Raw genomic sequence first — 72,089 nt, 5'->3', positions numbered from 1 at the left:
AGGTACACCTAGCATAGGGATCATCTCACCAGGACAGGCACACAGGGCTATTAGGGCCCATTCACTCACAGCTGCTGCAAACGTCTCCTTTCACATGGGACAAAGTGCATAACGCACTTCGCCACATCTTTGGGCGATTTGCGCTTTGCACATTGACCCATGGGGAAGGAGAGGTTTGTTCTATAAAGGTAAAAAAAAAAAAAAAAAAAAACACCAGTAAGCAAACACGTTAATGTTTAGTTCAAAAAGTTTAAGTTTACATGTTCTGTTCCAAAGTTAATAAAATTATTGCGTTGTGGCCTGTTTTTTTTTTTTTTTTTTTTTACCTTCCAGGTGGACCAACCGATCGACTAGCTGCAGCACCGATGTGCATTCTGACAGAAGCATTGCGCTGCTGTCAGATTACACGCAAGTCGGTGTATGCGGCGCTGCAAGACGGGATTTTCTCCTCTGCAGTGACAGATACGTTTGCCAAGGCATACGAGCTGAGGAGGAGGCGGCGTTCCTATGCTTTGGCAAACACTTTGTATATATATTAAAAAAAAAAAAAATCCCGGCAATGATTTATTCATCCACATCGATTGATGCGAATGGAGAAATCTGGTTTGCCAGGGCATACGAGCTAAGTGGGTATGGATGTAGGGCGGAGCTCCTATGTCCTGGCAGACGCCTTTCCCCTCCATTTTTTTTTTTGGCAGAGATTTTTTCATCCACATTGATCGATGTGAATGAAGAAATCTGTGCCGTTAATTTTTTTCTTTCAGCCCAGAGGCTGAACGGAAAAAAAAATCTCATTACCTGTATGCTCAATATAAGGAGAATAGCAGAAACTCCTAATGCTGGCCATACATGTAATGATTGCGGAGACCCTCAAATGCCAGGGCAGTACAAACACCCCACAACTGACCCCATTTTGGAAAGAAGACACCCCAAGGTATTTGCTGAGGGGCATATTGAGTCCATGAAAGATTTAAATTTTTGTCCTAAGTTAGCGGAAAGTGAGACTTTGTGAGAAAAAACAAAAAAAAATCATTTTCCGCTAACTTATTCGAAAAAAAAAAAATTCTATGAACTTGCCAGGCCCCTCATTGGATACCTTGGGGTGTCTTCTTTCCAAAGTGGGGTCACATGTGGGGTATTTATACTGCCCTGGCTTTTTAGGGGCCCTAAAGCGTGAGAAGAAGTCTGGGATCCAAATGTCTAAAAATGCCCTCCTAAAAGGAATTTGGGCACCTTTGCGCATCTAGGCTGCAAAAAAGTGTGACACATCTGGTATCGCCGTACTCAGGAGAAGTTGGGGAATGTGTTTTGGGGTGTCATTTTAGATATACCCATGCTGGGTGAGAGAAATATCTTGGTCAAATGCCAACTTTGTATAAAAAAATGGGAAAAGTTGTCTTTTGCCAAGATATTTCTCTCACCCAGCATGGGTATATGTAAAATGACACCCCAAAACACATTCCCCAACTTCTCCTGAGTACGGCGATACCAGATGTGTGACACTTTTTTGATGCCAAGGTGGGCAAAGGGGCACATATTCCAAAGTGCACCTTTCGGATTTCGCAGGCCATTTTTTACACATTTTGATTGCAAAGTACTTCTCACACATATGGGCCCCTAAATTGCCAGGGCAGTATAACTACGCCACAAGTGACCCCATTTTGGAAAGAAGACACCCCAAGGTATTCCGTGAGGGGCATGGCGAGTTCCTAGAATTTTTTATTTTTTGTCGCAAGTTAGTGGAATATGAGACTTTGTAAGGAAAAAAGAGAAAAAAAAAATAATCATTTTCCGCTAACTTGTGACAAAAAAATAATTCTAGGAACTCGCAGTGCCCCTCACGGAATACCTTGGGGTGTCTTCTTTCCAAAATGGGGTCACTTGTGGCGTAGTTATACTGCCCTGGAAATTTAGGGGCCCAAATGTGTGAGAAGTACCTTGCAATCAAAATGTGTAAAAAATGGCCTGCGAAACCCGAAAGGTGCACTTTGGAATATGTGCCCCTTTGCCCACCTTGGCAGCAAAAAAGTGTGACACATCTGGTATCGCCGTACTCAGGAGAAGTTGGGGAATGTGTTTTGGGGTGTCATTTTACATATACCCATGCTGGGTGAGAAAAATATCTTGGTCAAATGCCAACTTTGTATAAAAAAATGGGAAAAGTTGTCTTTTGCCAAGATATTTCTCTCACCCAGTATGGGTATATGTAAAATAATCTAAGCAGAATACCCATTTTAATATAAAGACTATGGGAGATATTTATTAAGACTGACATATTACATGCTATTCTAAATATCTACCCCGCTGGTATCAGAGGCGCACACCTCTTAACTAGGAAGCATCTGTGAGGGTCCATGCTCCAAAAACCCTGTAGGCCGGTTTCCTTGCCTAGATTATAATGAACAGCTGGCCATGCACTGCCCTACTCTGCCAAGCTTTTTGGCATGTTGGGCTCTCAACCCCTAAAAAGTTGAAACATTTTGCACAATCACAAACCATGTCACATTTTGATGTCAGTTTTCTGGAATACACAAGGTGATAAAGGTCTGCCTATATGCATATTAGATCTTAAAGCAAGAAGTAGTCTTTTGAGTACTGTGCCCTTTTACTATTTATCAGTGCTGCCGTAGATAGCAATAGGGCTGTAAACACATGACGCTAAATCTCCAGGCTGTAAACCTGTCTGAATGAGTGGCATAAGATCTGGTTGAATCACTTGGAAAAACATGATTTATATAAGTTAAAGCAGTTGTATCAGATGGAAGCCACGTGGTGGCTCAGCGGTTAGAACTGGTGCCTTGCAGCTGGACAACATCTGCATGGAGCTTGTATGTTCTCCCCGTGTTTGAGTGGGCTTCCTTTGGGTATTCCGGTTTCCTCCCACAGTCCAAAGATGTACTGATAGGGGACAGCTTGATATTACTGTCTGTAAAGATGCTGAATATAGTAGCGCTATATAAGTGCATAAAATAAATTGATTAATAAAAAAAGTGTTCAACACACAGAAACCCCACCATCCTTGCCCATGGGCTATGTCTGGCAAACCAACTCCAGTCACCTAAATTGAGCAAAGATGTAATACCGGACAAAACCCATAGATAAGAGCTGCAACAAAATTAAAAAGATTTCCAGGATTAGGAAGAAAAAGTCTGCGTTTATGCCACGGACAGCGCCACGTCTGATCATGGACTATGTCCGATGTATTTGCTGATAGTCCTCATTCAATTGAATAGAACTGAAAGAATAAAAGCAGATTCTTTTTTCTGATCGTGGTCCATATCTGAAAGTGCACTTCTGTAATTGCTAGTTTATATTACAGCGCATATGTATGTAGCGTTATTCCATGTATGTAGTCATAGCTGGTGAACAATGCAGACAAAGCCTGTTTGGTGAACCAGTTTGGTCTTGTTTGGGACTCCTAATTACACACAGGAATGTGAAAAACAGCATTGAGGAAAAGGAGGGGGGGAACACCAGGAGGAAGAGGTTATAAAAGCAGAATCTCTGTACATGACCTCTAAGAAGGGACTTTATTTAGAAACTACATTTGGTTTCATGGGTTTTCAGCACCTCAAGTTATGCTCCACCTTATGGCACCATTTTGTTTTAACAATAGGCAAAAAATGGCCTAATCAAGTCATAGCATAGCTAAACTAGTGTATATAGTATGACTTCTTAGACAAGCTTCTGGGCAGGGTCCTCACTTATTTAGTTCTGTAAGAGTATGACCAGACGGCCCAGTTGTGCTGGTGTTGCGACGCATCTGCAGCAGGCCCTAACAAACTAATGAGGACCACACTGCTTAGTCAGTCTGCATTGTTAATGGCCACATGGCATCCGCAATACTGCATGGCCATTAACAATGCAGACTGACTAAGGGTACAACCATACCACGTGGGCATGTCACTCATTTGTCGGGTGATTTGGGGCCATTAACAATGCAGACTGACTAAGCAGTGAGGTTCTCATTAGTTTAATCAGGGGTCTCTGCAGAATGTACGTCAGTGCGGTACCCGACCACTGAGTGCCATGTGGTCGGACTTTAAACAGTGTGGTCTTATTAAAGGGGTTTTCCTTTGGATAGGTCAGCGGTATCTGATTGGTTGGGGTCTGACAACCAGGACCCCTGCTACTCAGCCGTTTGAGAAGGCACTGGTGCTCGCAGTAGCGGCATGGCCTTCTCGCAGCTTGGCCTACGTCCCCGACATCATGTTTATCGGTCACATGGCCTAGGCACAGCTCAGCCCCATTGTAGTGAATGTACAGCGCTGTGCTTGGTGAGCTGTGAAAAGACCACAGCACTACTGTGAAGCGCCGGTGCCATCTCAAACTGCTGATCAGTGGGGGTCCTGGGTGTCAGTCCCCCACCAATCAGATACTGATGACCTATCCTCTGGATAGGTATACAAGTCTCAGAAAACCCATTTCATTAGGGCCATTTAACGCCTGTATGGCGGCAGGGCACCCGGCAGCAGTGTGGCTGAGTCACAACCGCAACATGACTGCACTGTATGGATGAACCCTGTTTTCTCTAGAACTGTAAGGAGCCTTTTACATGGGACAACGTTCATTCCTGATCATTACCATGCGTAAATGTTCTGCAAATTACCAAACTCATGAGTACATGCTGGTCATGTGATCACATCTTTTATGCAGCTCTAAAAACCATCGCTTATCATTAGTCCATCAGCCTGTGTATTTCCAATAAGGGTTATAGCTACTATAAAAGGGCAATAAATGACCAAAAATGTAAAAAACAACAACAAGGTAGTTAGGTCTCCTAAATAATGGTAACAGGAGATGGTCACTGAGGATCAGGAAAAGGCAGTTCCCTTACGTCCTCAACAGCAGCACAGATGGGGGTTAACTGCCCCTGTGGACTGGTAGGACCGGCGGAATTTTAATGAGCCCAAGAACCAATAAACGATCTTCAGCTCCCTGAAAGGGAGGAGATCACCCCCCAGCCCACCGTGTTTTTTTCTGTCCTCTGGACAGGTGGACTGGCGTGTCGCTCCCTCTTTGGGAGCTGAAGATTGCTTAGGGGTTCTTTTTTCCCTCCTTAAAGCTTAGCTCGCTTTCTATGCATCTCAGTGCCTTTATTTTAGGCCTGATCATGGCGATTTCGGTCTGGGGTACCGTTGGGGAGGGGGGCGTCCCCTCCCCTCTTCTTTCATCATCTGTAGACGGTGCTCCGTTCCTCTGTTACCGCATGTGTGCGGCGCTATGGGCGCCGCCATTTCCCGGAAGTGACGCGCCTTAGGTGCGCTACGTCACTTCCGGTTTTCCGAAGCGATGCGGTGATGTATAAAACTCACCTTTTCTTAAACTGGCTCCTAGAATGACATCCTGGATTTAGGATTAGTCTGGGGAGACAATTTTTCGTTTAGGTAGAGCCAGTATAGGCTCTGGTTTTTCTGAGTGCTTGCTTTGGCAGCACATATACAAAAAAAAAAAAAGGGAGTGGTGCTGATCTCGTTTCAGGAACCCGCCCATTGGGCGGGGTTTCCTCCTTTTAAGCGCCCAGAGCCCATCAGTCAGTGCTCTGGTTGCGTTGCTTTCACAAGTTAGCTCCAGAGCTCTCCTGTGCTTTGTGATATTCCTGCAGTATTGCTTTGCTTGGGTTTTGTACTTCCTCTTCTTTCAGCTCTATTTCTTCTAGTGCTGGTGGGCCCCCTTAAGGTCTGGTTTTCTCCACCTCCTGATGTTGTAGGTGTTATGACCTGTTTTGTTTCTTCCATTACAGACTATGGCTTCCCCTAAGGAGGATCAGCGGAAGGCTGGGGCCAAGAGGAAGCATTTGGCATGTTACGAATGTAACACACCCCTAGTTGACAGCTGTCCTTACTCCAGATGTGAGAGTTGTCGCACGGCATCCACGGAACCCACGATGCAGGAGATGTTCCAATGGACCAAGACATACGTGGATGATTCCATCAAGGGAGTAGTTCAGCTACTTAATGAGAGGCTACCAGGTCCCTCTCAGACTCCCATGGAGGTGGTCGCACCGGTCGAAAGACCTACCCCCTGTTCAGTGGGGTCTTCTTCTTCTGAGGAAGAAGAATCTACTTCTTGCTTTTTTCCTCCAGAAAAGACGCAGAAGTTACTCAAGTCCATCAGGTCGGGGGACCAGGATGTTGACATGGGGTAGTCCTCTGATCCCGCCGGTCGGACACAGCGTGTCTTTAGAGCGGATGAGACCCTCCTCTCTGTGATGCGCACAGAGTGGAAGAAGCCTGAGAAGGGTCCAGTGCTTACCAGAAAATTCAGACTCATGTACCCGATGGCTAAACCCTTGGTGGAATCGTGGGGTTCCGTTCCCAAGGTGGACATGGCTATAGCCAAGTTGTCCCGGCGCACTCTAGTCCCTGCAGACGATGGGTCTAGCCTGCAGGACCCCCTAGACCGGAGGGCAGAGTGCACCCTTAGGAGGGGTTACGCGGCGGCCGCCGCCTCCGCATCTACTTCCATTGCGGCCACTGAGGTAGCCACCTATCTACGCTCTAGGCTTAATCAAATCCAGACGGATGTGGACCAGAGCGTATCAAGAGACGACATCCTGGCAGCCTTCAAGTCAGCCAACCTGGCTATGGACTTTTTAGTTGATTCCTCCCAGATGCAGCTAAAGCTGGCCGCCAAAACTATGGCCCTAGTTTCAGCTGCCCGCAGACCACTCTGGCTGAAACCGTGGATTGCGGATAACGCATCCAAGTTTAACCTTTGTGGGCTCCCCTTCGAACCAGATAGGTTATTCGGGTCCGAATTGGACAAAATAATGGAGGGGCTCTCCGATAAAAAAGGGAAGAGCCTCCCCCAGCAGCCCTTTCGGGGACGCCCCAGACAGGAAAAGAAGGGTGGAGGTCGTTCTGGGCAGCAGTCTAGGCGCAGAGATTGGGGGGGGGGCCATCTCGTAAATATCCGAGACGCCCCCGCAAACCCACCAGGGAGGCAAAACCCTCCTGACTATGGGCCTCCTCGAGGCTCTTGGATAAGCCCTGCTGCCCCTGCAGTGTCTCCTCTAGATTTTCCCGTACCCCTCCCCCAGATTCCCGTGGGGGGCCGTCTTACCCATTTCAAAGACTCTTGGAGCCGGTTGATTGCAGACCCCTGGGTCCAGGACATCGTTTCCGCCGGGTACCGGGTAGATCTTATCTCTCTCCCCCCAGAGAGATTCATCGCCACACGAAGCTTCGGGTCTGCCAAACAGGTGGTCCTAGAATCTTACATTCAGGATTATATTTCCAAGGGAGCCCTGGAGGAGGTACCGGCAGGGGAGAGGGGCCTAGGGATTTATTCACCAGTGTTCCTGGTTCCCAAGAAGACAGGAGATCTCCGGATGATCATCGATTTGAGATTCCTCAATCGATTTATAAGGAAAACAAGGTTTCGCATGGAAACCATAAGGTCAGTCAGCCATATCCTCAATTCTGGGGACGTCATGGCTACTCTGGACCTCAAGGATGCGTACCTTCACATTCCGATCCATTCCGCTTCCCGGAAACTCCTCAGGATCGCGGTCCAGATCTCAGGGGTTTGCAGGCACTTTCAGTTCGCCGTGCTTCCCTTCGGAATCTCTTCTGCCCCCCTCATCTTCACCAAGGTGGTGGTTTCGGTGGTGGCAGCTTTGAGACTCCAAGGACTGACTATTATTCCTTATCTGGACGATTGGCTTTTCATAGCCTCTTCAGTTCCGATCCTTACCCACCATCTTCAGGTCGCAGTCTCCTTTCTCTTCCGCCTAGGCTGGATTATCAACTGGCAGAAGTCGAATGTGAGCCCATCGACTTCAATCCATTACTTAGGATTCGTGGTCGACTCTGTGGAGATGTCCCTCCGGTTGACTCCAGAAAGGAGAGCGCGGATTCAGGACCTGGCAAAGGTCCTTTATGTCCCTCGTCGAGTCTCTATCCGGACTCTCATGAAGATGCTGGGGCTCATGTCAGCGGCTGCGGATGCGGTCCCTTGGGCGTTATGGCACCTCCGTCCTCTTCAGTCGGAGGTCTTACACCTATGGAACGGCAGCCCTGCGGGGCTAGATTCCCTGTGCTCCCTGTCCGGTCAAACCCGAAATTCCCTCAGATGGTGGTTTCAGCTACCAGCAGGGAAGTCTATGACCCAACCAGCTTGGGTCATATTGACTACAGACGCGTCCCTTGTAGGCTGGGGCGCTCACCTGGACGGATCCCCAATTCAGGGATCTTGGTCTCCTCTGGAGCGGCATCTTTCCTCCAATCTTCGCGAGATGCGAGCTATCCGGCTAGCCCTCCTTCACTTTGCGCCTCAGATCCGGGGCAAAGCAGTGAAAGTCCAGTCAGACAATATGACTGCTGTCCTCTATATAAACAAACAGGGAGGCACAAGATCATTGCCCCTTCTGTCAGAGATCGGGGTAATTCTTCGGTGGGCAGAGCTGAACCTTTCCCATCTATCTGCCGTTCATATTCGAGGCTCCCTCAATATGATAGCGGACCGCTTAAGTCGAGGATTACCGACCATGGAGTGGTCTCTGCATCCGGAGATCTTCAGGCAGCTAGTTCACAGATGGGGTATGCCAGAAGTGGATCTCATGGCAACCAGGTTCAACGCCAAGGTGATGAGGTTCTGTTCCCTCTACAGGGAAGACAACCCCCTGGCGATAGATGCTCTGTCAATACCGTGGAGGTTCAGGCTGGCTTACGTCTTCCCTCCCTTTTCCATGATACCGAGGGTATTGATGAAAATCCGTCAGGATCAGGCCTCGGTAATAGCCATCATACCGTTTTGGCCCAGAAGATCCTGGTTTACCCAGCTCATTCAGATGAGTCGGAGACAATACTGGAGACTCCCCCCGGAGCAGACCCTGGTGTCGTGGGACACTCACCTCTGCCCAGATCTGCACAGGTTCAACCTGACAGCCTGGAGGTTGATCAGTCCCTTCCCAACATAGAAGGGCTTTCCGAGTCGGTCCTGAGAACTTTGTCGCATTCCCGAGCAGAGTCTACAAAGAAGGCCTACTCCAGGATCATGAGAATCTTCGAGGCATGGTGTGATTCCAGACAGGTGGCGTCTGCAGATCCGCCCCTTCCTGCGATACTTCAATTTCTTCAGGATGGATTAGATAGAGGCCTATCTCCAGCTACCTTGAAGGTACAGGTTTATGCCATCTCGGCCTGTCTCAACAGGCCACATTCTCGGGACCCACTCATCAAACGCTTCCTGAAGGGAGCTGAAAGACTAAAGCCTACTATACTGAAACCTATCCCCCAGTGGGATCTTTCAGTAGTGCTCAGGGGGCTAGCATCTCCCCCCTTCGAGCCCTTGGAGGAGGTAAATTTTAAATTTCTGACTTTAAAGATGGTCTTTCTTCTGGCTATAGCTTCAGCCAAAAGAGTTTCTGAATTGCAGGCTTTTTCCGCAAATCACCCGTACATTATTTTTCTACAGGATAGAGTACTCCTGAAGTTTTTACCTTACTTCAGGCCTAAGGTGCCTACTTTCCAGAACATCAATCAGGTAATATCTTTACCAGTTTTGTTTACAGCCTCCTCCTCTGATACTCCAGCTAGAGACCCGCTGGATATTTCAAGATGCCTCCAGATCTATGTGGATAGATCTAGTGAGTTCAGGAAAGATGAGAATCTTCTTATCCTGTTTGCCGGTAAGTCTAAAGGCCGTAAAGCGTCTAAAGCCACCATTAGTCTCTGGATCAAGGAGGCCATTTTGGAAGCTTTCGTCTCCCAATCCTTAGATCCTCCCGAGTTTGTGAGGGCCCATTCTACTAGGGCGGTCTCCACCTCGGTTGCGGAGAGAAGACTCCTCCCCTTAGAGTTGATCTGTAAGGCGGCCTCCTGGAGCTCTGAGTCAACCTTCATCTCCCATTATAGGATAGATGCTAGGATGGCAGAGTTTTCGGCTTTTGGGCAGACTGTTCTTAGTTCTGCCAGGCATGAGGACCCTCCCTAGGGGATTCTTCTTGCTATCTCCCCATCTGTGCTGCTGTTGAGGACGTAAGGGAATCGTTAATTTCTAACGATAATTTGTTTTCCCTTAGTCCTAACAGCAGCACACAAATATCCCACCCTAAATACATTATGCTTGTTAAAAACACGGTGGGCTGGGGGGTGATCTCCTCCCTTTCAGGGAGCTGAAGATCGTTTATTGGTTCTTGGGCTCATTAAAATTCCGCCGGTCCTACCAGTCCACAGGGGCAGTTAACCCCCATCTGTGCTGCTGTTAGGACTAAGGGAAAACAAATTATCGTTAGAAATTAACGATTAGTGCTCATGCACCCGAGAGTAATGGCTCAGTGCCTGTGCTGTGAATCGGAATGCACAGGCACTGGCCGCGATGCGGACCTGTTGGCTTGAATGGGCCCACAATCCCACATGTTCTATCTTTTTGCCCTTTTTAGTGCTTCCGATCCATTCCTCAACTCTGCAATAGATAGTTGAAGTCCCATCTTCGGTCGTATCTTGCAGATTCAGGACACATTCCTCTCAATGGGTCCGCATCCGCACCACAGAGTGCACACGGCCAGTGCCCGTATATTGCGGACCGGCCGATTAAGGTCAACAATATGTCCACTGAGCCCTTACTAAATGGGTTTTTAGCTCTGTATATATAAAAGAAGAAAAAGAAGCTGATGTCGGTGGTACCCGGGCTGTTACTATACCGTAAGATACTAAATTGGCTGAATTTAGAGATGGTCCAAGCTAAATTAAGAAAGGCCTGTTTCACGCTTGCGTTTTGGTTCCCGGTTTTGAGATCCTGCAGAGGATCTCAAAACCAGACTAAAACAGTTCTGTTTGAAGTTAACACATCCAGATGCATCTGTTCCATTAGGATGTAGTTGTGTTACACTAAAATCATTTTAAGTCAATGGATGACGGATATGTTTTTTTTCATATCCGAAAAAAACAGATCCAGCAACATTGACTTACATTGATTTTGCTGCCAGTTTGTTCTGTTTCACAGATGGGACGCAAAACCACAGCTTGCAACAGTTTTGTGTCTGGTCAAAAAACGGAATAGAATGCATCCTGATCAGTTTTGTACCTATTGACGATTTTTTGCCCGGTTTTGAGATCCTTTGCCAGATCTCAAAATCAGAATGCCACAACATAAATGTGAAACAGGCCTTAGGTAAATGTAAACAAGACTCTGGGTCCAGATGGATTGCACCCAAGAGTTCAGTTCAGTTAATACTGTGTCCGTTTATAGTTTTTAGGGATTCACTAGGTGCTGGTACAGTGCCAAGTGACTGCTGCAAGAATAAGGTGGTGGCCATATTCAAAAAGGGGTCTAGGCATTCCCCAGATAATTATAGACCAGTAAGCTTAACTACCATTGTGGGAAAAAATGTTTGAATGATTCTTAAGAGACAATATACCAGGGTTCTCAAACTCAGGCCACACACAGTAAAAAATGTCCACTTACTGGGATGCATTAATTTCAAATACAATTTTAGATGTATAGACAGTGGAGTAGCGCAGCACTCACAGGATCCCCTCTCTTCTGTGTTACAGGCGTATGATATCCACATATATCACACGTACAGCACACGTGTCACACTTACCACCCCTGAATTTCACTTCAGCTGGCCACGGCCAGAAATGATGCCAAGAGATTCCCTAGTGGTGGGAACAGTGGGATGAGAGCGGTATCACTACTTTTCTGTGGCCTTCTAATCAGTTTTCATGAATATTGAGTTAAAAAAATACCCCTTTTTGTCACATGTGCCTTTAAGGTAGAATTCCACTAAGGCCTCTTTCACACGGCCGTAGTGCTCACATGGCCATATTGTGGGTCACATACGGCGGTTCCGCCATACATAGGGCACCGGCCGCGTGCATTCCGAATCATGGATGCGGGCCCATTCACTTGAATGGATACGCAAATCCGGAGATTCGGTGCGGAACAGGAGCACGGAACCCCACGGAAGCACTACGGAGTGCTTTCGTGGGGTTCTGATCCGTGCTTCCGTTCCGCAAAAAAAATAGAACTTGTTCTATCTTTTTGCGGAACGGACAGATCACGGACCCATTCAAGTTCAATGGGTCTGGATCCGTCCCGGACGCCGCAAATTGCAGTCCCCAATGCATGGAACGGAACCAATACGTTTGTGTGAAAGAGGCCTAAAGCGGATCTATTAGTTTAGGTCTTAAATGAATATACTTTTAGCACATGTGATAGTTTAATAGCCCTAACTTTTTGTATTTCTTGGAGTACCAAAGTTATTTTGTGGCATTATTATCTGTATAGATGGCACTGTTTTTATATATTTTTTTTTTGTTTTTCAGGGGTAATACAGTCCTGATCAAAAGTTTAAGACCACTTGAAAAATGGCAAAAAAATCTTATTTTACATTGGTGGATCTTAACATGCAACAACAAGAAATGAGAGAGTGAGACAAAAAATTTTTGGAGCATTGAAAATAACGATTAATCTGAAACAGCCAAATCTGTGCAAAGATGTGGATTCATTGTCATTTTCTGTCAGGTAGTCACATGTTGTGATGGCAAAGGCAAAAAAACTCTCCCTTTTTGAACGTGGTCGGGTTGTTGAACTGCATAAGCAGGGTCTCTCACAGCGCGCCATCGCTGCTGAGGTGGGACGCAGTAAGACAGTCATTTGGAATTTCTTAAATGATCCTGAGGGTTATGGAAGAAAAAAAGTCAAGTGAAAGACCCAAAAAATTGTCATCAGCACTGAGCCGGAGGATCCAATTGGCTGTCCGTGAAGACACTGGACGATCCTCGACCCAAATTAAGGCCCTTACTTAAGGCATCTGAGACTGGAGGGCTTCAAAAAACAAAAAACGTCTTCAAAGACCTTGTCTCCTTGAACGCCACAGAACTGCTCGTTTGGACTTTGTAAGAGAGCACCAAACATGGGACAGTGGAAGGAAGTTGCAAATTGCGGATCCGCAAAACACGGATGGCGTCGGTGTGCATTTTGCAATTTGCGGAACGGCATGGACAGCCATTAATATAACTGCCTATTCTTGTCTGCAGAAAGGACAAGAATAGGACAGGTTATATTTATTTTGCGGACCACGGAATGGAGCAACGGATGCGGACAGCACAGGAAGTGCTGTCCGCATCTATTGCGGCCCCTTTGAAGTGAATGGGTAAAAAAACTGCAGCTCGGATGCGGTCCAAAACAAAGGTCGTGTGCATGTAGCCTAATCCAATGTTTTACCATTTAGTATGTATGGGTGACTTGCATTATTCCTTCCCATGTGCATAACCTTACATTTGTCAGTGTTAAACCTCATCTGCTACTTATCTGCCCAAGCCTCCAATCTATCCAGATCCAAATGCAGCCATATACTGTCCTCTTCGATGTTCATTACCTTACACAGTTTAGTGTCATCTGCTAAAATTTATATTTTGCTTTGCAAGCCTTCTACAAAATCATTAATAAATATATTTGAGAGAATGGGGCCCAATACTGACCCCTGTGCTAACGCACTGGTGATGGTGACCCAATTTGAGTGTATACCGTTAATAGCCACCCTCTGTTTTCTGTCACTGCACCAGACATTTTTCCCCTTTTATGTGGCACAGCATCAAATGCATTGGAGAAGTCAAGATATACACTACTCACAAAAAGTTAGGGATACTTGGCTTGTGGGTGAAATTTCAGGATGAACCTAAAATGCACTCTAACCTTTACAGGTGAACTTAATGTGACCTTCTCTAAACTTTTGAGTGCACATGTCCAACTGGTCAATGTTTCAGTACTTTTTGCACAATTTGCTGTTCTCTAACAAGCAGCTTAACAGCAAAATTCACAACAGGTGTTTGATCAATTAATCGCCCAATTAATTTTCTGGTTCAGTTAGAATTGGTATTTAAAGGGCTTCTGTCACCCCACAACAGTCATTTTTTTGGGGGGCTAGTTACATTCATTATAGCGCGATATATGAGAATATAATGTTGTCACATACTTTCATGCGGCCGTTTCTTGAGAAAGTTTTATAATATGCAAATCCGGTCTCTACCAGCAAGTAGGGCGTCTACTTGCTGGCAGCCGCCGCAGAAAACCGCACCCTCATCGTGTTGATTGACAGGGCCAGCCGTGATCTCCTCCTCCAGCCGGCCCTGTCAGTATTTCAAAAATCGCGTGCCTCTGTTCATTCGGCGCAGGCGCTCTGAGATGAGGAGGCTCGTCTCCTCAGAACTCCTTCAGTGCGCCTGCGCTGATGACGTCTTCTCTTTCGGTGATGTCATCGGCGCAGGCGCACTGAGGGAGTTCTGAGGAGACGAGCCTCCTCATCTTAGAGCGCCTGCGCCGAATGAACAGAGGCGCGCGATTTTTTAAATACTGACAGGGCCGGCCGGAGGAGGCTGGCCCCGTCAATCAACACGACGAGGGGGCGGTTTTCTGTGGCGGCTACCAGCAAGTAGACGCCCTACTTGCTGGTAGAGACCGGATTTGCATATTATAAAACTTCGTTTTCTCAAGAAACGGCCGCATGAATGTGACAACATTATATTCTCATATATCGCGCTATACTGAATGTAGCCAAAAAAAATATAAATGACTGTTGTGGGGTGACAGAAGCCCTTTAAACAGTCCTCCTCATCATGCTGTTCACATTTTGACATCATGAGACCAAGACGACACTAATAATTGATCAACAGTACCTCCCCATTGTGAGGCTTCAAGCAGGATGGTCTCAGACAGAAGTGGCCACTGAGCTTATAGTGTAAGCAGGTTGCAACAGAGATACAGAGAGGCTGGAAGAGTCACAGAAAGGCATAGAAGTGGACGTCCTTTGGCACCATCCCACACGGATGACCGCTTCATTATGAACAATGCCCTGTGGAACCAGATGATGAATGCCACACAACTCCAGGCACATTTAAATGTCATGTCAGACCATTTGAAACCGTTTACATCAGCATAATCTGTGTGCTGGATGACCTGCACGCGTACCTGACCACACCACCAGGCACAGGCATAGCCTTGAATGGGCCAGGGAGCATCTATGCTGGACGAGGGAGCAGTGGGCCTCAGTGCTGTTCACTGATGAAAGTAGATTCATGCTGAGGAGAAATGATGGCCACCAACTACGTTGGAGACGTCAAGGAGAGCTCTGTGCATCAGTCACTATTGTCACCAGATGAGGTGGTGGTAGTGTTATAGTGTGGGCAGGTGTGTCTAGTCACTGAAGAAATGCCCTACACTTTGTGAATAGTACAGTAACAAGCCCTTACTACTTAAATAACATCATTAATCCAATCATTGTGCCTCTGCATTAACAACACAGGCCTAATGTCATCTTCATGGACAACAATGCGCCAGCTCATCAAGGTCACATCATTAGGGAACAGCTGCTGGAGACTGGTACCTGAAACGGAGTGACCTACACATTCTCTAGAGCTGAATTCCATTGAAAACCTATGGGATCAGCTGAGTCAACTCTGTACCCCAGAACTTCAATGACTTGAGGGCCACCCTTCAAGAAGAGTGGGATGCCATGCCTCACCAGACAATAAGTCAAATTGTGAACTGCATGAGACGTCGTTGTCAAGCTGTAAGGCCACATGACAAGTTATTGAGATGTTGACATTTTTGTGGGGGGTATACCCACCACTGTTGTTGGATTTTGTTTCAATACATTGAGATGAGACCATTGCTGCTTCTACTTAAATGCTCTACTCTCATGATATAATATCACTGTAGCATGAACATTTTACGTTTTCTATTCTACTTTCACACGCGTTTTGGCTTTGTTTGTGAGATCCATTCAGGGCTCTCACAAGTGGTCCAAAGCGGATCAGTTTGCATTCTAAATGGAAAAAGGATCTGCTCAGTTTGCATCAGTTCAGTCTCCATTCTGCTTTGGAGATGGACACCAAAACGCTGTTTGCAGTCTGATGAAGCTGAGCCGCACAGATCCACAATGTAAGTCAATGGGGACCGATCCGTTTTCACTGACACGGTCTGGCACAATAGAAAACGGATCCGTACTCTATTGACTTTCAACGGTGTTTAAGACGGATCCGTTCTGAATGGATGCAGACTGTTGAATTATCTGAACGGATCCCCACAAAACGCAACTGCAAAAGTAGCATAAATTTCACCCGAAAACCAAATATCCTTAACTTTTTTTTTTGTGTATGACATCCTGGTCAAGTTTAGAGCTTACCCCCTCATAGAAAGGTTTTTTTTTTGTTTTTCTAAATGACTGAACATTTCTTTCCCCTATGTCAAAATGGCATAAAAAAAAAAAAAAAATAGGCTTCGGGGTGTTTTTTTTTTTTGGGTGGATCCATAGTATTGAATGTGTCCATGTGCAATCAATCATAAATGCTGCCAAAATGAAGCCATGGACCAAAAATACTGTCCTGCGCCTGAGTACAAAATACCCTATGTCGTTGGCAAGGACAAGGTTCCATTTCCACATACACATTTTGATGTAATACTTGGCAACCAACCCGTCATTAAAGACAGCAAGGACATGAGGATGAAAATGACGGGTTCGGGAAATAGCTTTTTTTTTACAGTATGAATCAATTTCTAAAGTTACTATGAGAAGTCTCGCGAGACTTCACAAAGTAATAACTTTGGCTCATCAGAGCCAATACATTCTAATACAGTATTAAAACAAAGTTTTGTGCGAATCGACTTCGGATGTTTCATCCAAAGTCGATTCGCTCATCCCTAATAATAATACATAAGTGCCTTGTATTAACTTTCTCTACATAATAAATGCTACTTACTGATTTAACTAACTTAGCATGCTGACCCTGCTGGGTGAGTACCAGAAGTATAGTTTATAGTTAGAGATGATTTCAGAGCCCATTTAATCATTAAACATGAACCTTCAAAGGCATTTTGGGAAGACTGAAATTAGGACACTTGCTATCATGCATTTCTACTAAACCATATATACCCCTCCAGCAATAATAATGCGGTCTACTGAGGCATCTGTAAGGTAAATCCCTTTAGAGCTGCAGTACAATAGCTTGGCGTGGGCTACACCCTCCGATATACAATAGAAAGAGGTGGAATAGCTCAAGGGCGTTACCAACGAATACAAAGCCCTGTCATCGGAAGAAACATGGGAAAAGTTAATTGTTACACACTGAGGTTACTGTCATTACTGTCACCTTTCCAGCATCACTTGGACAAAGAAACAGGAATAACCAATACTTTGCCGTTTGTTTTTCAGTTGGTCATAGAAACAAAGTGAGGCAGGACCAGCATACTGTGTGTGCGTGTGTGTATATATATATAGATATATTACATATAAAACATAAATAGGCCACTTCAGTTTCAAGAATGAGCTGCGTGCTTTGCGGATCTGTATAAACGCTTCCATTACCATAATACAACCGCATGCATCCGTCATGAACGGATCCAGTTGTATTATGTGTTCTATAGCCAGGACTGATCGTCATGAACAGCACTGAAAGTCAACGGGGGACGGATCCGTTTACTAATGTGCCAGAGAAAACGCATCTGTCCCCGTTGACTTACATTGTGTGCCAGGACGGATCAGTCTTGCTCTGCACCACATCGCGGACAGAAAAACGCTGCAGGCAGCTTATTCTATCCGTGTTGGGAGCGCAACCAAACGGAACGGAATGCATTCTGGTGTACTCCATTCTGTTCAGTTTTGTCCCCAATGACATGAATGGGGACAAAACTGAAATGTTTTCATCAGCTATTGAGATCCTATGACGGATCTCAATAGCGGAATTGAAAACGCTAGTGTGAAAGTAGCCTAAAATGAATAGCTCAGATACATGCAGACACTACTTAGCACTAATACTGTAAGAGTATGAAGCCTGTCTGCATGTGTAACCATAAGCTTCCTTCCAAATATCTTGCAGCTTAGGCAACTTTCACACTGGCGTTTTGGCTTTCCGTTTTGAGATCCGTTCAGGGCTCGCACAAGCGGTCCAAAACGGATCAGATTTGCCCTAATGCATTCTGAATGGAAAAGGATCTGCTCAGAATGCCTCAGTTTGCAGCGTTTGCCTGAACGCTTGCAGCGTTTTGGTGTCCGTCTGACGAACTTGAGCCAAACAGATCCGTTTTGACACACAATGTAAGTCAATGGGGACAGATCTGTTTTCTCTGGCACAATAGAAAACGGATCCGTCCTCCGTTGACTTTGTGGTGTTCAAGACGGATCCGTCTTGGCTATGTAAAAGATAATACAAACGGATCAGTCTGTGCAGATCCATGACGGATCCGCACCAAACACGAGTATGAAAGTAGCCTTAAAGGAGTTTTCCAGCAATTCCTTTTAATCTAATGCCTGCTGCCCAAAACAGAAAATTCATAGTTCTGCAGCTCCGTCCCCTCCCCACAGTAGCGCACTTCTCAGCGTTTTGTTTTTTTTTCATTGACCCATGGTCAATAAAAATAAGATGTTAAAAAAAATCAATGGGTAGGTGTGATGTGAAAAACAGAAATCTGAACAAAACCGTAGGCTACAACTATATGGCACGGCCAAGTAGACCACAGCAGGATATAAACTGATTACAGTCAAATTGTTTATTTGGCGTCAATTTCTGTGATTCTTCTCTTTGCGGGGGTACTGCGGTTCAGATGTGGTGGGGGGACCTCATGTAGTGTTAGTGCTGCATTGTCTTCCAGTAAAGGAAAGAGCAAGTCACACACAGCAAAATAGAGTTACATTAATGTATTTTAGGTTTGCTGCGTTTTCTCTTGCTGGAAGGAGTCAGCATAAACGCAGACGTGTGGCTTTTCAGCATCAGAAAATGACCTGGTATCTGCTCGGCCAATATGAATGGACAAACTAGCTGATCCTAATCAGCTAATATGCTCCAGCTTGTAGGGCCACATCTCAACCGCAGCACCGTACCCCTTACAACCTCTAGCCGTGGCTATTATACCTTCTGAATACCACTCCCTTACACTGCTACAATTGAGAGGATGACGTGAGTATAACACATAATTGCTCCATAATATGAATGTATGCTGCAGACTGCTCCACTAAACGTGCTTCTTCCACGCTGAAGGTTCCTGCACACATCCGCAGCGGATCAACATCTGAATTTACTATAGGACTGCCATGGACCCTGGTACATAAAGCCACCCTCCAGCCAAACGGTTTAGACTCATGCTTTATTTTCAGACACAATGCGAGGGAGGCTTGACCCCCCCCCCCATCCCAAGAGGTTTTGATCCGCACAACAGGGAGATGAAGCGGTGGCCACCCGGGGGATAAGGCGCAACGAGGGTGTCTGGGATCGGGGTAAGTACAACCTACATTAGATGCCTCTTGATAGATCATTAGCATCTGACCAGCAGTGGTCCGACACCCAGGACCCCTGCTGATCAGCTGATTGAGAAGGCGGCGGCAGCACCACAGCCTTCTCACAGCTTCCTGCAAGCCAGTGACATCACGACTATTTCACGGGGCTGGACAACTTCATTTCAATATCCACGTGACATAGCTGCGGCTAGGACAACGGCGTTTGGCACCGTAACCATTTTGAATGATATTTAGGAGGGGCCAGCACGACTGTGTACAGGAGCAGCAGGGCAGATACACAAGGGTGGCTAACCCCTTCAAATAAGCACTTTTTTATATTACTAGCTTAGCACCAGTACACCTAGCAGTGTAAATGTTACCCTTACTGAATTGCATCCATAGATTTTTGAACCCTTTCAGTATAGGAACATGGTCATGTGACCAAGTCTGACTCCTCGCTCTAATGTGTAAATAAGAGCTCTGGGGGAGATTTATCAAAACAGCTGCAGAGTTTCTAAACCAATCAAATTCCATCTTTTATTTCGCAGAGCTCCTTTGGAAAATTAAAGGTGGAATCTCATCTGCTGCTATGGGCGACTTAACCAGTTTTGATAAATATCCCGCAGTCTCTCCCATGTGGCTGACTTCCTGTGAACTACAAGATGACATCACCAAACAAATCCCTCCGGGCAGATCTCCAACCCCTCCCCATCTTCCTCTGTATAAGGCCTCATGCACACGACTGTTGTTGTGTTCCATGTCAGTTGTTTCGTTTTCCGTGATTTTCTGAGGACCCATTGACTTTCAATGGGTCAGTTGAAAACTCAGATAATGCACTGTTTATCGTCCGTGATCCGTGTTTTCAGTCCGTCCCAAAAAATAGGACCTGTCCTATTTTTTCAAGGACAACAGTTCACAGACCCATTCAAGTCAACGGGTCCGTGAAAAAAACACGGATGCACACAAGATTGTCATCTGTGTCCGTTTTTCCCCCCTATCATTTGCAAGGCAAACTTGACAGATTTTTTTTTCCCTTTCCTTCATGGCTGGTGATCCTCCAAAAATCAAGGAAGACACACAAACAAAAACTGAAATGGATCACGGAACAACGTGTGCATGAGGCCTTTGTCTAATGGACCAGGAGCACAGATATATAGTAGGAGAGTGTATACAGTGATTAGCTGGTTATAGTGTAGATCTCTGAAATGTAGCTTCACACTGGTCCCCCTGCATATAAGAGTTGACTGGAAAGAGGCAGAGAACGGGGAGACCCTGCAGTACTTAGACACCGTTCTGTCATGGCTGCCCTTATACTGTTCCGTGTGGTGAATCAAAATGGCAGATAAAACCGGTATACACAACAGCATCTATCTTATTCTTTAATAATGGCTCATCCTACACTATATAGCAGGGGTGGCCAACCTGAGGCTCTCCAGCGGTTGCCAAACTACAACTCCCATCATGCCCAGTCTACAGCTATCCACCTACAGCAGGGCATGGTGGGAGTTGTAGTTTTACAACAGCTGGAGAGCCGCAGGTTGGCCATGCCTGCTATATAGCAAAGAAAAAGAGTGGTTTTTTTGCAACTTCTATTGATGGCCTACCCTGATGATACATCAACATTGGAACGGTGGGGATGCCACACAGCTGTTCTGCGCTGGAAACGCGCACTAGAGTTACACAGCTCCATCCGGTAGTGGCCAGAGTTGGTTACTGCAGCACTGCTCCCACTAAAGAAACTGGGAGCAATGCTGCATTAATCAGCCCTGACCACTAGACAGTGGACAGAGCAGCTGCTTGTTTCCATCTCCCCCCAAGCTAATCTGATGACCCATCCTAACGGTAGTCCCATCAACCCTTTTAAAGGGGTTTAGTGGGATTTTACTATTGATGTGCCATCCTCAGATAGCTGGTACTCTTCATTGTTGTTGACGGCAAGCAGGTGTAATTACAAGCGTCCAATTCACTTCTATGGGATGGCTCCTTCCTATTCAACTGAAGTGAATGTGATGGCTTCTTGTAATTACACCTGCTCACCACTGCGATGTCGACGGAGAGCAGGTAAACAGCACTCACACCCCCACCAATCAGCTAGTTGATGTGTCGGATCCCCGCTGTTCTGATATTGATGACCTATCCCGAGGATAGGACACCACTATTAAAAGCTGGACAACCGCTTTAACATCAAGTGCGAGACAAGAAACTTTAAATAAAGGTCTTCGCTACTTACAGAAACGGGTCCATTTTTTTAGTTTTTAATGAACTTGTAAACAAACAAAAATGTTGGAAATAAAAACATATCCCAGATCAGGTTTACAGTGATTACATTTCCTAAGCCACTCATATAAGCTTTTAGTCAAAAGATGTTAACTAAGATTGTGACAGAAATGCTGCAGTTTGCTTTGTTATTTCCCATTCTCTATAGACTAGAACTGCCAAGTTGTGTTTTTAGGTCTGCACAGTCCTTTTTCTTAAAAACACAGAAAAGCTCAGTTAGATTATCTGCTTAAAATTGTAATCTTTGGTTACGTCAGGGACATTTATTGGTTTCAGATTATCAAGAAATGGCAGACTGCTGTGCATGTACATTAAGGAAGAGAAGCTGCTATGCCAGTCGATCCTAATAACCTGGAGCCACGTGGTCACCGGAATAACCATACAAGGTGACAGACGAGATCAAAAGAAAGTTCTAGTTGCTCATTCACTGTAGGAACGCCTGCCTGGACAGCAAATAGGCCTTACAATGCAACAGTTAAGAATGTTTTAAGTGTACAACTTAAAAAACAGAGGTGAAGAAAAAGAAAAATCCGAAGAAACAATGGAGTATTCTCTTTAGACTTGGGTCGTCACAACTGTCTCTGGGGAACCAATTCGTGTTGGTCTTTTGAAGTAGAAGTCGTGAGCAGTGTAAGGTTCAAGAGGTTAACCATAGGAACAAAAATAAATTGGCATATGCACAATTTCTTCCACCACTCTGCTGAACGCCAGATAACTGAACCACCCAGTCCCACACTTTCTGGGGGAAGGGAATTGCAATCAAAGAACTGGACACCATGTTTCACTAATCTTAGTGATATTCACAATAATTAACAGCAGCTACAAGTCGGCACCTCGACGCCGCAGGTAGCCAGTTTAGACTGAAATTAAGTTCCTTTTACACCAAGTAAATGGTCTCCCACAACAGCTGGCAAGTGTACATATGAACTAAAAATCTCTAGGCTTTAAGGGAGTGACGGTCCAGCTCGTGCCAGGAACTGCAATGTCTGCTCCTTGCGTATTCAAAATCCTGAGGGAGAGAGGGAAAGAGACAAGATTTACCAACTCATACGGAGTGAAATGTAAAATGACATCGTTTTACCACAAGCAAGACCAGAAATGACAGTAAGATAAAAAGAGGGAGGAAGTAGACCAATCATTGTACTTGACAACACCGGGAACAAGATGGTGGCTAAAAAGGAACCCATCAGAGCTTTTTTGTTCCTCCCTGAAACAGTTACCACTTCCTGACCATTTTACCACTGTAGTGTCCTTCAGTGACCAGGCAAACATAAGAATGTAAAAATGCTTTACTTTACACCCCCCCCCCCCCTTCTTAATCACATCTCTGAAATTTGAGAGAGATGCCTCTTGTGAGACCAACATGGGCTGCCTGCTCACTGAAGGATAAGGTGGATTAGTCACATCTCACATGCTACCCAACCTGCAGATGTTCACGTCTTCAGAGACCTCTGCTGATTAGAGGAAGCTGCAGTCTAATCACAGTCAAGTCTTTCAGGCCTCTGGAGACATAAAAAAGCAAGCATGTCTGTACTGAGAGATGGGAGCTACAGAAAACAAGACGGTAGACCCCAGGTTGTGCACCCCCATACTACAGAAAACAGGGCTCCATTTTTCGCACTATATTACAGTCAGCAGTGTGTGGCAGGACTCAGTAGCCTCATGCAAAAAGCGGTTTAAATACTTGCATCACTGTATATGTCCCTTTCATATTAAAACTACTGAGAGATGCATAGGTGACATGACAGCTCTGCTAGGTTATCTATGCTACTCGAGGTGAAAGCACAGTATGATGGGCCCTGGGAACACTGAGCTTAGGAATAATGTGGAGTACAAAGCTGAAGAAATCCTGAGCAATCTACCAAGTCTCTCCCTCACACAAGGGAAGCAGACAGTCTGGGGTAGGGAGAATACAGCCATGAAAAGGATTCACCAGTTTTTAATGGATCATCAGCTGTCGTTGTGGCCATAACAGCTGACAATTGCTCTAGCTAAAATGCTGTGTGACCCCCAGGCGTTAAAATGATTTTCAGCAATCTAGAAGGCCTCAAGTGCAGAACCATGCACTGCTAGAAGTTTGTAGTGCTGCATTATTACAAGAATACTAGAAGCAAGAGTCTTGTCCCATCAATAATACAAGGGAGGCATTGTGTGCACCCATGGACACAAGTGCCAATAAAACACTGTAGCTAGGAAACCCTGACCAGCAATGGAAGACAAAGTCCATATGGTGCAACCAAAGGTGGAATTAAGGCAAACATCTTGGAAGGCTTCAAGTCTGCTTTTTCCTATGATGAAATGTTACTTCAGACACCAGTCACAACAAAACAGCTTCCTAGGAACAGCAGACATTACTGCTGTTATCACTACCACCAACCAGCAGAAAATACACCAACAGGTCTGGTCAGCGTTATACGTAACCACAAACACGCTGTTTGCATTGTTCTGTTGCCGAGTAGACTGATCTACAGATTTATGGGAAACTATTCATTTTAAGCTCAGTAGAGACCAAATAAAAAATTCTCTTTTCCTATAAAACTATATCAGTCTGCTCAGCTTCTCCTGCTCTAGAACGTGTGATAGGTGCCCTTAACATTAATGCCAATGATAAAAATGTACATTGCGGAAGCAATGACAGGCTACAAGCCAGTATCGTTTTTCAAACTTTCTATGGCAAAAAAAAAAAAAAAAAAAAAGTTAACAGCTTAAGGCTCAATTCACACATCCGTAATAATGGGTCCGCATCAGTTCTGCAAATAGCGGAACGGGTGCAGACCCATTCATTCTCTATGGGTACAGAATTGATGCAGAGAGAGATATTCATGCAATAGGAAATTATAGAATAGAAGTTCTACTTGTATACCATTCTTATAACAGGTATGGTATAGTGAGTCCTGTGTAATGCATCCATGGCATCAGTCATGTGACAGTGCTGAGACTTGGTAGCAAGCGTTACATGACATACATATGCTGGGTTAGCACACTGGACACTTCCTTGGGATAACTACATGGGACTAATTGTAGAAACCACTGTGGCTATTACAACAAACTACTTCACTGTGTGTTTACATGGCTGCCTGTTTCAGGTGATATGTAAACTGGCCGGCTGTCTATGTGAAATAAAAAAAAATATATATAAATAAATTGCAAGCAGTCTGTAGTACTGGTACAGAGGGGAGGTAACAAGTTAGGAGTTTGTTCCTGCACATCGACTATCTAGTTAGTGCTGCCATTGTCAATAGTCGTCTGATAACATGTGGAGAATGGTGGCAATTTGACAACTGCACAAACAAGCCTTTATAGGGTTTGGCATATCTGTTTCCAGGTCACTTAAATGATCTCCGCTCTGAATCCTTAGTGACTGGTTTTGCTCAGTCTCCTTCTGAACACTTATTTTGCATTATCCCAAGCCCTGGTCAGATTTCCACATTCTCACTTTTCGAAGAAAACGTCACCGAAGTTCACTGGCTGTGCAGCAGACCTGTGGACAGCAACATGTTTAATACGTGCTACAGGCACAAATGACTGCTGACCTGAGAACAGTTAAGAGTGAAGAAACAAAACAGGAAAAAAAAAAAAGGCAAATACTGGTCTTGCTCAAAAACACATAAAATGTCAATGTGCACATTTAAGCAAAAACAAACAAATGGCTGACAAACAAGTTGAAGAGCTTGCGTGGGAAATTGTGACTTGTAGTATTAAACCAAGGATAAAAACCATCCATAAATCCTACCAAGTGACAACCTATGAAGTTACTGCATCTTTCTAACTTCTACTTGGCTGTTGAGCTCTGGTGGTGGCTTATCTCCCTTGTGCACAAAGGGCTAGAACTGTTAAAATTAAACAGGCCTCATCTTTCAGGGGTGAACCCCAAAACCCCTCATGCACATAAGATAGCCAGACCAACCGTGTCCTCATGTGAATGGGCATCTTTATAGAGTGAGCTTTTTTTACAATGAAGGATAGGGGGATAAGGTGTACGCTAGACCTCCTAAAAGGGTCCCACCAACAGGTCTCAGTCAGGTCCGACACTCCAGGGTGCCAAAGTCTTAAATTTTTAACTTTGGCACCCTTGCCACCATTCCAAAAGGTGGGAGGAGGCAGCAGGCTTTGGGGCGTGCTGGGATTTCACTACGACCATTGCCGGTCTTAGTAAATGACCCCCTTGATTTTTTTTTTTTTACACTTCAAGTCTAAATAACTTAACATGTTTAATATAGTCACGATTTCCCAGCAATTTTCATAAGAAGAAATTGAGTCCACCACCATATATATATTTTACAAACCAGATACCAAAAGGGACCTGAAGCACGGCACAAGACCCCTTTTGCAACAGAAAGGCCGAAAGGAAAAAAATAAAATAACAGCGAAAAGGAAAAAAAAATAAAAAATCTGAGCTCCCGATAGTCCTTAAAGTGTTAGGTCCAGGAATGTGAAATAAAAGAAGGCTCCACATTCACACCACCAAAACTGGTCCCCACATTTGGAAAAGGGAGTTAATGCATGAAAGAGATGCAGTTAAGATGACCCCAAATCCCAGAAGATGAGAGATTTTTATATTGATACACAAATAAGTAAATTTGAATTTAAAGTTAGTAGTCAAATCTTCCAAGGACGTCTTTTTGGATATGCTTTTTTTTCTTCATTTTTAAGGCCGAATTGGTTTTAAACCACCTCCTCGATCTAACACTCTGATTTGTGAAAATCCAAATTGAGCTTTTTTTCTTCACTAATAATAATTTGAGTTCCCTGAAACGTCTCTTGGTTCTTGGCTACTAACCTTTCATGTTACTCTTGGATTTGTCAGTTTGCTTGCCTGTGGGGGTTTGGGCTTGCTGGCCCTGCCCACTGGAGGAGGCCGCTTGCTGAGCTGCCTTCTGCTTCAACATTGTCCAGTCAAACGTGTAGTCATATTGGTGATTCAAAGTTCTGGAAAAGAACATAAACATGGAATCAGAAACTCATATGCCCAACAACAGTCACATAAAATGTTCTACTGTCACAGTGTGGCAACAAAAAGTGGTACATGATGGATCCCTACAGCACCTGTCAGGGTCCCTTGGATTTCAGACAATGCAGTAGTACTTGATCTGCCTTTTTTTTGCCAGAATCTGCAATGGAGGCTCTGAACAGAACCTCCACCACAGATGTGAACCTAGTCCAATTGTGAATAAAGAGACCACTATATATTCTGGAGGTGCATTGGTGGCAAAGGAAATGTGGGGAGGGGGAAGGGAGAAACTCCAACCATGCTTAGAAATAGACACATTTTAAACTGTGTCCATTAAATAGCATTTAGTGTCATATAAAGGAGACCCTACTGTCTTATTAATTATACATTTTGCAGTGGCTCAGTTAAATGTATGCTGCACATTCCAAACCTGAACAGAATTCGGAAAAGCTGCCTCAGATACATGTAGTCCGGTGCCTCTTCGAAACGCAATCCACGACAATAATTGAGATACATAGCAAATTCTGCAGGAAATCCCTGTAAGAAAATGTGAATTTAAAAAAAAAAAAAACCTTACTTGTAGCTTAAAAAAAAAAATTGTTTTAGGTCAGTGTGTGCATATGCGAGTCCTATTGTAAAACAGATGGCGTCGACATAATTTAAGTATGTAGACACTATATAAATCAAAAACTTCAATTAAATAAAGATAATCCCCTTTAAAAGGGAGTCTGTAAGCAGTTTTGATTATGCTAAACTGTTGACAAAACTAGGTAGCACACTATAAAAATGACTCTTGGGGCTTTTCTCATCAGGAGTGGTGAGACTATGAAGTGTATTTCAGACAAGGGTGGGCTTCACCATAAAATGCTCTCTGCCCCCCCCATCCAACCAGGAGATCACTACAGCAGTCGGGCGAAGCAGCTCGGTGCAGAGAGCACTTCAGTGTGAAGACCAGAAACTGAAAATTAAACTTCACTCACCCTAGTTTTGGTGAGAAGACACCAGAAGTAAATGTGTTCAGCCCTCCCTGGCCTCTATTAGTGCAGTTAACAGTTTAGCATAGTCAAAAGCACAAACTCCCTTTAAGGAGTTGACATGTTCTATGTAAATGAACCTAAAACCTATTTATAATGGAGTTAGAAAGTTGCATACCATATACATGTTGTGTTCCCATTTATGCTGTCCATTCCTGATGTTCTGCTCTATGAAAGAAAGCAAACCACCAGAAGGACGGCAGCGCGAAATCAGTCACGTGATAAACACTGGCAGCGCCCAACAGACCCCACTGAATGTTTTTGTCATATGCTGCTCTATCATGTCCAGGATTTTTGATGGAAGCTCCTAAAGATGTGTATAGATCTGAAGACTAAAGCAGAACAGGAGAGACTGGCCATTCTGTTGTATAACACGTAACAGATACCCCAGCGCTTACGCATGCCAAGCATGTTGGGTCAGTGTTTGCCATTCTATACTATAGACGCTCTCCTGGAGCTCCAGTAATCATTTTAGATACTTACCTTACACAAAACCTCAACAGGAGTAGACATCTTCTTTTCACTGATCTTTTCGTATTTTTGTTTCTTCGTTGCAGCCTGTGGAACATGTGGTTCACAATATAAAAACGTTGTGCATTACAATACTAGACAGGATGGACACAAGCATACGTAACATAAGAGAACAGAAAACTAGGAGGGTGGAGGACAGGGTACATACATGACGCATCTATCTCATGAACAGAACATGGCCTACCTTCAGTCCCTGCCAAGGAAGGCTGGTTCTGTTGAAGTACATTAGTACATATCCTAGAGACTCCATGTCATCACGACGACTAAGGGGAAAGAAAGAGAAATCAACATGGGCATCTAGAAGCAAAGTACCTGGTCAGACATGGCTATTCAAACCATACGGCAGGAAAATGCTGCAGTAGCTCTATGGAACACTATACAATAAGAGAAGAGTTATCTAACTTGTGCGAAGGCTCAAAGGCCTTTACCAACCAGATTCCACCTTTTATTTTGCATAGGAGCTATGAAAAATGAAAAGGTTGAATCTGACTGGTTGCTATGGGCAACTAACTGTTTTCCTTTACACAGTTTTGATAAATCTCCCCCATAGTGCATGAATGCTACACAAATTAGCAAACAAAGTAGAAATGCAATCATTTCATCTGTGACCACCATAGGTTTCCATACAGAAAGGACCCTACAGAGCGCTCATCTTTAAAATATAGGCAAACTAGAACCCGCTGCATGGCATCACACAAAGCGCATTCCGTTTCATCTGTCTGAAGTATTGTTACCTCTGTTCAATTCCTAAGTGGGCATTAATGCTGGCGTAGCGGGCTGTGCCAGTCAAGTTTTTGTCTTCTCTGTAAGGTATGTGCTGCCTTGTTCTGTTGTCTCTGTACTTTTTGGCCAGACCAAAGTCTATAAGAAATAACTTATGGGGGGAAAGAAACAGGTATTAATATAAAGAGCTTTCTGAGACAATTAAGAGCAAGTCTAGTAAAACATGCTTTTAATACCAATAACCGTGATACTAGTTTTCTGACAACTAAAAGGCAATACATGTTGAGCTTCTGGGCAGGGAAAAAGGCTCAAGTGGGCACAGCGCTAGACAAGGCTGCCCATTCTGAGGATTCTTATTCTAGGCTTCTGGGATGGGAAAGGACAAGAACATCGCACCAGTCAACTATTAGAGAGGACAACCCATGACAAGTATTTATCGCCCATCCACAGGTTAGATGATAAATAATTGGATTGTCAGGGGCCAGACGATTCAGAGAACGACTGGTCCCGTCTCTGAATGGAGTGGTTGTGCAACCCACCATCTCTATGAAGTAATGTTGACAGTGCTCTATAACGCCAAAGAAGTATATGGCGCGGTAGACAGATACGTGCATAGCCACTCCAATGGAGGAGACTCAGGAAGCCCTCATTCACCGTATCGGTGAAATCATTTTTTTTTGCGGTAAAAATCTGCTTTAAATTTTACATGAGAACCAGTCAGTTGAGACCGGTAAATTCTAATATCTGGACCATCCCAGTGGGACACAACTACATGACATTCTTCAAGATCAATTTCTCTCTATTCACACAAATCAAAATGCAACCATGAGTGAACAAGTTTTTAGCAGCAAATGTCAATTTATGGCTATGTTCACATAACAGAGTGTTCACGTGGTATTTGATAGCTTTATATGCAGAGAGTGTGGTAATCCACCACGGCCTCCTCTTCAATTAGTCATAAGAACAGAATGGGTTCCCACTGAGATCAATGGGTCAGTATACATGCCAAAAGTCGTGTGAAAGTCCTGTGGTGTGAACATAACCCAGTTACCACTGCTCACATAACTGGGCCAGAACTGTACATTTATGCTCCTAGTGCAGCAGTGCATTCCCTAACATTTCATGCCATGCAACTTCACACAGGGGGCATGCACAGAGTAGTACTGGTGTCAGACATTTCCAATAAACTCCTGCTACTCCACTGCTGATGCTCTGGTCACCCTTACCGGTACTTGAACATTTTTCTGGCACAACAATGTGACCACAGCGTCAATTCACTCCAATGTCACACATGCTAGGAGAGAAATGGGGTACCGCATCAGCAAATGAAGACTGGTGGGGGCCACCGGAGCATCAGCGCTGGATTAGAAGGCATGTTAACGTTTGAGCAATTTTATTTTAAAATTTTATCATTTCAATTCTAACACTTTCAGCATCTAGATTAAAGGGTTTATGTGGCACTTATATACTGATGCCCTATATTCTTAGTATAGGTAATCAATATCAAATTGGTGATAATCTGGCCCACGGCACCCCCGCTGCAGCCTCTGCCTGTGAAGTCCCAGTCAAGTAAAAGGGAAATAAGCTGCACTACCATGTGCTGCCACCATACTACTTGCCAGTTGATTGGTGGGTGTGCCATCCTGAAAATTGGTTATCGATATTTAAGTCCCTGAAAACCTCTGTTCACCTGAATTCAATGACAACCCCTTTTAAACAGGACCTGTCACCACAAAACAGGCCATTCTGCAGGCAACAGGTTATAGAGCATGAGGAGCTGAGCAGATTGAAATATAGCTTTACGGGGGAAGAGATTCAGGAAAACTAGTATATACATTTAAATTGCTGCCATTTCTAAGTTTGGTTGCACACAGGGAGGCGTTAGGCTTGTTCCACGTGTTCTTTGCTGTTACAGTCTGCTGATCTGCTTAACGCAGATGTGAAACAGGCATTATCAGTGATAAATAACATGCCCTGTGTAAGTGTGTGTATACAGATAGCTATCAGACGCTGATATTTGTACACAGGGGAGGTGTCATCAGTAATTGATAGCATTCTCTGTGTAAGTATGTATACAGAGAAAGCTGTCACACACTGATAATGCCTCATGCACATGGCAAATTGCGGTCCCCGATGCACGGGCACTATCCGTGCAGCTGCCACGATGGATCTAGACCCATTCAACTTAAATGGGTCTGTGATCCATCCGCACACAAAAAAAATAAAAATAAAAAAATAATTATATATAGAACAAGTTTTTTTTCCCCGGAGAGGAACCCCATGGAAGCACTTCGTAGTGCTTCCTTGCCTCCACTCCTTCCGCACCATTGTGAGTGGGTGCGCATTTGATACGGTGAGCACACGGCTGGTGCCCGCATATTGCCGATCCGCAATATGGGCCACGACCAGTGACAGCTGTGTGCATGAGGCCTAAGTGTGCATACAGAGATAGCTGCCAGCCACTGATAGTTGTACACAGGGTTAGTGTTATCAGAGCATTCTCTGTGCAAGTGTGTATACATATATAGTCATTGATGGCTATTAATGGGGGAAACGCAAATTCATAAGAAGTACCAGATATATAAAATACACGTTTTACTCAGCTCCTCCTGCTCTACAACATGCTACCTGCAGAGTGCACTGCATTTTGTAGCAACAGGTTCTCTTTGAAGGGGTTCTGCACTTTGTTTAAACTGATGATCTATCCTCTGGATAGATCAGCTTCTGATCGGTGGGGGTCCAACACCCAGGACCCCCGCCAATCAGCTGTTTAAGAAGGCAGCGGCGCGGCTTCTCAAACAGCTGATTGGCGGGGGTCCAGGGTGTCGGACCCCCGCCAATCAGAAGCTGATGATCTATCCAGAGGATAGATCAGTTTAAACAAAGTGCAGAACCCCTTTAACAAGACAGGCTCTATCAAGTACTACTGATCATCTAACACTTTGGAGTGTTTTTTATTTTTTTATCCACAGGGCTGAACACAACTACGGTCACTTTAAACATTTGCTATTTCAGTGGCAGTTCAGATCTACCCGAATCCATGAGAAGTGGATGGGCCTGCACCAACACCAAATGGAAATCATGTAAATGGCAAGAGATATACAAAGTCGAATGCAAATGGCACAACCACAAGAGTCACACTGAATGATGTGGTTCCTTGGGAGGCAGTCTTCACTATATTAAACATTAGAACGTGCAACAATGCCAATGGATCGTTTTGGCACAAGTCCAAGGCATGCAGTGGTTCGCTTCCTAATAGGGTCAGAAACTGGCTCACACGCTTCTTCTCTGAAGCAAGCTCTTATGCAGGTTGCACAAAACGTGGAAGAAAAAAAAAATATATATAAAAATCTAGAAAAAACATTCAGCAATAAAAGCTTATACATCCTTAGTAATGTTGCATGTTTGCCAAGTATGTCTGAATAATGCCAACATAAGAGGTGCTTGTGCAAGGCCCGGATTGTTTGGTTAAAATAAGTAGAAGGGAAAACCAAGGATAAAAAGCACATGAATTTGGGGTGGAAGGTGGAAAAGGAGACAGTTTTCAGACCTGGTTTAATCCTGAGAAAGATGGGTCCTGAGAAGTACTAACAGTCATGCTTCTTTTCCTCTTCCCCACTGGAGATTCGAAACACTGAACAGACAATAGAGGGTGGCAGTGCATCAAACAGTATCGCTAACATTGCAACAATGGCCGGCGCAGACAGGCAACACCGAGGCGGTCACAGGGGAGTCAAATGCCATCCTCCTTCCACCAAGTAGCTAGCTAAGGATAACTTGATTTTTTTTTTTTACCCCTTCCAAATTCAAATTTCTACCACCCCACATTTCAGAAAAGGCCATTTAAGGTTATGATACTGTCCATTTGGCAACCACCAGTTTTCTCAATAATTGGAAACAATTCATGGATCCCTTCCATAGCACAGGAGCAAAGAGCACCTTTGTTAAGGGAGGAGGCCACAAAGCAGCTTCATTTCCATAAATGCCCTTCCTCAAACACCCATTCACAGAATGTTACAAATCGGCATAAAATCTTCAGTAAGGAAGAGGTGTGAGGCATTTTGTCACCTGAATTATAGTGATAAGCATGCAGGCCTGGTTACTACAGAAGCACAATACTGGGCAGGTAAAGATGACGCCAGGACGCCCTGCCTCTATGGCACAAAACACTGGCCCGACCCATAATAAACCATGCAAGTCTGTGGAGTCACTTTTTGGAGTTCTGCAATCTGGACTATGGATCTTAGAAGTAACTGCACACAGGATCCATGCTTGGGGTGTACATGAAATCTGCAGGAAAGGAAAGGCCAGAAAAGGGGTGGAAGGGTTTACTAATAAGGAACATAGGCATTCCTGGGTGACCGGGGCAAATAAAAAGGCTCCCCCCCCCCCCCCCCCCAAAATAAATATCACATTGGGTTTGCAAAACCAGTATAGATGGCAATTAAGTACCGGAAAAATCACACACTTCTGATCCTCTAAGCAACTTCTATGGAGGGCCTGCTTATAGGCAAGGTTAGGCCACTAATACAACATGGCTGGCCTATTCCAGGAAACTAACAGAGGTGCTGTTTCATTTCAATCTGAGGGTCCCTTTACACGTACAGATCTGGCAGATTTATTTATCAGGTGATAAAGTTGTTCTGCCGGCATAAAATATGATTATTCCTGTGCAGCAGATCAAGGTTTACAGCACAATGATACTGTAAGGGGACAAGTGATCACTATATTGACTGCTTGTGTCCATACAGCAGAGGAGATTCCTACATTGCCGCTGATGACTGCTAGATCTATATGTGCAAAAGGACCCCAAGTTATAAGACCAGGATCATGACAGCGGTTAGAAAGATTGGGAATGAGAGCACTCACTGGACCTGTAACAGCTTTACTTCCAGTTTTATGGCAGCTAACGGATTAAAAACAAGACTAAAGCCTGGATTTGACAGACCGATTTTTAGGCAGAAACGCTAACGTGCATTCACATGAAAGCTTACTAGCGATCATTTTGCAGTGTAATACTGCCGCCGATTGCCCGATGAACGTGCAAACATTTGATCGGGCAATCCAAATCTTCTGACACGTCAAAAAAATAAATAGCGTTTGCAGGCAGCAGATTATGGTGTCTAAGGGTAGATTCACACTAGTGTTAGAAGAATCCGGCAGGTAGTCCCGTTGCCGGTACTGCCTGCCGGATGCAGAAATCTGTGTGCAAACGGATACCTACCATTTGTTTCTGGATCCGTTTGACAAATGCATTGAAATACTAGATCAGTCTCTCTGATGTCACCTGGAAAACCGGATACAGTATTTTTTTTCACATTTTTAAAAGGTCTGCCCATGCGCAGAACGGAAAACTGGATCCAGCATTAATACATTTCAATGGATAATAATGCTGGATCCAGAGAGTGGTATTTTCTCCGGCCAAACATCGTAAAAGTGACTGAACTGAAGACATCTTGATACATCCTGAATGGAATGCTTTCCATTCAGAATGCATTAGGACAAAACAGAAGCATTTTTTTCTCCAGTATTGAGCCCCTAGGATGGAACTAAATATCGGAAAACTTTAACGCTAGTGTGAAAGTACCCCAATCACGATCTGCTGTTGACAAAACTATACAGCATGGGGACGAGCAATGGCATAATGATCACTCCTCCCCATGCTGCGGAGGAGATCGCTGCATGGAATGGCAGGAGATTGCTGGGCGGGAACGCTTACCCTCCAATAATCACCTGCAGAATGGGCTGATGTAACAGTCTAACTATCACGGCTCTAGCGGGCCCAGAAGTGCCCCATCCCCTCTTCTGCAGCCACACAACCCAAATACTGTTCGAGAAAAATCATATTTCCTTTCCTGCCTGAAAGAACTGTTTGGGCTAAAAACTTGGGGGTTAAAAAAGGTTTTCTGGGAGTATGACTAGCAGAGCACTGAGACTACAGAGCTTGGGCTCCTCACTCTTTGGCAGCTGCTACTGAACAGAGCTCACTGCACATTGCCACAATGTTTAATGATCTCCCAACGGGAGCACACAAACCTCTTGTAAGTGACAAATGAAAAAACTGCATTGGTAAACCTCTGACATATACGACCTGGAAACGGTCCAAGCACATATGTCAAGCTTACCCATCATGCTCCATTCATTCAATGGCCTCCACTTGGGTGGTATGCATTGGCACTTTTTGCCAATTGTTTAGGAAACTACAGCAGAAGATAGAGAGGCCGGACAGCCTAGTCAGTGTAAGTTATATCTACTATCCATGTTCCCCATTGGTAGGATTAGCGACACTTAGTGGAAGCCCCTTAGGTCCCCTGTTCAGTTTAGAAAACCAGAAGTGTGTTTCATTTAAACCGGAGTATATAGTCATCTCAAATGGTCAAAAAGGGAATAACGACCCCAAGTGGAAAGATCTCTCACCTACTTGCCCCAAAGTAATGGCAACCATCATGAAAAATAAACCCGGTCACGTGGCATGGTGTTAAAAAGGTCCAGTCAGACAATGATGAAACAAAGCAGCCATGTTATCAGCTTCAATATCCCAGGAGTGGAAGAGTAACTACGGCGCCCAGTATACGGGTGCATGCATCTTATTTTGTGCTGTGCGTATGCCACAACCGTGCTACACATCACCAATACCTACAGTCGCTGGGAAGTGGCTACTGAATACACTAATAGAGGGCGTGAATGGCAGCAAGGCAAATGTAAAGCAAAAAAATGAGCACAGTACAATACTTGTCAGATAATTGAAGCTGATAAAACGCCTTGGGAAAAAAAAAATTCAGTTTATTTTAGTCACGAAAGTTGCCCATTTTAGCCACGTCCTTTCCATAAAAAAAACAAAAGGAATATAAAAAAAAAAAAAAAAAAAAAAAAAAACAGGTAGGTGGTCAGGGAGGCTACAGCACCTCTGTTGGAACCCAGTTCACTTTGCATGTTCTGGCCTCGAGTTGGCATTCATACAGGCAAACAAAGGTAAACATTATCCACAACCAGATAACAGAGAGAACAATTGGCAAGTTTGCTTGGTGTTCACATTTATAGTAAGGCACTGCCCCCAGTTGAATGTTATGCACAGCATGCTTATTGATTTGCCAATTGCTGCCTGTCTGCCCGCTCTTAACATACTGGTAACTTCAATGAAGCACGTTATGTTAGCTCAGGAAAATACTAGAGATTAAATATATATATAAAGATTTAAGAACCATGCAAAAAAATAAAGTGGTAAAGAAATTCATGACCTAGAGCAGTAATCAATGGGGGAGCTGCAATTAAAATGAGGTATGCAGTGTCAGTGTGTACACATGGCGGAATCAGAGGCATGTACTGGCAGACTGTTCACAAGGATTTCAGAGCCGATTAGGTGGGCGCACACGTTCAATAGCTGCCGGCTGAACGATTGTTTGTCTAACAGCCCCACCATTATACACGTTCGACTATGTGTATTCTATGGGAAGCCGCTGCCAGACAGTTCTGGAGGTGGCGGTATATCTCCTGGTAGAACAAAACGGTCCGGCGAAAATATTCATTTTGCCTGATCCTTCTCTCCTCTGACAGCAGTCAGGGGCTGCCCACACATAGTGGCAGGTTCAGCTAATGTGCATGGAGGCCTTTAGTCTTACGGTTGCATGGATTCTGCAGCATTTGAATCGATGCATTGATTTCCCACTTAAATCAACGGGAGGCAGTTTATGGGCCGATTTAATCAACAAATGTGTGGTGAACACTCCTCATATTAAGAAATAAAAATTGTGTGAACCTAGTCTTGAAAGAATGATGTCGAATGCCGGTGCAAAAGAGCAGAACACATGTGCTGCACCACAACGCTAGTCAACTAAAAGCTTTGTGGTCAACCTGCCATGTGATCCCCTTACCAAGGCTATATATTATACATGTGTATGCATAACTCCTTTTAATCACAACTCATGCGATAAATTGGGTTTAGTAGTAATGTACCATATGGCAACACATGAATATCGATTAAGGTGATAACTCATTCCTAGAAGTGCAGATTAAGACAGAATGTGACGATGTAGGATTATACACGGAGCAGATCTGATGGAAAGACAGAGCAACGGAAGGCTGTCACTGCAACGCAGACTGCCGAGCACACAATACTAACCTTATTACAATGACGGCCGATGCCCATTAGGAAGTTGTCTGGCTTGATGTCTCTGTGTATAAAATTCTTTGTGTGTACATATTCAATTCTACTGATCATCTAAGAACAGAAAATATAAAAAAGGGTCCGGTCTGTACAATGAGCAGAATACTGAAAAACTCAAGAGGGCAAAGCACAATAAAAATAATACTGTAAGAAAAACCATCAGTACTTTATAAATCTACTGGGCTGTTCACTGGAGAAAATATTAGCAGTCGTGCATATACTTCCTGTCATGTGACCTCCATGAGGAGGGTGTCACATGACTAGAACCACATGCTAATAAGACAGCTACAGAGCAAGCCCAATGTTTGCTGGAATGAGGAAGTCCACAGAGGGATAAAGACTAATTGTATATCAGAAAGTTATTATTTTTACTATATTAAAGGGTTATTCCTATGTCAGCCTTTAATAGAGAGTAAGCCATGGGCGGGTGTAAGTGGAGGTATGCGCACCGCTGTTTCCGTAGGCAGTGAATGGGAGCTAAGCAAACCGCTGATCACTGTTAGGACGCATTCAGACGGCCGTATGCTGTCCACAAAAAAAACGGACCCGCATTTTTGCAGACAGCATACAGCCGTCTGAATGAGCCCTAAATGGAAGCACCATAGCTCGCTCTGCTAAACCACTTTCTAGGCTCCAGTTACAGAAACAGCAGAGTGCAGCCAGCCATCTTGGCCATGAAAGGCTGAGATGGTGAATACCCGTTAAAGCTACATTTGCCTTTCAACCTTCAACCAGAGGTTAGAGATGAATGGATTACCTGGTCTGCTAACATAAGCACAGTTTTCATAGTGAACCTGCGGGAACAAAAATTGAAGAGATCCTCGAGGCTGGGCCCCAACAAATCCATGACTAGAACATTGTAGTCCTTTTCTTGTCCATACCACCTAAAAGATGAAGGGAGAACTCCATTTGTTATAATGCAGAACACTGCAACTGAACAATAATAAATATGTAATCGCAACCAGCAAAGAACTGATAACTAAGCATTCAGCAAGATCTGTGCCAAATCCACCCCCAGGAATTACCCAACATATGTGCAGAGCCCTGCATGTTATGGCCTATGCAGCGGTAAAGCCAATGCGACTTGCTTTACCTGCCTTGCTTGCACGATCATTGTAGTAATGTGGCCACTGGATGAGTTTTATTCTGCTAACCAGCCAGAAAACCAATCCTTGTAGCAGGCAAGAAAGACGAACTTAGGCTAGCTTCACACCAGTGCTTACATCATACGGCATAGCCGGAAACTCACAGAGCACCGCCAGATGACTATAATGGGACCCAGCCCGAGATTTGGTCTGACAAATACCAACACTAATGCCGGAAACAGGCCAGAGACCCACCGAGTCCCATTATAGTCAACGGGCTCAGGCACAGAAAGGTACTACCAAACCATTTCAGGCAGGCTGTTCCTCTGCCAGACACTGTAAGCACTGGTGTGAAGCTAGCCTAAGACACTATTGAAGAGAATATTGACTCCTTATTGGAAAATACCCATTCAGGTGAATGGGACGTCAATACTCATGGTGGCCTGCAACCAGATGTAAACAATGAAGAGAAGGTAGCCTCTTCAAGGAGCCGATCTGCAGGGGCTGAAAAATTAAACCCCAACGATCTAATATTGACAGCCTATCCCAGGGATAAGCAATCAAATTTACAAAGCTGGATAAGCCCTTTAAAGGCGTTTACATGTGAATTGGGAGTAAGTGTTTGATCAGTGGGGCCATTGCTTATTATGAGAACAATGTCCCGTGAAGAGTCGGTCAAACATGCACACCGTCACTCCATCTCTATGGGACTTTGCGTAGATGGCCAAGAGCTGAGACTCCTTGCTTATTCAAACGGAACTCCCCCCCCCTCCATTTTTGTTATCAGAGACGGACAGAAATATTCTTCAGAAACACAACAGCCCTCATTTGATAAAAGGTTTGTCAGAGCATTAAAGTTAGAGTTGCACTTTTTAAAAGGTAGGTCAACACATGACAGGGTTAGACACATCTAATTTACCATCTATCTATAATGAATGCAGTTTTTTGTCCTCAATTCAAGGAAAGACCAGAAGAGCCTTGTGCAGCCTCCAGCAGGGCGACCGTGAAATTCAAGCCACAACTCTTCCCTGCTTGTTGACTCTAAAGCCCCTTTTCCGCTGTCTGGAACTGACTTGACTGTACATGACTCAACCCCATTTTCCACCGTGCCAAAGCTGCAGATACCACGCCTTATGTGTTCCAAGCAAGTAAAAACCAGTAAGGTCACATGACCAACTGATAACTAGTGACTGGTCTGAGAATCTTCTCCACACTACCAGCTACAATGAGGGGGTACCGTATCCACAGTGGAAAAACAAACTACCTGCCACCAAAACAGTAGAGTAGAGGAAAACTAGATTAAATTGGCATTCACATGAGGGCTATTGATGGCATGGTGGGACTTGCACCAATCTCCAGAACAGCCCCCTAAAGTGAGGGGAGAGCGGGGCTGTTCGAGATAGGAGTATGTTGCAGAGGTGAAATGTGCACCTATGAGACACTGATGCCATATCCTAGCGATATGCCATCAATTGCCCAAAAGGGATATCCTTTAATAAAAGTGAAGGGGAAATAGCAGATGACCCATGTCTATTACGCAGTGACAGCGTTATTCCTGCGGTTCCAATTCAGTGCCATCAGCACTGTGTCCTACCAGTCTGCATGCTGGCATACACAACCACACAATAGCACCATGGCCCCAGGGTTCTTTCCCGTCTAGAGATCTAAAACACTAATGACCTCAGTAAACTACTAAGAGAAACCACCACTATGCACGGCAATCACAATATATCACCATCCTGGTGCTTCACGTTTCCTCTACACCTAAAACATGTCCTCATGGGACATTATAAGTACTAGGGCGTCAGTAACCAGACAGCTGCCCAGCATGAGACACGGCAGACATCTACAGCATATCAAGTTCCAGGAAACAACTCCACACAATTCATTCATACTCTACTCCGGGCCATCTTTCTATGGCAAAGACTGTTACTGTTCCAAATGTCACCTGTTACATGTGCGATGACCACTGCATAGGCACATAAATATATAGTCAGAGAATCTGCCCATTCTGCTGACAAAATGCTCTTAAAGGGCAAGTCAATAGAACATATCCTGCAACGTGGGAGGATTATTTTCTTCATACCATGTCCCTAATGTATTAAGGCTCCACCTTTGTCCAGCCTTGATAACCTGGAGTACTCGGCAGAGCCTTCACATTCCTCTGAGGGAAAAGCTCATTTACTTGTACTACACCGTCTTAGTGGATGCTCTGACCACAGCATTTCTGCCCCTCTACTTCAGGAAGCTGATCATTGAGTATACAGGCCTGTGCAACCTTGGTTGAGCCTGCGCCTCTAGATAGGACAAGCAGGATAAACTACACACAGTAAGATGTTGGGGGAACAGAACGTGGCACACTCTCCACAGGAATGCCACACACCCACCCACTGAGGAGTAAAGGAAGGGTTACAAGGCTTACCGGATGTGTGGTATTCCAACACCACCTTGCAAGATCTTGTATAACTTGCTTTCGTACAACAGCTGAGGATGGCGAGCTTTCTGTGACTCCAACTTTACAGCAACCTCCTGAAAGATAAAAATACAAAAGGTCAGGGACTGCCCCAAGTCTACACACGTCCTTGAAAGCTCTTATGGAGACCTCATTCTTGGAGATCTTTTCTCACATGTCAGCACCACCAAGAGTACCACAATAACTAAACATGAAGGGGGTAGGAGTAAAAGTGCTCATACACGAGGGATATGTTGGAAGATGTGGTCAACGTTGGTTAGATCTTTAAACACATATGGGGAGTCATGTACTAAGCCCTGAGTTTCACACCTCATTATTCGTGAACTCCCTGGAGGATGATTAACCAGCTTTAGAGGCATAGACCTTCATAAATGTCAGATCTGCTGCTCTGTGCGCCAGAAACTGATCTACTACAGCAGCCGGAATAGACTTCAATTATAAATTTACACCAGATTTCCAGCGTAAGGCTACTATCACACTAGCGTTTTAGTTTTCCAGTATTGAGATCCGTCCTAGCTTCCATTTTGTCCCCATTCATTGTCATTGGGGACAAAACTGAACAGAACGGAGTGCTCCAAAATGCATTCCATTCCAATACCGGAGAGAAAACTGCAACATGTTGTAGTTTACCTTCCGTCCTGAGATGCGGAGCAAGATGGATCCGTCATGACCCACAATACAAGTCCATGGGGACAGATCCGTTTTCTCCGACAAAAGAAAACTGATTCGCCCCCCATTGACTTTCAATAGAGTTCATGACGGATCCGTCTTGGCAATGTTAAAGATAATACAACCGGATCCGTTCAAACGGATGCAGACGGTTGTATGAGTAAATGTCTACTGTAATATACACAACAATTAAATACCATCTGTACCAATTTATATTCACACAGAATTCCTTAAAGCAGCTCTCTGCCATAAAACTGTCCAAGAATGTGAGCAAGACTGGTTGCCACCACTTGCAGAACTGCCTAGGTGGGGGGAGGGGACATGGCCTGTGATCCTGCCTACGATATGCCATTTTGGCTGAGCAGCCCGACAGGAAAACTCACAAATACATAGTATATGCAAGTGCCAGAGAGTAGTGTAAAGTGAGCCCCTGACCCCTCCAGGTTGCTCTACAAGCAGAGGCAACCAATCATGCTCATATAACTACTTCAGGTTGTTGCAGCCATTTTTAATTATTCCTGGAGAACAAGACTAGATATCTTGCCCTGTCAATCAAAAGGGAGGGGGGAGTGTACAGGGCACCAGGGTAAAGCTGTAGTGGTGCTCCTGGCACTACAGCCAATCCCTCAGTGCTCCAACCAATTTGCATAAATAAAGTAATTTATATTTCTGCAGCGGTAGAATCTACAAAGATAATTGTTTTAATCAGCATGACCAACCATACCAGGTTGTAAAGGGTTGACTATGCTGAAGCTCCCAACAGATGTCAGTGGGAGAGAAGGATCGGGGTAAAGTGAATATTTTCACATACACAGACCTTCATCACAACTGAACATGTGTGTTAAGGGAAGCTGGGAGAGACAACTGTTGAGATTCAATAACCCAAAGATCGGACCCCAACAACACTTATCAAGTAGTCGGGATCTCAGCAAGGCCTATATTCACTTGTACTGTATGGAAAACGAATAGATAATATCAGGAGCAGCACTAATTATTCACCACCAGTGACAATCTTTGTGTCAGCCAAGAAACAATGTCAACTTACAGGGGTAGAAAGATTAAAGAGGTAGGTACCCTGGACTGTAGCATCTCTCACATACCTGCTTAATAGTGCTATGCTGCTAAGGATCTGACTACATAGACACCACCAATCACCATCTCAGGGGGACCCAGCCCTGTTTCTCCCAACCAAAAGACCAGAACTGGGTAATTAAACTGAGTGGTGATCGAGCATTGGCGCTGTCAGGAACAGCCGATTACAGCACTCAACCACCACTTTACTCAAACTCTTAGCTGTGGTCTTTGTGGCGATTGGCAAGGACCGTGACCATAAATGTTTCTGACAGGCATACCCTTTACAATGTTCACATTGCAAAAGTTGTACCCCTTCAGCATTTGAAAAAGGGCCTGTCACTGGTCTTACAGCTTCTCTCAAAGGCTACACAGAGGATAACTACCGACATCATTTTATGTAGGCCGACATCAAAAGAGATGAATACAGCAGGCCACCCACCTCACCGGGACCAAATGCGATCAAGTTGTGGCCAAGAAAGGCTCAGATGTTTAAGGGAGGAGGGGGTCTCACCTTCTCAGACTTCAATTACAGTAGGTGAGCATGAAATGTCAGGCTCTTCTCATGGACTTATTTACTATGGGCTACGGCACATTAAGAGATTTTTTTTTCCCACTATGAAATGTATTATAAACTGCATAGAAATAGAAAATGAAAGCTGTACACAACTACAAGTAATGTTTGTAGCGTGGGCGACTAAAGCCTGTGCACATCTTCCTCATCACTGTCTCAACAGCCTAACTCAAGAAGAGAGAAGGAAATGACTCACTAAGACCTTGCTAGGTGGCACTGTGTGAACCTGGTATGTGGTAGGACGGGGCACCTACCACCAGGCAAATTGCTGTAGGTATACTGGCTAATTACCCATAGCAATTCATCTGACAGATTACAAGCACTACGACAAGCCACCTCCCAACAAAAGAAACAAACTGATCAGGAAGTGTGAGCGGAGAACACGCTTGTGGCTTCTACTTTTACTTGGCGACTTTAAGGGAGAAAAATAAGACACCATTGAACCCTGTATATCATCTTCTGGGGCTTGTTCAAGTCTGTTAGAGGATAAGTCTTGAGCTTCCGCTGCAGGTTTTATCAAAGATATCAAATAGACATCCGGCACACGGGACTGTTTGTCAGGACTCCCCAACTGAACCCCGAGTGATGAAGTTGGAAAGTGATGTGCCACAGGCAGTAGTTCCATAATATTTGTTATTTCGCCTCAATGGACCAGACATTGGAAATACTGGCTGTGGTACAAATAAAGTCTTGTTCATCTTTGTGCTAGTCCTTTGCACTAACATGGCAACTCTAGCAGGTACAGTCATGCTCAGAGCCATCACGCCCTCCAGTAACAAGCTCCTCGGCACATCACACTCTAAAGGCCCGCGTATACAGTTGGTAGAACGCACCGAGAACAGTGGGTTTGGCTGACACTAGTGTGTCATGAGCTCTCGACTCTCCTGCGACAAATGACGTGGAGAGAAGGATCTGGTAGAGTGAATATTTTCACCTTTTCCTTTTGTTCTCCCAGGAGATAAGCCACCACCAGAAGTGTCTGGGAGCGGCTTTCTCCGTTTTCCCCACAGAATACACATATGGCCGAGTAAGAACATGTATGTGAAACCTGGGAGGGAATCGGGAGAGTTACCTGTTGGCCAACAGCTATTGATTGTTTACAGCAACCATCTTCTCCAGGAGGGCCAATTTCATAGGAAAGCAACAGTGACCAGTTTGTGGCGAGAACACTTTCCAAACTATGCAGATGTCCTTGGTGGAACCATAGAAGTCTGTGAAGGCAGTGGCCTGGGGTGTTAACATGGAAACTTACAATTCTTAAAGGGGTCAATGGGAGCCATTCTGGATTTTCATTTACCTGACAGAAGACAACTAACTCCTGCCCTTATAAATACAGACTACTACAATAAGTAGTATACCGTATTTTTCGCCGTATAAGACGCACCGGCGTATAAGACGCACCTAGGTTTTTGGGGAGGAAAATAAGAAAAAAAAATTTTTTAACCAAAAGGTGTGCTGTGGGTTTGGAACTAGGTGGTCTGTGGATGGCACTATTACTGGGGATCTGTGGATGACGGACACTGTTATGGGGGGATCTGTGGATGACGGACACTGTTATGGGGGGATCTGTGGATGACGGACACTGTTATGGGGGGATCTGTGGATGACGGACACTGTTATGGGGGGATCTGTGGATGACGGACACTGTTATGGGGGGATCTGTGGATGACGGACACTGTTATGGGGGGATCTGTGGATGACGGACACTGTTATGGGGGGATCTGTAGATGACGGACACTGTTATGGGGGGGATCTGTAGATGACGGACACTGTTATGGGGGGAACTGTGGATGACGGACACTGTTATGAGGGAACTGTGGATGACACACTGTTATGGGGGGATCTGTGGCTGGCACTGTTATAGGGGGGGGATCTGTGGATGGCACTGTTAAACATGTGTCATCCACAGACCCTCCCAGCCCATAACTGTGCCATCCACAGATCCCCCGCCGCTCCAGTATACTAATATAATATGTCTTATTCAGTTAATAGTTATTAAATATGCCTGTTTATTCCTAAAAGTACCTTAAATCCTAAGCGCTTTAGTACAATGCCGGCAGGCCGGGCAGCCGGCGCGGCGCGTCACTCACTGACGTCACTTGCCTGCGCCGCCTGCTTCATTCATAAAGTAGGCGGCGCAGGCACGTGACATCAGGGAGTTACGCTGCCGCCCGCCCGGCCTGCATTGTACGGATGCGCTTAGGATTTAAGGTACCATTAGGCATAAAGGGGCATATCTAGTAACCATTAATTGAATATGACATTTTATTAGTACACCGGAGCGGCGGGGCGGGCCTTTAGTACAGTGACTGCACCGCCCCGCCGCTATTGCCGGCCCCAGCTCCTCCTCCCAGTCCCTCCCCGAGTCCCCGCTCGCTTTACATCGCATCCAGCGATGTAAAACTGACTGCATTCGCCGTATAAGACGCAGGGGCATTTCTCCCCCATTTTGGGGGAAGAAAAAGTGCGTCTTATACGGCGAAAAATACGGTAATAGTTTCATAAAAAGGCTCCTGAGCATATCAGCCAGATCACATACTAGAATAAAGCCACCTACACTGGACGTCCACTAATCCTCCATTCACTTCAGTCGGGTGGTATATACCACAAGCGTGCCACAGACCCATCAAGCCACAGCTGGTCCAATCATGGACATAAGACTACTCAAACATTGGTAGACAAAAAGTCCAAAACAAAACACCAGCAGCCAATGAGGGCAAAATAGCTGGCATCTAGCACATGGGGGGGGGGGGGGGGGAATTTCAGTCGATCTGCACTCTATAGTCTGCCAATGAACGAAATCTAATTCTCTCCATAATTCTACCCCATGTCCAAGACTTCTCTTGTGCTGCACCAGTAGTCTAGAAAGTGCTACCAGGACATTTAGATTAATTACATCGCAAGACGTAAATCGAGCCTTAAAACATGTTTTTAGCAGGCGCATTTCATAAACTTTGAACCTGGTCCTTTTATCACCATTATTGGTCAAAACCTTGTCCCTTCTTAAAATGACCCCAATACACATTGTACGAAGCTAGATGGGTCCTAGCTTGTTTAGGCTACTTTCACACTAGCGTTCGGGCGGATCCGTTCTGAACGGATCCGCTCATAATAATGCAGACGGAGGCTCTGTTCAGAACGGATCCGTCTGCATTAAAATTGCAAAAAAAAAGCTAAGTGTGAAAATAGCCTCGGACGGATCCGTCCAGACTTTCAATGTAAAGTCAATGGGGGACGGATCCGCTTGAAGATTGAGCCACATTGTGGCATCTTCAAACGGATCCGTCCCCATTGACTTACATTGTAAGTCTGGACGGATCCGCACGGCCAGGCGGACACCCGAACGCTGCAAGCAGCGTTCAGCTGTCCGTGCGGAGGCGAGCGGAGCGGAGGCTGAACGCCGCCAGACTGATGCAGTCTGAGCGGATCCGCTCCATTCAGACTGCATCAGGGCTGGACGGCTGCGTTCGGGTCCGCTCGTGAGCTCCTTCAAACGGAGCTCACGAGCGGACCAGCGAACGCTAGTGTGAAAGGAGCCTTAGTAGAAAAGGTGACCAACCCTTGGACAGAACAAGCCTTTCTGGCTATTGTGGTCACCCAGTACATCAGACTGTAAGCTCTTCTGAGCAGAACCATCATCTGTTACATATACTTTGTTGTTGAGTGCGGATTACTCTTTTTTGGGTGGTTATCTACTGACGTTCATCTGGATTGACCACTTAGTAAAAAATAAAAAACAGCCACCTAGTAGCCAAATCCAGGCATAGACCTCCTCAATTAGTGAGGTGACCCCATTGTATCCTGTCGCCAGGTAACCTTGTAGGTTACATAAAGGAGCACAAGGCAAGGTAAGCTTCCCATCATGCTCCGATGTACATGATAAATGCAGATCACATAAGTTTAATATGACACCAGATAAAGTTCGAATATCTGAGGCTCCACCATATAGAACCCTGTCCACACACAGCAGCGGTATGGACTAGAACTAGGTCAGGCAGGACAGCAGCAGCCAGCTAATGGCAGCCACCACATCCCACTCAGCACGGATGAAGCTTGCAGTCACTCGTCACTCCCGATCAGAGCGGCCGCTAGAGGGCACTAGAAGACAAGCAGGCCTCCTCGTTACCTCGCCATTGGTGATGTTGATCGCCAGGTAGATATCCCCGAAGGAACCGGAGCCGATTTTCCGCACCAGCTTGTACTTCCCTCCGACGATAAACTCCGCTTTGGAGCCGCTGCTGCTAGCCATGATCCGGGGGCGGAAGGGTGACGAGAACTCCAAAGACAAGACGCACCAGTTCGTACTGGGATCACGAAGATCTCCGGGGGGTGATGCCTCAGGGTCCCGGAGGGCTCAGGCTCCCGTTTCTTTCTTTGTTAGAAGATGGCGGGGCAGCCGAAGATCGCCGCTCCCCTGACCTAACTGCCCCTTCTCCCGAGCAATAGGTGGCTCCTACCGAGCCTCCCGGACCCTTAAGCGCCGGGTTTCTGTGGTTTTCCCTCCACTACAGCCGCAGCCCTCCGTTCTCTCCTTAGGCCGCCATCTTGTGTTCTCTTCTTCCTGCTCCCCCCAGCTTTCTCCCTCACCACAAAATGCCCTCCTCCGCGCCGCAGTGCATGCCGGTTACTAGGGAGGGGCGCTAGATGTTATGGCAAGCTGCGTCCTCACAGCCTGGCTCTAGTGGCCCCGCCTCAAGCTGACTGCACGCGTGACGTCACGACACACCCAGAGAACCGGTCCGCCATGTTTCTTCTGGGCTTAGCGCGCCGAAAAGAAGTTATCAGCACACCCTTCCGCCAGCTCGTGTGTATAGTCCTGGCGATAAAAACAGACCTGGGCTCAGTTTCGTTGAGGACACCTCACTATCTGCTTTGCATCAAACGTTTATTGTAATGGAGCCTAAACCGCACGCGAGTCACGTATTTGTCAGTGTATTGCACCGGCTAAATGGCGGGGCTGCAGTGACCAGAAGACAAAATGGCGGCTCGCTTCAGCCGTCCCGCCAAGAGGCCCGCGGTGACCCGTGTAGGCAGAGGTTAGGTGACGAGGGAGCAGCTCGCCCTGGCCTCGTGGTTACGGCGCAGATAGCTGTGGGCAGGTGACGCCACACCTCAGTACATCGCAGGAATTCCTAGGGCTCCAGAGGAAGCCATCATTTGTGTGACGTCATCCCTCGCACTGAAGAGCGCTCTTTTCTCCTGCCAGCATTTGATAAAATACACGGTTCACTCACGGACCAGATCATTCTCACATAAAAAAAATACACTTTTCTCAAAATAAAAAAGCCTCTTGTTGTATATACAGCACAATGGTGAAAGCTACGTGGCTTCCTCCTCACATAGCCTCATTCAGCATCCACTTTGACTGTGTGGTAACGACTCCACTGTTTCATTTGGATGCAGATTTTTATATTTTTTTGCTGCTGACATTTCTGAATGCTTTTCAGAAGAAGAGTATTGAAAACTGCCGCAAACTGCATCCAAATGGTGAAAACCGCATGTGTTTTTAAAAATGGTGTCTATACCATTATTATTGCATGGTCAAAAAAAGTCCATATTTAAATACGCCCTAAGGGTTCAGTCACCCGATAGTAAGGGCTCTGTGCCATGCTGCGAAACGCAAGGGCACCGACCATGTGAATCCCGTATTGCAATGCGGACCCATTGACTTTAATGGGTCAGTGATCCATAAAATACGGTAAAAGATAGGACATGTCCTATCTTTTGCGTTGTGGAAGCACGGACCCCGAAAGCCCACGGAAGCACTTCAGAGTGTTTTCATGGGCTTCCGATCTGTGACTACGCTCTGCAAAAGATAGGACATGTTCTAGCTTTCGCCGTATCTTGTGGATTGCAGACCCGTTCCTACCGTTTGCGGTCCACAATACAGACACAGAGTCCTTATGGTCGTGTGAATGAGCCCTAAGGCTCATGAGATTAGTAACAAGATCAGTCAGTGTTTCCAGGAAGGATCTGTGTTTGGTTCACGTGTCTGTTTTTTGTCTTCCATTTGTCATTCATATTCCATGGACAACCCTCAGCGGAAAATTAAAAGGGTTTAGATAGGTAATCAGTATCTGATCGATGGGGGTCCGGTCAGCTGTTTAAGAAGGCACTGGCGCTCCTGTGAGCACCATGGCCTTCTCCATGCCCACCAAGCATAGCGCCATACATTGTGCAGTGACTGTGCTTGGTATCACGCTCAGCCCCATTCACTTTTATGGGGCTGAGCGGCTCCTAGGCCACGTGACCGATGAACCTGTTGGAATAGCAGTAGAAATGGGGGCTGAGCTACTGCGAGCACTGGTGCCTTCTCGATCGGCAGGCAGGGGGTCCCGGGTGTTGGACCCTCATAATCAGATACTGATTACCTATCCAGAGGATATGTGATCAGTATTCAAAGGGGTGTTCCCATCTCAGACAATGGGGACATATTGCTATGATATGCCCCCATTGTCTGATAGGTGCAGGTCCCAAAGGTGGAATCCACACCTATCTTGTAAACAGCTTTGAAAGTCACGGAGGGCGCATAGCACTTGTGCGGTCACTGCTCCCATTCATTTCTATGGGGCCGACAGAAATATCCAAGCCAGTGCTCGGTTATTTTTGGCAGCCCCATAGAAATGATTGGAGGGCCGCCGCGCATGAGCGGTGTGCCCTCCGTGACTTTCAAGGCTCAGTTTATGAGATAGGTGCAGGTCAGAGAGGTGGAATCCACACCTATCAGACTATGGGGGCATATCATAGAAATATGTTCCCATTGTCTGAGATGGGAATACCCCTTTACGTCTCGGAAAAGCCCTATAATTTCAAGAGCATTTCCTAGCAATGGTCCATGAAACACGGATGCCATCCGTATTGTGTCTGTAATGGGTGTGAGGGATCAGTGAAAAATAGGCCATGCTTCTGTGAAGCAACCACGGCCCTACAGACAGTGGAAATTCACTGATGTGTAACTGCACATATTAAAATCAATGGGTACATGTGCTGTTCGTGGAGAGCACACGTCTGTGATTGACTTACATGTGAATAAGGCCTTAGGCTGCTTTCATATGGCCATGTGTGGTCCGTAAGCCAGCCCTGAAAGAAGGAAGGGAGCCAGGTGGGACGCTATTGAGCATTTCAGTCCACCACTGAATGCAGGAGGAGGTGGCTCAGAATGTTGGCTATAAGAGAAACAGCAGGGGGTGCTATGAGAACGAAAAATGGAATGGACATAAAAAACCTAACAATATTTTTATCACATGCATATTGCAGTAACACTTCAATTGCAATGCCGATTCCTTGCATAGTAGTAATACAGTCAGTGGGATAACTTGTTTAAAAAAATGTGCTTTTTTTCAGGATGGAAATAGTGTGGTGTGCTGCACTATTCTGTCCTAAAAGAAAAAGAACATGGACAAATGTAGTCACAAGTATGCACTTTAGGACTACGTTTTTCCAGCTATAGTCAATGTAAAGAAATTTTTTTCAATACATTTTACTGAATTCAAGGCCTCATGCACATGACCATATATATTTAGCAGTCCCCCCAAAAAAGGATACCATCTTTGGCTACTTTTACACACGCGTTTTGTGCGGATCCATCATGGACGGATCCGTTCAGATAATACAACCGTCTGCATCTGTCATGAACGGATCCGTTTGTATTATCTTTAACATAGCCAAGACGGATCCGTCTTTAACACCATTGAAAGTCAATAGAGCACGGATCCGTTTTCTATTGTGCTAGATTGTTTCAGAGAAAACGGATCCGTCCCTATTGACTTACATTGTGTGCCAGAACGGATCCGTTTGGCTCAGTTTCGTCAGACGGCCACCAAACTGCTGCCAGCAGCATTTTGGGGTCCGTCTCCAAAGCGGAATGGAACGGAGGCAAACTGATGCATTCTGAGCAGACCCTTTTCCATTCAGAATGCATTACAATGCAAACTGTTCCGTTTTAGACCGCCTGTGAGAGCCCTGAACGGATCTCACAAACGGAAAGCCAAAATGCCAGTGTGAAAGTAGCCTAAATATGTTCACCACCGCAGGTCCAGCCACGTTGAGAGGACTGATATAATATCAAGTAAAGGACACCAAATGATAGTTTGTATTCTTTTCACTTTACACTCCTTTATGGAAAGCACCCAAGAAGAAGATTTAGTCATGGTTAGGGAAACTGGGTGAAATTTATTAAAGGGAACCTGTCATCACCTTTATGCTGCCCATACTAATGGCAGAATAACGTAGAGACAGGTAAGATGATTTCTGCGATCTGTCATTTATAAGTTAAAAGTAAGTGGTTGCTGAGAACCAACAAGACAATCATTGCAGACTAGACCTGGAAAAGAGTCCCGGCCACCTGAGAAGAGTCATGGTTAGGCCTCATGCACACGACTGTTTTTGTGGTCGGCACCCGAGCCGCATTTTTTGCGGCTCAGGTGCAGACCCATTCACTTCAATGGGGCCGCAGTTCTGTGGCCCCGCAAAAAATATATAACATGTCCTATTCTTGTCCGTTTTGTGGACAAGAATAGGCATTTCTACAATGGGCCGCCCATTCCGTTCTGCAAATTGCGGGAAGGCACACAAGCGGCTTCCGTTTTTTGCAGATCCACGGTTTGTGGACCGCATAAAACGGCACGGTCATGTGCATGAGGCCTAATTAATGATTTCTTGCTCACCTAGGTAGATGACTGACAGTCTTCTACCTAGTTTTCTCCCTTTTTCTCTAGGAGAGAACTGCCAATCATCAGCAGGTGGGCAGGAGTGCAGGAGATTAGGTATAACCGTGACTCTTCTCGGGTAGTTTTGACTCTTTTTCAAGGCCTGGGCTGCAATGATTATGATGCTGGTTCTGTTAGCTCATGAGTGACACACCGCTGAAATCCGCATTTCTGTCACTACTTTATGCTGCCCTCAGTGAGGTCGGCATAAAGTTGATGACAAGTTCCCTATAAGAATGGCACTACAAGCACCAGTCTTCGAGCACCAGTAACAGAGACACAGACCTCTTAATAAATTTGGTGCATCCTCTGGCAGAATTTTCACCTGAAAAGCAAGATCCTTCAGCTACGAGCTTTAGGCCTCTTTCACACGGGCGTCACAGATTTTGTCCGGGTGCATTGCGGCAAACCCACGCGAGTAGGCACGCAATGTCAGTCAGCTTTGTCTGTGATTGCGTTCCATTGTTCAGTTTTTTCCGCGCGAGTGCAATGCATTTTGCACGTGCGTGATAAAAACTGAATATGGTACCCAGACCCGAACCCGGACTTCTTCACTGAAGTTTGGGTTTGGATTAGGTTTTCTGTTGATTTTATTAAAATAATAGAATTCTTAATACAGAATGCTTACTAAAATGTCCATTGAGGGGTTAAAAAAATAAAATAAAATTAACTCACTACATCCACTTGATCACACAGCTGGTATCGTCTTCTTTCTTCCTCCTGCAGGACCTGCAAAAGGACCTTCGATGACGTCATCGCGCTCACCACGTGGCAACGTCAGTGCAGGTCCTGCTGAATGAAGATAGAAGGATCTTCGTCAGCGCAGGTCCTGCAGGAAGAAGAAAGAAGACGATACCGGCTGCGCAGTCAAGTGGATGAGGTGAGTTTATATATTTTTTTTAATTCCTCAATGGACATTTTAGTTTCTGTATTAAGAATGCTATTATTTTCCCTTATAACCATGTTAGAAGGGAAAATAATACAGTGAATTGACTTTAACGGGGTCCGGGGTTGCTTATCCCTATTTACTAATATCAACTCCTAGCAACCCTGTGTGAAAATCGACCCACGTCTGCACTTTCTTGCGGATGATGTGCGATTTTCACACAGCCCCATTTAAATGAATAGGTCAGGGTTCAGTGCGGGTGAAATGCGTTCACGTCACGCATTGCACCCGTGCGTAATACTCGCCCGTGTGAAAGGGGCCTTAGTAGATTTGAGCTATGATTTATGGCAGTTACTGGCATGAATTATTGTTAATCTGTTGGGACATGGAAGGCCATGCACCTTCCTGGTAAGTGCGAAGTGAAGTGTAAAACTGAAAAAGTCAAACTTGCATACAACCTTTGATAAGTAAGGGTTGGTTCACACTAGCGTTAGGGATTCCTTTATGGCTTTCCATTATAACATGGTTATAACGGAATCCATAAGACTAATCCGTTCTTCTGCCTATAGACTTGTATTATGACGGAATGCAAAACTGCAAAACTGAATCCTTTAACCCCTTAATTTTCACCTTAACCACCTCAGCTCCCCTAGCTTAAACACCCTTAATGACCAGACCACTTTTTACAATTCTGCACTACACTACTTTCACGGTTTATTTCACGGTTTATTGCTCGGTCATACAACTTACCACCCAAATGAATTTTACCTCCTTTTCTTCTCACTAATAGAGCTTTCATTTGGTGGTATTTCATTGCTGCTGAGATTTTTACTTTTTTTGTTATTAATCTAAATTTACAGATTTTTTTGCAAATAAATGACATTTTTCACTTTCAGTTGTAATTTTTTTTTTAAAACTACATTTCTATATACATTTTTCTCTAAATTTATTGTTCTACATGTCTTTGATAAAAAAAAATTTTTGGGTAAAAAAAAAATGGTTTGGGTAAAAGTTATAGCGTTTACAAAAATGTGAATTTCCGCATTTTGAAGCAGCTCTGACTTTCTGAGCACCTGTCACGTTTCCTGAGGTTCTACAATGCCCAGACAGTAGAGAAAACCCACAAATGACCCCATTTCGGAAAGTAGAAACCCTAAGGTATTCACTGATGGGCATAGTGAGTTCATGGAACTTTTTATTTTTTGGCACAAGTTAGTGAAAATGATGATTATTTTTTTTTCTTACAAAGTCTCATATTCAACTAACTTGTGACAAAAAATGAAAACTTCCATGAACTCACTATGCCCATCACGAAATACCTTGGGGTGTCTTATTTTCAAAATGGGGTCACTTGTGGGGTAGTTATACTGCCTTGGCATTTTAGGGGCCCTAATGAGTGAGAAGTAGTTTGAAATTCAAATGTGTAAAAAATGTCCTGTGAAATCCTAAAGGTGCTCTTTAGAATTTGTGCCCCTTTGCGCATCTTGGCTGCAAAAAAGTAACACACATGTGGTATCGCCGTACTCAGGAGAAGTTGGGCAATGTGTTTTGGGGTGTATTTTTACATATACCAATGCTGGGTGAGAGAAATATCTCTCTAAAATGACAACTTTGTATATAAAAATGTGAAAAGTTGACTTTTAGAGAGATATTTCTCTCATCCAGCATGGGTATATGTAAAAATACACCCCAAAACACATTGCCCAACTTCTCCTGAGTACGGCGATACCACATGTGTGACACTTTTTTGCAGCCTAGGTGGGCAAAGGGGCACAAATTCTAAAGAGCACCTTTACGGTTTCACAGGGCATTTTTTACACATTTCGATTTCAAACTACTCACGCATTAGGGCCCCTAAAATCCCAAGGCAGTATAACTACCCCACAAATGACCCCATTTTGGAAAGAAGACACCCTAAGGTATTCGCTGATGGGCATAGTGAGTTCATAGAAGTTTATATTTTTTGTCACAAGTTAACGGAAAATGATGATTTATTATTATTATTATTTTTTTCTTATAAAGTCTCATATTCCACTAACTTGTGACAAAAAACTTCCATGAACTCACTATGCCCATCACAAAATACCTTGGGGTGTCTTCTTTCAATGTGGATGAAAAAATCACTTCCAAAAAAGAAAAAAGGAGGGGAAAGGCGTCTGCCAGGACATAGGAGCTCCGCCCAACATCCATACCCACTTAGCTCATATGCCCTGGCAAACCTGATTTCTCCATTCACTTCAATCGATGTGGATGAATAAATCATTGCCAGTTTTTTTTTTTTATATACAAAGTGTTTGCCAAAGCATATGAACACCACCGCCCCCTCAGCTCATAAACATCGGCAAACATATCTTTTTTACTGCAGAGGAGAAATCTCGTCTGGCAGCGCCGCATACACCGACTTTTGTGTAATCTGACAGCAGCGCAATGCTTCTGTCAGAATGCACTCAGTGCTGCAGCTAGTCGATCGGTTGGTCCACCTAGAAGGTAAAAAAACAAAAAAAAAAACAGGCCGCAACGCAATTAATTTATTAACATGAACTTTATAATAACTTTTGAACAGAACATTAACTTTTATGAACTTTGGAAACAGAACATTAACTTTTTTGCTTACCGGTGATTTTTTTTTTTTTTTTTACCTTCATAGGACAAACCTCTCCTTCCCCATGGGACAATGTGCAAAGCGCAAATCGCCCAGAGATGTGGCGAAGTACATTATGCTCTTTGTTCCAGGAGAAGGGAGAGGTTTGCAGCAGCTCTGTGTGAATGGGCCCTAATAGCCCTGTGTGCCTGTCCTGTGAGATGCAATCCCTATGCTAAGTGTACCTGTGTGTGGTACTTCCGGAAACACTCCCCTAAGCATAGGGCAGGGTGGTCAGGGCAGTCAGGACAGAAATAGCGGGTGTCACGTCTTATTCAACTCCTGCTACAGACACATTTTTTTCGGGGTGGCGGTTGGTTTGAGGTACCGGCAACGACACTGGGGAAATGTCGCTCGTGTAGACGGCTCACTACACTGGTGGTTGGGGCCACGGAACCTCCTGGATACAGGAGGCTCTCGATGATCTCTTCATGAAATTTGTGGAAGGATCTTGTTCTCCCAGCCTTACTGTAGAAAACACAACTATTATATACAGCCAATTGAATCAAATATACAGACACCTTCTGATACCAGCGTCTGGTTCTGCGGGAAAGTAAATAGGGAACCAACATCTGGTCATTGAAGTCCACCCCTCCCATGAGCAAATTATAGTCGTGGACACAGAGGGGCTTTTCAATGACACTGGTTGCTCGTTCAATTTGGATTGTCGTGTCTGCGTGAATGGAGGAGAGCATGTAAACGTCACGCTTGTCTCTCCATTTCACCGCGAGCAGTTCTTGGTTACACAAGGCAGCCCTCTCCCTCTTGGAAGACGGGTGGTAACGAGCCGTTGGGGGAAGCCCCGGCGACTAGGTCGCGCGGTGCCACAGCAGCCAATCTGTTCTAGGAACAAATGCCTAAAGAGGGGCACACTTGTGTAGAAATTGTCCACATAAAGATGGTAACCCTTGCCAAATAAGGGTGACACCAAGTCCCAGACTGTCTTCCCACTGCTCCCCAGGTAGTCAGAGCAACCGACCCGCTCCAGGGTCTGATCTTTACCCTCATAGATCCAAAATTTGTGGGTATAGCCTGTGGCCCTTTCACAGAGCTTATACAATTTGACCCCGTAAAATGTATAAGGGACTCGTCTACGCAGATGTTTTGCTCAGGGGTATACAAATCTGCAAATTTGGTGTTAAAGTGGTCTATGAGGGGCCGAATTTTGTGGAGCCGGTCAAAAGCTGGGTGGCCTCTGGGACAGGAGGTGCTGTTGTCGCTAAAGTGCAGGAAACGCAGGATGGTCTAAAATTGTGTCCTGGACATGGCAGCAGAGAACATGGGCATGTGATGAATTGGGTTTGTGGACCAATATGACTGCAATTCGTGGGTTTTTTTTAGGCTCTGTTGAGGAGAAGGCCCAGAAAAGTTTTAATTTCGGAAACTTGGACGGGTTTCCACCGGAAAGACTGGGCATAAAAGCTTCCCGGGTTGGTGGCTATAAATTGAGTGGCATATCGATTTGTTTCTGCCACAACTAAGTCCAACAGCTCCGCAGTCAAGAACAACTAAAAAAAAAACAGTCCTGAATCGATCTGAGCTGTCTCAACCCGAACTCCAGACTGGGCGGTGAAAGGGGGAACTACTTGTGCGGCTGAAGTTGGGGGCTGCCAATCAGGGTTTGCCAGCACCTCACGGACTCTAGGGGCTCTACGGGCCTGTCTGTGCGGTGGCTGCGACGGGGGAACTAATGCACGTGCCACCGTACCAGCTTCAACTGCCCTTCTGGTGTTCGCCACTTCACCATGTTGTACGGCAGTGCTGGTACTAGGTCCAGGATGGGCTGCGCTGCTGGTGTATGCCTCACCACGTAATCCGACAGCGCCAGCCCCACTCTGCTGTCCTTGAAGCGGATCCTGCGCAACCTGTGGTCTAGCAACACAGGGCCCGGGTACGCCTGGTGGTATCAGGGACCTCAACCTCCTCGTCCGAACTTTGGGTCAGACTGCCACTGCTTTCTACAGGTTCGTATTCTGACCCGCTGGATTCGTCAGATGAGGGTTCCCATTCCTCATCCGACTGGGTCAGAAGCCTGTAGGCCTCTTCAGAAGAATACCCCTTATTTGCCATTTGGACTACTAAATCTAGGGGGGTATTCCCTGAGACTACCCAAGAAAAAAAGCAAGCCTGTCTTACAAATGGGAGGCTAGCAAAGTACCGGAGGTCGCTGCGATTGATAAAAAATATCAAAACTGATTTTTTTATCGCCGCAGCACTTGTAAAGTGATTGTGCAGTGATCAAAACGCACGTGTGGGCGACCGATCAGGCCTGATCGGGCAAACACTGAGTTTTGGGTGGAGGGCGAGCTAAGGTGACACTAATACTATTATAGATCTGACTGTGATCAGTTCTGATCACTTACAGATACTATAAAAGTACAAATGCTGATTAGTGATACGCTAATCAGCGAATCAGTGACTGCGGTGCGGTGGGCTGGGCGCTACCCGACGCTAACTGCCTAACAAAGGGGCCTAAACTATCCTAAACCTAACCGTCAATACTAGTGACTAGGTGATTGACAGGGGCGATCAAGGGGTTAATTGGGGGTGATGGGGGTTGATCTGGGGGCTAAGTGTGCTGTTTGGTGTACTCACTGTGAACTATGCTCCTCTGCTGGAACCAACCGACGAAAAGAACCAGCAGAGGAGCACAGCAGCCAGTTAACACCTTATATTTATAAATATAAGGTGTTATATGGCTTGTGATTAGTTTTTTTGAAAGACAAAAGGGTGGTCCCTAGAGGGAGATGGTGTGAAAGCACTCTCCCAGGGTATACTGCTCTGTAACAGGGAATGTATCGAACGAGTGAGGGGCAGTAACGTTTTAAAACTTAAAGTTTAATTAGGACTGTTTTAAGAAAGAGCCCCTACCAGACAAACAAGACAAACGACAATTAACAGTCTGGGACCCACATTAATGAGTCACCATTGTACGGATCCGCAGATAATATTCAAAACTGCGGAGCCGAACAACAAAGCAGCACCATATGCAGTCTTTTGGTGGGGTGCCGCAGACTAATAGAGATGCCAGAGGCAAATAAAAGGGTAGATCTTACCGGTGGTGCCAGTTGGAACTTTGTAGTCCAAAACCCTGGAAGATGAGGGGCTTCTCGGATCCGAAAAACGTGTCCTCTTTATGATTTCACCGGGTGCCAGGGGCTGCAGGGAGAAACTATCCCTGTTTTTGCCCTACTTGGCCTGAAAATCCCTAGGTGCCTCCTAACACGGGGTCCTTGCCCCGCAAGGGGTGGCCTCGTCCGGAACCTAACCCTAATAAGTGAACCCTAATTGACCCTATAGGGACAGCATGGATTGGCCCCAGGGGTAATGATAGCTAATAGGGTAAAAAATGATCTAAGTTCAGATGGATTTATTCTGCGTCCCTACGCGTTTCATCTAATGGAGAATAAATCAAAGCTATAAAAAGTACCTCCACTTCATAATGATAGAATGAAGACCCCCCGACTCATCAGGGGACAGGGGTCATAGGTGGAGGATTAGGTCTATACCCTTATCCCATTGTGATGGATAATGGGAAAGGGTAAGCCAAAAAGGATTGCGCAGACCTGACTAGACCAGTGTGGTCCTGAATCAGTCCGGATACCTGTGGTGTAATAACAAAACAAAACCATTCAGATACTGCACCCACCAGGAGCTGATATACTTGTGGCATAAAGATAAGGAGGTGTACTTACTGTTGAGATCATGGGAGCCGCGTGGCTGGTGCCATGAGAAGCGGGAGTGTGGTTTAACTCCAGCATGTGATATCGGCGTCTGTCTGCGCTAATAAATGCGCAAGTAAGTTTAAATGGAAGGGGGGTATGTGGTGCGCCTGCGCGAGGAGTGCGGCCGCCGTCACGTGACTAAGGCATATGTCAGCTGACGTCGCAATCCGCCTCCTAACAAGCGCATGCGCATATGCGCAATCGCGCATATGCGCATATGCGCATATGCGCACACGCGCATATGCGACATGCAGCTCAGAGGCCGCAGCTGCTGTGACGTCATGGTAGGCGTCACCGTCAGGGAGGTCCTACCAGCCCAGGCACGGCGTCGGCTGCATGATGAAAAGAGGTGGGAGGAGTGATCATATAATACGAGCAACTCCTACTACTACACCTACAAATATTGATAGTGATAAAGGATATCACTTTCAACATGGGACCTAAGGAAGGGGGAACATTAAGTGACAGGCGGACCCACTGGGGCCCAGACAGGGTAAAGACAGTATAAAGACAATTGGGACAAAATGGCCAGCACCTTAGAGAGATGTCGGCATCAAAAAGATATAATCAACCAAGATGTAATTGATCATGTTTAAAACGAATGCTCTAGATAACGTGCTCTAGATAACGTAAATGTTTAGGAGACATAATGATATACTGTAAGTGGCACTATTGAGTGCTTGATGCGTGGTCAGTGCACTCGATGGACCGTCAGACATATGTTATCCTGATGATGCAGTAAGGGAGACCCTTGCTAACAGACCATAGCGTACGCATACATATATATATATATATACATACAAGTAGGGCAAAAACAGGGATAGTTTCTCCCTGCAGCCCCTGGCACCCGGTGAAATCATAAAGAGGACACGTTTTTCGGATCCGAGAAGCCCCTCATCTTCCAGGGTTTTGGACTACAAAGTTCCAACTGGCACCACCGGTAAGATCTACCCTTTTATTTGCCTCTGGCATCTCTATTAGTCTGCGGCACCCCACCAAAAGACTGCATATGGTGCTGCTTTGTTGTTCGGCTCCGCAGTTTTGAATATTATCTGCGGATCCGTACAATGGTGACTCATTAATGTGGGTCCCAGACTGTTAATTGTCGTTTGTCTTGTTTGTCTGGTAGGGGCTCTTTCTTAAAACAGTCCTAATTAAACTTTAAGTTTTAAAACGTTACTGCCCCTCACTCGTTCGATAGATTAGTTTTTTTGAAAATCACCCGCCTGCCAGCGATGATTATTGGCTGTCAGGCTGGTGACGACATAGTCCTTTAACTTTTGCCAGCCCGCAATGCGCATGCGCGGGCCGGCTCTGACCGAAATCTCGCGTCTCACGAGATGACGCGCCGGCGCGTCCAGGAGGAATTACAGGGCCGCCGCAAAGACGCATCCCTGCGTGCGGCGGTCCTGAGGAGGTTAAAAACTGATTTTACAAACTTTGTTAACCCTTTAGGTGTTCCACAAGAGTTACTGGCAAATGGAGATGAAATTTCAGAATTTCTATTTTTTGGCAAATTTTCCATTTTAATCAATTTTTTAAAATAATAAAGCAAGGGTTATTACTAAGAGAGGTGATGTCACCATCACCTCTCAGGATCTAAGGATGGTGATTGTTGGTGTATTATCACACCACCGATCAACATCCTATTCCGGGTTATCGGGTCACCAGAGACCCAAATAACCCAGAAATGTAGCAAACCATAGGTCTGAATTGACCTGCGGTTTGCTGCGATCGCCGATACAGGGGGGTCACAGGACCCCCTCGGCATTGTCACAGAGTGCCTGCCGAGCAGTGATCAGAAACACACAGGACGTACCTGTACGCCCTGTGCCCTTAAGGACTCGGACAGCAGGGCATACCTGTACGCCCTGTGTCCTTAAGAGATTAAAAGGCATTCTATTTGCTTTCCGTCCTAATAGAAGTCTATGCGAAAGCATAACGGATCCGTCTGGTTTGCCTTATGCAGAACGGAGAAAAAAAGTCCTGTCGACAGGACTTTGTTTTCCATCTTGCATAATGGGACCCAGACGGATCCGTTTTGATTCCCATAGACTTCTATTAGGATGGAAAGCAAACGGAATGCCTTTTAGAGGCTTCCGTTTTGCATTCCGTCATAATACAAGCCATAAGGGAATCCCTAACGCTAGTGTGAACCCACCCTAAGCAGTCTGCAAAAAGCCTTTATGTGGATTGTTTGAGTTATTTAACCCCTTTAGGACACAGCCATTTTTCACCTTCAGGACGCAGCCTAATTGTGAAAATCTGATATGTGTCACTTTATGTGGAAATAAGTTTAAAACGCTTTTATCCAGGCCATTCTGAGATTGTTTTCTCGTCACATATTGCACTTCAAGTGGCAAAATTGAGTCAAAATATTTCATTATTTTTTTTTAATACCAAATTTACCAAAAATCTGGAAATATTTTCAAATTTCTTTACTTTTATAATAGTAATACCTCCAAAAAATTGTATTACTTTACATTCCCCATATGTCTACTTCATGTCTGGATCATTTTGAAAATTACATTTTAATTTTTGGGGACTTTAGAAGGCGAAGAAGTTTAGAAGCAAATCTTAACATTTTTAGAGTAAATCATTTTTATTGGCATTTTCAATGATTGGCAAGTCAAGCCATAGTTCGCAATAATGGAAAGCATAACAATGTACGCCTACGCAGTAGGCCAACCAGTAGGACAATGGTGTACATCAATAGTTTGCATAGTAAGTAAGGTCTGTAACAATTAGACCGTAACATCAAGAAGGTAAAGGGGGAGGGGAAAAAGGGGGAGGAAAGAGGGGGTGGTGAGGTAGACCCTGTCACAACTCGTCATAATTCGAAGGACCATTCCTGCATTGCTTATGTTGCTTCGCCCTAATCACAACCCAGGATCGGGAACCTCCTTTCACTTCAGGGGGTGTAGTTTGAGTTATTGAGCCAAGGACTCCAAGTGAGAAGCCTGGACTTCAGGGGGATAATCGTGGAAGGCACTAGGTTTCCATACCTGCACGATTTGTTAACCTCTAGTATAACCTCTGCTATGGTTGGCGAAACAGTTTGTTTCCAATAACGTGTAATAATCAATTTAGCACTAAGCAAGATGTGCCCAACTAAGTTCCTGTGTTCTAGGGGGATATTGTGTATACCGAAAAACAAGAGAGCCAGTTCAGGGTGAGGGTCCACAACCCGGGAGGTAATCCCAGTGATCAGGTCAAAAACACTGCGCCAGTATGGGGAGATTACGGGGGATGTCCATAAGATATGGAGTAAAGAACCTCTAGCTCCACATCCCGTCCAACAGTTGGGGGAAGATGAAGGGTAGATTCTGCTCAGTCTCTGTGGAGTGAAGTACCAGTGCAGGAGGGTCTTCAGCCCTGGTTCGTAGTGGGAGACACATTTGAAATTGGAGACTAGGAATCTGATAGCTTGAACCCACTGCTCATCTAGAAAAGTTTTCCCCAATTCTGTTTCCCATTTCCTGTTGGGCAAAGTTTTGGCAAAAGTGTCTTTTTCCCCTAAAACATCATACACATATCGCGTAGTATGTTTTTGAAAAAGGAATGGGTACTGGAACAGTCTCCACATGTCGGAGTAAATTGAGGGTGGACTTTGCTTAATCTTAGCGATGAAGTGTCTGATTCTAAGAAAGTTGAAGAATTCTGTATGCGGCAATGCAAACAAGCGGTGGAGAGAATCAAAGGGGAGGAAACAGCCATTTGACATAATCTGGGAGACCAAAGTGATCCCTCTCACACGCCAGACTGTCAAATTAATGTCAGGGATGGTTAGCTCCAATGTTCCTATAGTGGCTTGTGTAAGAAGGGTGGCTACCGTATCCATCTGCATCTTGTGGATAGAAGACCACAGGCTACTAACTAGTCTTATCGTCAGTAAGTCTCCACGTGGCTGGGATGGGTTCCACAACAGATGGATCAGGTAATCCTTCAAAGAAGCGCGTTTTATAGTGTACTGCTCAATCTGGATCCAGGCATTTGTGTCATCTGGGGACCACCATTCCCGGGCAAAAGAGAGTGCTATTGCTTGGAAATAATCCCTAATGTCCGCCAACTTGCTTTTTCTTGGATAATAATGCCCGTGCTACTCTAGGTTTGGTCGGACCCCAAATGTATTTACCCAGGGTGATCTGTGCTTTTTTTTTTAAATGTCATAGGGATCGGGATTGGGAGGGCTCGAAATATGTATATGAACTTGGGTAGGGTCATCATTTGAAATGACGCCACTCTACCCACCCAGGATAAAGCTTTCATAGAAAAGCTATTAAGGTCTCTCAGCATAGTATCAAGAAGGGGGAGGTAGTTTCTACTATAAAGCAAGGAGCAAGGAGAGGTAATCTTAACACCTAAATAAGGGATCTCCGAGGTTTGCCAGTCTAAGTCATGGGAGGATTTCAAAGAGGCTACCTCAACTAGTGGAATATTGATAGGTAAAGCTTGAGACTTGGCGCTATTAATTTTATAGTAGGAAAGAAACCTGTAGTGTGAGATAATAGTAAGAACAGCATCTAGCGAGTTACTGGGGTTGGTTAACATGAGAATGATATCATCCGCATAGAGTGTGATCTTATGGGATCTACTCCCTACTTCCATTCCGGTTATTAAAGGCGTTTTTTTTTAATGGACTGTGCCAGGGGTTCCAATGCCAGGATAAAAAATAGGGGAGACAAGGGGCAACCCTGCCTGGATCCATTGGTAATTGCAAACGGATCCGACAGCACACCATTAACCCAGACCCTCGCGAATGGAAAGGAATATAAGCTATGGATAGTCTGCAGTATCTGCCCCGAAAAGCCCATCTGGCGGAGAGTAGAGAATGTGTAGTCCCAATGCAGGCGGTCAAATGCTTTCTCCGCATCTAATGTGATTGCGAGCATTGGGAGGTTATGTAATTCGGCATAATTAAACAAGTCTACAATCTGCCTAGTGTTGTCAGACGATAATCGGCCAGTCACAAACCCTGTTTGGTCAGGATAGATCAGGGAGGGGAGGAGTGGAGCCAATCTATTGGCAATAAGTTTGGCAAAAAAATTTATGTCGGAGTTCAGCAGCGAGATAGGGCGGAAGTTCTGGGGCACATCAGGGACTTTACCAGGCTTCGGGATAGTGACTATTAGTGCTTCCAACATATCTGGGGGGAAAAGATGACCATCCTGTATTAACTTAAACATGTCAAGCATGTAAAGAGCAATAATACTCTGGAAGTGGCGGAAGTACTCATTAGAGAGTCCATCAGGACCTGGGGACTTACCCATCTGAAGAGACCCGATAACCTTATTAATTTCAACAAGTGAGAATGGTGCGTTAAGGGATTGCAGTTGTGTCTGAGAGAGAGCAGGGAGAGATGCTTGAGTGAGGAAGTTCTCCACCGAGGTAGAGTAATCATCAGGGAGAGGGACAGTCTCTTTCAAGTTATAAAGCGACTGGTAATATAATTTAAATTGGTTGGCGATCTCACGGGGATCCGTCAGTTTTGCTTTATTCCCGGGGTGCAAAAGATGTGGAATTTTTTATTTTGATTGCTGGGATTTTAGTTGTTGTGCTAAGAGTCTACCAGCTTTGTTGCTCTGAGAATAGTATTTAGAACGAAGCCGTAGGAGGGACTTATGGTAGTTTTGGAGAAGTAAGCTGCTAAGCTTGTTTCGTGCTTCCATAAGCTCAGTGGAACATTGATAGGTCAGAGCTGACTTATTGGTTGCCTCCAATCTAGCGATGTCCTCCAAGGTCTGTGTAATGTCACGTTCTCTGAGCCTTCTCACAACAGAACTCAGTTGATTAAAGAGCCTCGCATATACGCTTTGTGGGCCTGCCACAAGATAAATTTATTGGAAACTGAACCATTGTTGAACTGGAAGTATTCAGTCAACTGTGCTGAAAGCTCAGATACATGTTTTGGGTTATTAAAGAGAAATGTGTTATTCCTCCAGATAGGGGGTCTAGTGGACTGAAACTGCTCCTCTAAGATAATAGTAATCGGGGCATGGTCAGACCACTTAATTAGGCCAATGTCAGTGGAAAGAGTATGGAGTAAAACTGTGTGATCCACCATGAACATGTCGATTCATGAGTAGGATATATGTATCGGGGAGAAAAAGGTATAATCTCTCTCAAGGCTGTGCTGTGCTCTCCACACATCTGTGAGGCCCTCAGAGTGCAGGAAGGCGGCAACTCCCGCATCCGAACACCTGGCAGAAGATGAGGAGTCAATATTAGCGTGCAGGACAGTATTAAAATCTCTGCATATAACCACTTTCCTTTGTTTAAGCTTGTTTACATTGCGCATAAGTTTATGTAAGAAAGCCAACTGGTGCGAGTTAGGGGCATATAGGTTAACCAGCGTATATACAATGCTGTTAATGGAGCAAACTAGAATGACATATCGACCTTGTGGGTCAATTTTGGACTTAATAGGAGTGTAGGCGACAGTGTTTTTAACTGCAATCAGGGTACCTCTCTTTTTCTTGTCACAATGCGACTGCAGGATAACAGGAAATAAACGGTGGCGTACTCTGTCAGCATCTGCTTGCAGTAGATGGGTCTCCTGAATACATAGAACATCAACATTAGCTGTCAGAGCTTCTTTCCACATATAAGACTTCTTCTGAGGGAAGTTCAAACTTTTAACATTAAGGGACATAATTTTGAGGCCCATGATGTTAAGAGGGAACCACTATTTTTAACCCTTGGAGCGGATGAAGAAACACAGTGTCAGGGTCCGATATCAATGAGACAAAGATTGCAGGCACTTATGGTTCTACAATAGGGAAGAGAGGCAGGAGAGAGGGAGGGAAGGATAACAGACAAACAGATAAGACTTAAATATCCGCTAAGACTCAGTAGGTATTGAACAGGATGGGTATAACCGTCTAGGTAAAGACAGGGCGAAAGTTCCAATGCTAGATTGGAATAAACCAAAAGGGTAATGGTGACAGAGGGACCTGCACCTAAACATATACTTCGCTAAGTCAGCGCTCGAATATAGAACACGGGAAGTCCCAATGTGGTAGACAGAGCTATTCAGCACCACTGCAGAAGTCCCTGCACGTTAGCCATCGCTCGTAGGGGGTCAGTCCCCGATGTAAGCGGGGCATCAGGAACAACGGAGGTGGGGTCCGCACCCACTTTGCTGGAGGACAGATGGATCTGCCAGAGGTGAAGTAACTGCTTCCCTTCCTCCCTTAATGGCGTGCGTTTGTCCATTTTTCCGGACGAGGATTTTTAGAGGATAGCCCTATTTGTATGGGAAGTCATTATCTCTGAGGGCAGTTGTGATAGGCTGTAGTGCTCTGCGCCGTCGGAGGATGACCATTGAGAGGTCAGTGTAGAGTTTAACCTTCTGGTATGGAGCAGGTAACGCAGTCTTATTCCTCGCTGCTGCCATAATTGCCTCCTTGGTATGAAAGAAATGGATGCGCGCTAGAGTGTCGCGTGGAATATTAGGGCCCAGGTGTGGAGGTTTGGGAAGCCTGTGAGCCCTATCGATGATCATATCAGGAGTTGGAATCTGTGGCAACAGAGCCCTGATTAGCCCCTTCAGGTATGCTTGCAGATCCTGGGGAGCTACATCTTCAGGGATACCCCTAAATTTTACATTGTTCCGTCTGGAACGATCTTCCAGCTCTGCCATTTTCCACTTGAGAGCCTCCAGCTCATCAGCCATGGCGTTATGGGCATCAATTATGGCATTTTGTGATGCTGCAAATTCACCCATTTTCACCTCCACATGTTGCACTTTGTCCTCTGTGGTTTGCAGCCTGGCAGCCAGGGGGTTAATCAGTCCTGCCATATCTGCCTGCAGGGAGGATTTCAGTGCCAGGAGCATATTTTTAAGAGAGTCCTCACTGACCGGCTTATCTGAGGTGGGGAGTAATTGGAAGGGATCCAGGGGCGCCGTGTTATGAGGGGTGTACTCACTCAGTTGCATTTGGCCACCGGGATACATCGTGGTCGGCTGCGGGCGATGGAGACTGAGCGGCTGTTCTTGCTGCGCCAGAGGACGGCCGCCATCTTGGATCCTCAGTGTAGCGTGCCTCCTTGGTATGAAAGAAATGGATGCGCGCTAGAGTGTCGCGCGGAATATTAGGGCCCAGGTGTGGAGGTTTGGGAAGCCTGTGAGCCCTATCGATGATCATATCAGGAGTTGGAATCTGTGGCAAAAGAGCCCTGATTAGCCCCTTCAGGCATGCTTGCAGATCCTAGGGAGCTACATCTTCAGGGATACCCCTAAATTTTACATTGTTCCGTCTGGAACGATCTTCCAGGTCTGCCATTTTCCACTTGAGAGCCTCCAGCTCATCAGCCATGGTGTTATGGGCATCAATTATGGCATTTTGTGATGCTGCATAGTCACACATTTTCACCTCCACATGTTGCACTTTGTCCTCTGTGGTTTGCAGCCTAGCAGCCAGGGGGTTAATCAGTCCTGCCATATCTGCCTGCAGGGAGGATTTCAGTGCCAGGAGCATATTTTTAAGAGAGTCCTCACTGACCGGCTTATCTGAGGTGGGGAGTAATTGGAAGGGATCCAGGGGCGCCGTGTTATGAGGGGTGTACTCACTCAGTTGCATTTGGCCACCGGGATACATCGTGGTCGGCTGCGGGCGATGGAGACTGAGCAGCTGTTCTTGCTGCGCCAGAGGACGGGCGCCATCTTGGATCCTCAGTGTAGTGTGCCGCGAAGCTCTGGCCTCCTCCGGTGTCGGTGGAAGCGACGGGGGAGTCACATGGAGCAGGTCAGTGGTGCCCGATAAGTCCGATGGGGAGGGTGAGCGCAGGTGACATCACACTAATGGGGGAACCCAGTGCCGCCTTGTCTGCTCCGTCGGCGCCATCTTTAGACCGTCCCCAGTCAAAGTAGTTTTCAAGATTCCCATCCTGCATCTTCTGTAGGTGCTTCCTCGCTTTCCCCATTGTGACCGCAGAGGAGTAGAGCATCTGGGAGGGTGAAAGGGTGATGTCTTTGCGGTGGATAGAAACGAGCAGGCCAGATTGCAGTCGCTGAGGTGCAGGAGCTCTTCACTCAAGCGGCCATCTCGTTCGGCAGCCTAGCCACGCCCCAAATCTTAAAATTTTTAAGAAAATTTCCAAAACCCAATTTTCAGGACCAGTTCAGTTATAAAGTCACTTTGTGAGGCTTACATATTAGAAACCACTCATAAATCACCCCATTTTAGAAACTACACCCCTCAAGGTATCAAAAACTGATTTTACAAACTTTGTTAACCCTTTAGGTGTTCCACAAGAATTGATGAAATTTCAGAATTTCACTTTTTTGGCAGATTTTCCATTTTAATCAATTTTTTCCAGTAACAAAGCAAGGATTAACAGCCAAACAAAACTCAATTTTTATTGCCCTGATTCTGTAGTTTACAGAAACCCCCCATATGTGGCCGTAAACTGCTGCACAGGCACACGGCAGGGCGCAGAAGGAAAGGAACTCCATATCATTTTTGGAAGGCAGATTTCACTGGGATAATTTTAAGCTGCCATGTCCCATTTAGAGCACCCCTAGAGTAGAAACTCAAAAAAAAAAAAAACGGAACGAGGTGGCAGTTTTGTTGGTACTATTTTAGGGTACATATGATTTTTGGTTGCTCTGCATTACACTTTTTGTGAGGCAAGGTAACAAATAGCTGTTTTGGCACTGTTTTATTTTGTTATTTACAATATTCATCAGAAAGGTTAGATCATGTGGTATTTTTATAGAGCAGGTTGTTATCGACGCGACAATACCAAATATGACTTTTTTTGGTTGTTTGTTTCAGTTTTACATAATAAACATTAAAAAAAAATATATATATATTTTAGTGTCTCCATAATCTGAAAGCCATAGTTTTTTTTTACTTTTTGGGCGACTGTCTTATGTAGGGGCTCATTTTTTTCGGTATGAGATGACGGTTTGATTGGTTCTGTTTTAGGATGCTTATGACTTTTTGATTGCTTGGTATTGCACTTTTTGTGATGTAAGGTAACAAAAAATGGCTTTTTTGACACACTTTTAATTTCATTTATTTGACGGTGTTCACCTGAGGGGTTAGGTCATGTGATATTTTTATAGAGCCGGTCGATACGGATGCAGAGATACCTAATATGTATACTTTTATTTATTTAAGTGTTACACAATAATATCATTTAAAAAAAAAAAAATTATGTTTTACTGTCTGCATATTCTGAGAGCCATAGTTTTTTTTATTTTTTGGGCGCTTGTCCTAGGTAGGGTCTCATTTTTTGCGGGATGAGATGACTGTTTGATTGGTATGATTTTGGGGTGCGTATGACTTTTTGATCGCTTGGTATTATACTTTTTGTGATGTAAGGTGACAAAAAAAGTTTTTTTTACACAGTTTCTTTTTTTTTTTTACGGTGTTAACCTGAGGGGTTAGGTCATGTCAAATTTTTCTAGAGCAGGTCGTTACGGATGTAGCAATACCTAATATGTATACTTTTTATTTATTTAAGTTTTACACAATAATATCTTTTTATAAACAAAAAAAAATCATGTTTTAGTGTCTGAGAGCCATAGTTTTTTTTAAAAATTTTTAGGCAATTGTCCTAGGTAGGTGCTCATTTTTTGCGGGATGAGGTGACGGTTAGACTGGTACTATGCTGGGGGGCATACACCTTTTTGATCGCTTGGTGTTGCACTTTTAGTGATGTAAGGTGACAGGCAATTGTCCTAGGTAGGGGCTCATTTTTTGCGGGATGAGGTGATGGTTAGACTGGTACTATTCTGGGGGGCATACACCTTTTTGATCGCTTGGTGTTGCACTTTTAGTGATGTAAGGTGACAGAAAAATGTTATTTTTTTAGCACAGTTTATATTTTATTTTGTTGACGGTGTTCATCTGAGGGGTTAGGTCACGTGATATTTTATTTAAGTTTTACACAATAATATTTTTGAAACAAAAAAATATCATGTTTTAGTGTCTCCATAGTCTGAGAGACATAGTTTTTTTTTGGGGGGGGGGGGGAGGGGGGCGATTGTATTAGGTAGGGGCTCATTTTTTGCGGGATGAGGTGACGGTTAGATTTGTATTATTCTGGGGGGCATATGCCTTTTTGATCGCTTGGTGTTGCTCTTTTAGTGATGTAAGGTCAAGTGATATTTTTAAAGAGTCGGTCCTTACGGACACGGCGATACCGAATTTTTACCCAATAATTTTTTTGAAACAAAAAAAAATCATGTTTTAGTGTCTCCATAGTCTGAGAGCCATAGTTTTTTTTTATCTTTTCGGCGATTGTCTAAGGTAGAGTATCATTTTTGTGGGATGAGATGATGGTTTGATTGGCACTATTTTGGGGGGCATATGGCTTTTTGATCGCTTGCTATTACACTTTTTGTGATGTAAGGTGTCAAAAAAGGCTTTTTTGCCACCGTTTTTATTTTATATTTTTTTCGGTGTTCATCTGAGGGGTTAGGTCATGTGGTATTTTTATACAGAAGGTTTTTATGGACGCGGCGATACCTAATATGTCTACTTTTTTATTTTTTTACATTAAACACAATCAAAGCATTTTTTAAACAAAAAAATCATGTTTTAGTGTTTTTTCATAGTGTTTTTATTTTTTGGGCGATTGTCTTAGGTAGGGGCTCATTTTTTGAGGGATGAGGTGACGGTTAGATTGGTACTATTTTGGGGGCATACACCTTTTTAATCACTTGGTGTTGCACTTTTAGTGATGTAAGGTGACGAAAACATTATTTTTTAGCACATTTTTTTTTTTTGGGACGGTGTTCACCTGAGGGGTTAGATCATGAGATATTTTTATAGAGCCGGGCAATACGGACGCGGTGATACCTAATATGTCTACTTTTCTTTTGCCTATTGTTTACAATTTTTTGAACTTTATTTTGGGAAAAGGACACTTTTTTTTTCACTTGAAACTTAAATTTTTTTATAATAAAAAAACACGTATTTTTACTTTTAAGGTTACTTTCACACTTGCGTTTGGTGCGGGTCCTTCATGGATCTGTTCAAACGCTTCCGTTCAGATAATACAACCGCATGCAGCCGTTCAAAACGGATCGGTTTGTATTTTCTGTAACATTGCCAAAACGGATCCGGCTTGAACACCATTGAAAGTCAATGGAGGACGGATCTGTTTTCTATTGTGCCAGATTGTGTCAGTGAAAACAAATCCGTCCCCATTGACTTACATTGTGTGTCAGGACGGATCCGTTTGCCTCTGCATCGTCAGGTGGACACCAAAACGCTGCTCTTCCTCCAGAGCGAAATGGAGGCAGAACGGAGGCAAACTGATGCATTCTGAACCAATCCTTATCCATTCAGAATGCATTAGGGCAAAACTGATCAGTTTTGGACCGCTTGTGAGTGCCCTGAAATGGATCTCACAAACGGAAACCAAAACACTAGTGTGAAAGTAGCCTTATATTTGTCCCACTGTGGGACTTCACGTTTTCAGGGTTTGATCCCTGTTTCAATTCAGTACAATACATTATGTATTGTACTGAATTGAACTTTCAGCTTCTTACACTGTAAGACGCCAACAGTTGCCTAGGAGACCCAGCCCTCAGACTGGATCTCCTGGGCTTCGGTAGCTGGCAGGCTCCAATGCCTGTGTAAGGCAACGGGGCTGCCATGGCAACCATCAGCCCCCTGCCAGCGCAGCGCGGGGGGCCGATGGAGTCAAAGGTAGCCCCCTCCCTCTGTAAAGTCTGCAAATGCCACGGTCAGCGCTGACCGCGGCATGTGAAAGGGTTAATCCGCCGGCATCATGGCATACAGCAATGCCGGCAGATGCAGCAGGGGCCCAGCTATCAGTAACAGGAGCTGCACCCGCCCAATCCCATCACATACTTGCACGTGGGAATGAGGTACATGTACGTGACAATGCCTGAAGGTGTTAAGAACCAACCCCAAGCCACTAAATGTGACATTAAAAATGAATCTATACTCACAAGCTTATTCCCTGCATTTTCCAGCACTGCAACCCTGGTCCTCCCTGACCTTCTTTGTTTACATGGCTGCAGCCACGATGTGCCCATATACCTCTTGTGACTGCTGCGGCCAGTCATTGACCTTGTGCTGTATACAGAGGCCAGTGATTAGCCAATGGAAAGCACTAGAGCTGCAGAGCTGGAAATTGCAAGGGATTAAGGCCATATTCACATTTCCGTTATTTCCATCAGTTATTGTGAGCCAAAACCAAGTTTGGGTCAAAAACACAGAACAGGAGGAAATCTTTACATTATATATTGTACCTTATTTCTGAGTAGGCTTTACTACTGGTTTTGGCTCACAATAGCTGATGGAAATAACTGACCAAATAACAGAAGTGTGAACTCAGCCTAAGTGGCGAGTATAGCTTAATTTCTTATTTTA

The 72,089-nt window shown here is 44.9% G+C and overlaps 1 protein-coding gene across 5 annotated transcripts; it reads right to left on the bottom strand.

The window, feature by feature from the left end:
- Positions 1–21,458: 21,458 nt before the first annotated feature.
- Positions 21,459–47,370, bottom strand: CSNK1A1 (casein kinase 1 alpha 1). Of its 5 annotated transcripts, none has more exons than XM_044280711.1 (11): positions 46,898–47,369; positions 40,407–40,513; positions 37,657–37,783; positions 36,855–36,953; positions 32,286–32,369; positions 28,747–28,886; positions 28,197–28,275; positions 27,965–28,039; positions 26,878–26,984; positions 26,277–26,425; positions 21,459–22,505 (listed from the first exon to the last, which is right to left on the bottom strand). In XM_044280711.1, exons 1-11 carry the CDS (start codon positions 47,018–47,020, stop codon positions 22,498–22,500), a joined length of 1,098 nt encoding a protein of 365 aa, XP_044136646.1. In that variant the 5' UTR covers positions 47,021–47,369; the 3' UTR covers positions 21,459–22,497. The 5 variants fall into 5 exon arrangements, with proteins under 5 accessions (XP_044136646.1, XP_044136648.1, XP_044136649.1 ...); XM_044280713.1 differs by having other exon boundaries at positions 26,313–26,425; positions 46,898–47,368; XM_044280714.1 differs by lacking the exon at positions 32,286–32,369 and having other exon boundaries at positions 46,898–47,365.
- Positions 47,371–72,089: the final 24,719 nt, after the last annotated feature.

Source organism: Bufo gargarizans, chromosome 2, assembly GCF_014858855.1.
Source record: "Bufo gargarizans isolate SCDJY-AF-19 chromosome 2, ASM1485885v1, whole genome shotgun sequence".
Classification (NCBI taxonomy): domain Eukaryota; kingdom Metazoa; phylum Chordata; class Amphibia; order Anura; family Bufonidae; genus Bufo; species Bufo gargarizans.
This window is presented reverse-complemented; position numbering and strand designations above follow the sequence as displayed.

Bases quoted from the DNA above. Each gene is read 5' to 3' on its own strand.
- CSNK1A1 (XM_044280711.1), bottom strand. From the start codon at position 47,020: ATGGCTAGCAGCAGCGGCTCCAAAGCGGAGTTTATCGTCGGAGGGAAG. The intron at 32,370-36,854 runs GTTAGTATTGTG...TTGTCTGTTCAG, and splicing joins TCGGCCGTCATTGTAATAAG to TGTTTCGAATCTCCAGTGGG. The intron at 26,426-26,877 runs GTTTGGAATGTG...GTTCTTTTCCAG, and splicing joins CTTTTCCGAATTCTGTTCAG to AACTTTGAATCACCAATATG.